The sequence below is a fragment of the Molothrus aeneus genome, chromosome 6 (genome assembly GCF_037042795.1).
Source record: "Molothrus aeneus isolate 106 chromosome 6, BPBGC_Maene_1.0, whole genome shotgun sequence".
Lineage (NCBI taxonomy): Eukaryota > Metazoa > Chordata > Aves > Passeriformes > Icteridae > Molothrus > Molothrus aeneus.
Window position 1 is genome coordinate 58,923,396 of NC_089651.1, and position 71,129 is coordinate 58,994,524.

A 71,129-nucleotide genomic window follows, 5' to 3' on the forward strand; every position below is an offset into this window, starting at 1 on the left:
CTCTGTTAGGAATCAGCATCCTCTGCTTTTGTGCTGCTCTCCAGGTTCTGGCACCTCCTCACCAGCCCTTCAGAATCTGCACATTTCCTGGTAACTCTCCTAAAGTCCATTTCCTGTGTTCCTGCAGATCTCAAAATTAGAGGTTTGCATCTGTAAATTGAGACTTTTCCCACCTACTTTTCCAGGAAAAACAGCTCAGTGAAGGTTTCTGGAATCTCTAGCAAACTTAGCTGATTTTGCCTCCTCAGAACCAGTTCTGTGAGCTGGAAAACCCAGTTCACACCTCTGCTTCCAGAGCAAGCAGCTCACAGGCATGTGTGCAAGGGAACTCACCACTTCTGCTGGAGGAGCAAATAAAGATTCTTTCATTAAAATTGCCTCCACTTTCAGAAGTGCTGCTCATGCCATACTCCTCCTCCTGACAATCCTTGTGAATTACTGACTGGTGTGTATTCTGTACACATCTTGTAAAAATAACAGAACTTCTGCTTTGAATTGTTCTCTGAATCTGGACTTTGATGAGATTCTTGTGACTCTAGGACAGGAATAGGATGCTGAAACCTTTCCCATCCTGCAATGGGAAACCAGTGAATTAACTGGGCATCTCAATGTCTGTGCCTGTAACACCAGGGACATATTTTGTACCAGTTAAAGTCAGAAGGGAAAGTAAAACCAGCCACAGCAAGTACATTTCAAATTTTCCTCTCTAGGCTGTCAGCCAGAATTCAAACATTTAAACCCAACTCATGTTTTTTAAGACAAGTAACCTCTCATTTTCCACCAACAGAAATTTTTAAGAACACAAAGAAAGCAAAAGTGCTGAAGAACATTTATTTTACTGTATCATGACATAAATCTCATTAACACTGTGCTTTGTTTAAATATTAAAATTATTCCCAAGTAGATTAGTCAAGTAAGGGTTTGAATACCATAGGTGCTGGTGCTTTGGAATTCCAGATGTAGTAATCAGAAGAAATCAATTCCCGGGCTAAAGGAAAAAACAGGCAAGAAAAATAAGCATTACAGGGTGCCTCACAATCAGACATTCCTTCATCCAAGTTAAGTGACTACTAATCCATCCTTACCAGTTTACAGAAAAGGTATAATGGCCTCTTTAAACTGTAAGACTCTTACTATTATTTGAAAATCGTTTTTGATAATGAGACATTTAAAGTCTCAGCTTCAATTACCTTTACTAATGTATCAGTCATGAGCTTAAAATTCAAACAGAGGTTAAGTCAAAAGCAGGTGGATGGCTTGGATTTTGCTCAATGAATATAAATTGCACACTCAATATAAAACATAAAAATGCTGCTTTTTCTGTGTTACAATTTAGGGCTGAGTGTGACCTGTCACAAAATTAACAATGTAGACCATGCTTTTCAAAGGCATTTACTGAGTTCTGCTACCATGACTGGCAGAAGTTGCAGCAGAGAGACAGCTACAAATAAAAATGCTTCCATTAGGCAGAGCTGCTCAGGTTTAATGAGTGCTTTCTGTGTGCCATTTAGGGTATTTTTGGTGCAGGCTTGGCAGTGCTCGTGTGTTAACAAAAAGCAGATTTGGGTTGTGCTTCACACATTCTGTGTAGAGCCACATGCACCAAGAGGTGCTGGTGTGGTGACACTGACAGCAGCAGTGTCACCTTGCATGCAGGAGCTGAGTTCTGTACCTGGGCACTGCCAACCCACCCAAAATGTCTCTGACAAAGGAGTCCTAAACAAGGGGCCAGATTAGGGAGGATCATTCACCGTGTCCTCCCAAAAAAGTTTTGCCATTATGGAGAGCATAGGAACCAGCACAGGGCAGAGAGGAGAAAGGTCCAGAGAGAGGCTGACTTTGTAAGAGCACTCATCTCAAAGGGAGAGGCCTGTCCATTTCCAGGGATGCATTACACATCACAAAAAAACCCCAACTCAAAGGCAGAGAACAAAAGTCATAACTTCAGTTATGTAATTTTAGTCATTGATAGCCAGTTCATAACTTCAATACAATTCTAGCAACTCACATGCAGTAATTTTGGGCTTCCCTGGAACAAAGATCTGAACAGAATGTTGGTCTACGTAACATCCAGTAAGTGTAAAGTCTGGGATCCTAAAATACAGCTACAAGAAGAGAGGGAAAACACAATCAGATGCACATTGTCACCCTTGCTGTGCAAATCCTGGCAATCCATGTCACGTGCTCTGCGTGTGCAAAGGTACTCCAAAGTGACAGGATGTCAAATCCTCTAGGCAGGAAAACAAAAATCCATGCTGAGGATGTGAGATTTTAAATCAATGTATCTTCAATTGAAGACAATAAAAATTGGCTACTAAGGCCTCTTTTCCCAGAGGCTGTGACTTACTTTGACATAAGCAGTGTTCCCTGTGCACACATAATCAGTCGGGTGCTCTTTGCCTGCGGTGCCAAAAGACAGAGTTCCAGTCAGGGAAACCTCCAAAGATTTGGGGAACTTCTGTCCTAAAGGCAGAGACAGCATCCGTTAGATGTCCCCCAGCTGTGCCCAGGCTGCAGAGAAGGGGCTGGGGCAGCAAGGGCAGTCACAGGGGGGAGCTCCTTACCAATGACCCAAACCAGAAGGCTCTTCTCCCGGAACAAATCCAGCTGGCCATAACTAACTTTGTACTCTAACTGAGCAATGGGGCCCCTAGATGGGAGAGAGGGGAAATAAAACCACTGCAATCACTATCATTCAGCATTTGTTAATGCCTGTTTTGTTACAGAAAGCCAGGAAATGCTGACAGACGTTATTTATGTGCATACAGACCAATCACACCTATCTGAGCACACTGCTAATTTATGAGAAGAAATTACAGAGCAGGAGGAAATCACTGTGCTTTCAGCCCAGTAATCATAAAGGAGCTGTTGATGTTTTAGTTCACTGATAGTGCTTTACTAACACTATGATCAGCATCAGCAACTTTGTATCATTCCATCTTTGAATTTTCATGATAATTAGGAGGCAGCACGGTCGTGGCAGCTGTCAGAGAGGCTTAGATGAAAACTATGGTTTTAATTTGAAATAACTATATTTTTGATAAGCTGATCTGCAGCTAGGATTAGCAGTATTAAGGAACAGGTAACCCTGGCCTGGAAGTGATCTCCAGCTTAATCCACCTGGGGGATTGTGGCAGTGTTTCATGTGAGAAGATACCACAGGGAAACAGGATGAGCAACTAAGAAGTGTTTGGAATGTTACCAAATATTCTGGTATAATTCTGTATTCCACCTCATTTCACCAGGATTGGTGTTCACTGGTAGCACCCTGATAGAGCATAATCTGTTATATTGAGCCCTAACTAGCTCATTTTGGGAAGATAACAGAGAAATGGAAGAAATTTATTTAGGCTTTCTTTATTCTTACCTGTTGAAGAAAGGTATACGAGCTTCACAGTACTCAAAAGAATTCTTTATGCTTTCATGGAGCTTTAAATTAACTGCTATTTTTATCTGTGATCCCTCTTCAACGAGCTGGTAACATCCCAAAATTGGTGGAACAGGAACCTGGAAAAAACTATATTCATTCTCAAGATATATTAACACCATCACCATAAGATTAGTTATACAGTGTTTGTTGATAAAGTACTTTAAAAAAGACCCCAAACATTAATTAGTGACTGTGCTAAACTCTTCAGGCTGCTGGTGATAACAGAGACTTGGGGGGCATGCACTTCACATCTCAGCCTGGATATCATTTGCCTAATTCAAGCATTTAAGTGGCTGATTTAAAGTAAGAGCAGCATTGCCAGGCAAAGATATCAATAACTCCTGAAGGTGACTCAGACAACTCAAGTCCTTAAGTGCCTTCCAAGCAGTGCATTACATAAAAACCATTTTATATAATGTTTTATTATCTATCTTGGACTCAAACTCACTCCAGCATGCCCGTGTGGGCTGACGCCCACACAGGTGTTTTCATTTCTGTTTGAACACTAACAGAAATATCAGTTGGGAGTGTGCTGTTACCTGGGAAGTGTAGTAACACAGGTCAAAGGAATCTGAAGGAGGAATGAAAGGGAATTTGTAAGGCCCATTGTACACAGAATCATGCAGGGGCTCAGCACTGGTGGACAGGAGCATGGCAGGGTCCACGGAGGTGACAGAGTGATGCACCACGATGTCCTGGAGCGGGGGCGCGTTGGTCGGCAGCGTCAGGCTGAGGGCGACGCTCGGCGCGGAGCCCTCGATGTCACACTGGGCAAAAGCAAGTCAAGACATTGTTCTAAAATACCTGAATCAAGTCACAGTGAGATGTTCAAAAATAAAACACATTTTTAGCATTAAAAATAAATCAAATCCCTACCAATTTTCAGTTGGCTTCGATCATTAGTACTAACCACCAGTATTAATCAGTCTCACACACTGGCTGACAATTTAATTAATTAGGCTGTTTTCACACCACCCACTTAATGGATTCCAGCATGTTCTGGATGGCCTCTGTTGGTCCCATGCCAGCTCTGTCACAGCAGAGTGTCCCTTGTCTCATCCCCAGCAGGCCACAATCACACCTGGGCTTTCTTCTTGCATAAGGCCATCCACCCACCCTGCAAAATGACCTGGGAATTGTCCCTCTGAGAAAAGGAAGCTCCTCACCCACACAATCCCTACCAGCATGGCAGGTGGGAAATGACCCAGCCTTTGGAAGTGCAGCATTTAGGTCAGCCTCCTTTGGAGATGAGATTCCCACTGCATGCAAATAATTAAATTCCCACTTGATTAGCAGGTCTCTCTCCTTGTAAAACACTGGCAGCTCCAAATATAGTGTGCCAAGATAATATTGTGTGCTTCCTAAGCATAATTCAAAACAAGGAATGAACGACAGTACAAATTATAGTTACAAATTTTAATATATTTCATAACTATCATGGATGCATTGAGTAAATAGTCCCCAGTTTGTAATATTAAATAATGAGATATTTAAATATTAAACAATGCCCAGGGAAGCCCATTCCTGGAAGTGTCCAAGGCCTGGTTGAACAGGGTTTGGAGCAACCTGGGATAGTGGAGGGTGTCCCTGACCATGGCATGAGGTTGGAATGAGATGATCTTTAAGGTCCTGTCCAACCCAAACCATTCTGGGATGCTACAATGAAAACCACTGTCACATACAAACCATCCAAAATAATTATACAACCAGTTTCTTTCTCCAGGTTCTTTATAAACTGTTCTTATGTCATGAAACACCAGCATTTGTGGGATCAAAATGTTGTTTTAGTAGAATAAGGCAGAAAGTTTAATAATAAACTTTCATTTGGTAGGAAAAATAACTAAAAATGCTCATGTAAAGACACTTGTAGAAGGCTTTTAGACATCTCAGCCTGGATATATTTTGTCTAATTCAGGCATTTCAGTGATTAATTTAAAGTAAGGGCAGTGTGGCCAAGCAGTCAAATGTTGTCATCTTATTGCAGGGGTTCCATACTGCTCTCTCCTTATCCCAAAAGTTTCATACCTTCTTGATGTTTCTTGTGGGCAGTATCTCTAAGCACTGACTCTTTCCTCTTCACAAAGCAGCCAACTGACTCCAGCTCCCTTCTCACCCAGCCACCCCACTCTTCTCATTGGTTACACCTGTAGCCTGCTCCTAATCTTTGATAACTGGCCCAGCTGCAACTCCTTAGGGGTAAAATTACTTTCTACACTATGTTTATTTTCTTACACTCTAGCCCCCTACAGTCAAAGGTACCAGTAACTCCTGCATGTGACTCAGACAACAAAAATTGGGAAAATTTTCAACTCAATACATCATTTAACATCAAGTCAGTATTTATTTTGCACATCAAACGCTCTCACCTTGCAGCTGACAGCTCCATAAACTTGCCACGTGTCCACCACATCCCTCTGGTCGTACTGCATACACTTGACCTTCTCAGTGATGCAGACATTGACCTGGGGTTTGCCCTTGTAGGTGCTGGATCTCCAGGCTGGCTGTTCCTTATCCGCAGGCATCTCCTGGATGTCCTCGAAGGAGCCGTTCAGGCTGCGGATGTTGGTGTTCAGGGGGGTGCCCAGGGGACAGGCCTGGACCAGCAGAGTCCGGAGCTGCCCGACCTTGGCGCTCAGCTCGGCCTCGTTTTTCCGGCTGGGAGAGACGTAGTCCATGATGCCCAACAAGAGAGCCAGTCCCTGGGAGAGCCCTCTGACGGTGAGGAGGGGCGGCCGTGGCTCCAGGCTGCCCTCCACCAGCGGCACGCAGGCGTAGATGAGGCCGCTCTTGTGGAAGGCCAGCACGGGCCAGAGCTCGCCGGCGCCGGTGGACACGGAGTGCACGCACGAGTGGTTGATCCTGGTGCAGGTGTCCCGCTGCTCCACGAAAAGGTGCTCATCCACCAGCCTCAGCTCCAGGAGCAGGGCCTTGAGGAAGGCGCTGTCCGAGGGGATGGGGACGCGCGTGGAGCCGTTGAAGGCCTCGGCGCGCAGCTCCACCGTGGGGTAGCGCCTGCGGGGAGGGAATTGGAGCGGCTGCTGGAACCCAGGGCACAGGGAATGCTCCTCTGTCTGCTCCGAGGGGTCCTGACTCCTCCCGGAAGCTCTGCTGGTCAGAGTGACTCTGAGATGCGTACAAGCCTCTTTTCCCAGCCCAGCAGTCGAAGAAGGAGTCAGAATTCTCCTGTTCTCATTCTCAAGGTTGTTTATTATTTCTTATCTAGAACATTCTTTCCCCGACCCGCCGAGGTGTGTCTGGCAGGTCAGTCAGAGGCACACTGACCACCTCAGAGGTGGTGCTGTCTTTTTATACTAAAAACTACGAGTACATTTGTCACAGACATCTTTTATGAAAAATCCTTTCCTTAGGATTTTTTCCTCCTGAGAAGCTGAGAGGCCTCAGGAACAAAATGTAACCAATGGTTATCTGCTGCTGTGGAATGGAACAGGTGATCTCTGATTGGTCTCACAGAGTTGTTTGTAATTAATGGCCAATCACAGTCCAGCTGGCTTGGACTCTGTCTGAGACACAAGTCTTTGTTATTCATCCTTTCTTTTGCTATTCTTAGCTAGCCTTCTGATGAAATTCTTCTATTCTTTTTAGTATAGTTCTAATATAATATATATCATAAAATAATAAACCAAGCCTTCTGAAACATGGAGTCAGATCCTCGTCTCTTCCCTCATCCTCCCCCCTACGAACACTGTCACATACATTATTTACAGTAACTTCCCAATACCCATCACCTATGTTAGACAGTGAGCTTCTACTCTAAACCAATCTAAAAGTGCCAACATCACCCAGAAGATGAAGGCTAGGAAGAAGGAAAAAGGACAAGGCACGCCCAAATTCCTCCATCTTGGAACCCCGAGCCCCCATTCTAAAAACCTCAAAATTCTACTTTTCACTCTGTGGCAAACTAATTATTATTCTACTTAAACTTTTGTGGCTTGTAAATCTTCATTTAAGGTTGGTGACTTTTCCCATGGGTCAAGATCAAAGGCACAGGGGCCTTGGGCTCTGTGCCAAGGTCTCTAAGCCCCCTGGGCAGGGACTCGAGCCCTCCAGGGCAGCCAGAGGAATTTCCTGGGTTCTGACAGACTCACAGAGAAGCACTGCTTGTCAGTGCCATGTGCTGTTGGAACCCAGGGTACAGGGAATATTCCTCTGTCTGCTCTGAGGGGTCCTGACTCCCAGAGAAGCACTGCCTTTAACCTTTGCCCATGGAGAGGGCTTCCAAGACTTTGGATGGACTAGAGTCTACCAGAGTGTGAAACAGATAATAGAGAATAGTGTAGTTTGTCACAGGGTGAGAAATTTAGGGTTTGGGGTTTTTTAGTATGGAAGTAGATAGGAAGCAATATGGAGGATTTTGGGCATTGTCTCGGGCTGTTTCTTCCTCTTCATCTACTCCATTTTCTGCAGTGTTGGTGGCACAGGATGACTGGGTGAGGAAAGCCACAGTGCAGAGGTTACACGGACAGACAAGGGATGAGTTATTGGTAGAAAGGTAGAAATAAATAAGTTTTAACAGTTAGTTGGATGAAACAACTTTAAAAGACCTTGAAACTGTACATCTGTAGCCATTTTGTGGTGCTTTCCTGCGTGCTAAGTCTGGTGTAGATGGCGTGCCAGAAATGTTGATAACAATAAACAACAAGCTGAAGACTGAAAAAGTCCCGTGCAATTCTCTATCCTGGCACAGAACTGTCACAGGAGGGTTTCCCCCATTAGGGGAGCTCCCTGTGGGACCCAACAAGAGAGGCAAAACCCATAATGCACCTTTGGGCCACCCAAAATATCACCCCAAAACAGAGCTTCCAGGGCAGAACCACCCAAGCCCTCTTCTGGCTGCAAAAGCATTATGAAAATCTTGGGATTACTGATATTGGTTTCTCTTCATTGTTCAAACAACTCCCCAAAACCTGCTGGGCCTAAAAATAACTTTGTGTACAGGGAAGCCTGCAATAACTTGATAGAAGCTGTGGTGGGATCAGAACATCAATCACTGTCAATAAAACCATTCCATGAGTAGTTAGGGTTCCTTCTAGCAAGTCTAAACTTTGAGTAAATGCATTCTTATGAGTAAATACCTATTTTTTAAAATAAAATGTGAATCTGTCCATCTATGCTGGCTGTCACACAAAGGTACAGGATTTTTGTATAACACTAAGGAATGACTCCCACCAGTGGGAAGTGCGGAACTTCAAAATATTTCTAAGAGGTGAGATCACACTGAAGACAAGTTCTCAGATATTTAAGAAAATGGATGTTCTATGTAATGAAATGCAACTACAACAGCTTTTTGCCTAGATAGAGTATACTAGTGCTACAGGTTTGTTGCTATAACAATAATAACAATAAGAATAATTCCACACTGTACATGTAATATATATGATTTAAAGCTTTTATGACTTTTTCATAATTTCATTTTATCAAGTATCCAAGATGTAATGATAGTGTCATGGACAGAGGTTTTGTACAATTTAGAATTGCTATGTTGTACCAATAGATACATTTCATTTCAAGTTTTCTAGAGATAATACTTGAGGAATATCATATTAAATGTTTAAAACTATATCTGGGATTTTTTTTGTCCTGCAGCAGTATTGTTTTTTAAAGGGGAGTGGGATGAATTTCTTTTCAAGGTAACCTAAATCCATCAAGAGGAACTGAGGAGCTGTCTTTTAATAAACAGCTGAGAAAAGAAAAAAATATTACTTCCATGAATGCACTGGTTTTGCCCTGGTTTGGAACTGCAGACTCCCCTGAGTGTCTCTGACATGAAGTCTGGTTTTCCTACATTCTGTCTTGTGGACTCCCTCAGTAGTTATCCACAGGCCCTCAGAGTGCCCTTCACAGGTCACACACACAGAATTAAATCACTTTATGGATCATCTTGCAGCAGATGATGTTCTCAGATGTTTGGTTGCACTCAGAGCCATGCTTGCAGGCCAACATGGGAGAAAAAAACTGCACAGATATATAAAGGCCCTCATTTGGTGTCCTTTTTTTACATCTTTTTAAGGACACTTTGACAGTCTGCTTCCTAAACTGCCACAGAACTTGCAAGCCCAGCAATGTGAGACTTTGTTATATCTATGACCTCCATCTGCAGCACTTCCCTCCTGCTCCTGAGCACTCCCATGGATCTTATCCTGTTGCCTTTAAGTCCCACCTACATCATCTTCTCTTAACTGAGTAGCTGCAGGCAGCTACACTTCCTCAGGCTTATTTTCAGTGACTGTGCTTTTTTTTTCTTTGATTCCTAATCAGGCATCAAGGGCTTCTGGGGTTGTTTTATATTTTTCTTGGTAAGGGAAAAGCAAACATAGAGCAAAGCCAGAGCTACAAAACTGGTAAACAGGATACAGATGACAGCAAAACACCTCCCTGTGGTCTCACATTTTATTCTGGAGAGCAAAGAAACAAAGTGGGTTTACAGCTCTAAAATTTATGAGGCTTTGCAGAGCCAGGGTGTTCATAAGTGGCTATGTGTAACCTTGGTGAGCAGCTCTTATTTTTGGCCAACATTTCCAAAACAAGGGAAAAGGAGATATTTCAGTCTGGTTTTGTCTTAGCCAAGTCTCAGTCTCTCTGCTCCATTTGCTGAAGCTGTCCCCACACAGCAGCCTCTTCCTGCTCCCATTGAATTTTACCAGCTGAGGCATTAGATCATTAGTTAGCCCTTCAGATCCCAGTTTTTCAGTATTCCCTTCTAGAAAGTGATGCAAACTTAAAAAAAAAGAGATGAAAGTTTTCAGGGATGAATGAGCTTCGGTGACTCAAGAGAGAGACCATCCTTGTTGCCTGAATTAAGTTATGAGCAGCTCAAAAAAAAAAGAAAAAAGGGGAGGGGGAATGCTTTGATGTCCCTGATGTCTTCCCTGAGGTCAAAGATCAGGGCTCACGTATCTCCAGCTGAGTGCCTAAGTCCTGAAACCAACAGTTTCCATGTGATCCGGGCATTCTTTATATTGTCTGCGTGCTTTGTTGAATTTAAGGTCAGTTAGGAGGATAAACTTGGGGCTTCCACGGCCCTATTATTTCCTCTGGGAACTTGAAAGATCTAAGTCTGGAAATCACTTGAAGCATCGAGGATAGCTTGCCCTTTTCAAAGGAGTGCTACTCCTTGTCTCTGGCGCTCACTGTGTGACAAGTCACTTCAGACACCGCTGTCACCACCCCCCTGCTCCGTGGTGATTACACTCTCCGAGGTTTTGGGGACAAGGCTTTCTCTTTATCTCTGTTTGTAGAGGGGAGGCCTCATCTCTAGTCCTGTAGGTAATACAAGGACCATAATACTAATCCTAAAACAATCAGAGGAGTGTCCAATGGAGAGATCTGTCTGCACCTGAAGATGGAAGATAGTCTACTTACTCTTTTCTTGGTTGTTTTTTCTTTTACTCCTAGGTTCTCCCTTTGGTTTTACTGAATTCAGACTAGGACTGTAGGTCACCTTATCCAGGTCTTTATTTTTTTTTTTCCCACAAACTTTCCCTAGCCCCAGTTATTTTTCTTCTCATTGTCTGGATTTCTCTGAAGTCACAGAAGAAAAAGAAAGGGGTAACAAATCTTGCCAGCCCAACAAAAGTAACCTGCCTAGCCCAAAGTCTTCCTTCTGCAAGAATTCTGAATAAAAACTGTTCCTTTGGAGGACTCTTTAGTGTTCAATAACTTAAAGGTCCTCCAATAATTTTTTAAAAATGTATTTGTATGTAAAAAATTAACATCAAATGGAAAGCTGAATTTCTGTCTGAAAGTACTCTATTTTATGTACAGCTACAGAACAACATGAAGAGAATATAAGTAAAATACAATTTTGTTAATCTGACAGTATTTCACAATCACTACCTTGTCCTTTACCATGTTAGGAAGGAGAAGAGCCAGGCAAAATGTTCACAGTGACAAAAAACGAAAGAGGAACAGAGCAAGGAAACTCACGTGCAAAATACAGAAGCTGTAAAAAAGCTCCCATATTTATTTAAAAGCACATGAAGTGACCCTGATTCTGAACTTTGGAAAATCGGAGTCAGAAAAGCACAGCACCCAGTGGCGCTGGGACAAGAGGAGGGATTTCTTCAGTATCAGATGGGTTTTGGTCTTTTTGCATCTGCCCCACAGGGCAGCAGTGTCCCCCCCCAGGACACCCAGACCCTCCGAACCCCCCAGAACACCAGGATTTCCTTCAAGGCATCCAGACCCCCAGAACCCCCAAACCTCCCAGAACACCAGGATTTTCTCCAGGACACCCAGAACCCCCAAACCTCCCAGAACACCAGGATTTTCTCCAGGACACCCAGACCCCCCGAACCCCCCAGAACACCAGGATTTCCTTCAAGGCATCCAGACTCCCAGAGCACCCGATCCCCTCAGAACATCAAGATTTCCTCCAGGACATACAGAGCATCCGAACCCCCCAGAGCACCAGGATTTCCTCCAGGGCATCCCGACCCCCAGAACACCAGGATTTCCTCCATGACTTCCAGACCCCCAGAGCACCCGATCCCCCCCAGGAACATCCGCGCCCCCTAAGGGCATCCGCTCTCCGCCGGGCGCCCGGTTCCCTCCATAGCACCCGGACCCCCAAGAGCATCCGCTCCCCCCAGGAAGACCCGGTCCCTCCAGGGCACTCGGATCCCTCAGAGCACCTGGATCCCTTCTACATCACCGGGACTCCCCAGGGCACCCAGCCCGACCCTCGGACCTGCCCAGCCCGCCGTGCTCGGTACCATCGCTACCTGGAGAAGAGCACGGCGCCGCCGGCCGCGGGGTCGTGCCTGAGGAGCCACAGCGCCCGCAGGGCCATGCCGACGGTGGCGATGGTGGCGGCGATGCCGCCGGTGCCGATGGCGGCCGGGGAGGAGCCGCGGCCGCGCCGTGACCGCCCGGCGCAGCCCCATTTCCGGCGGGCGGAGGCGGCGCCGCGGCCGCCGCTGCTGCTGCCGGGGCGGGGGACACAATGGGCGGCAGCGGCGGAGCGGCGGCGGCGAAGGGGCGCTGAGGGGCCGCCGCCCTCCTTCCCTCCCTCCCTGCGGCCATGGCCACCACGGCCGAGCTCTTCGAGGTGGGTGCGGGCCCCGCGGGCCGGGCGGCGCTGGCCGGGCCGGCTGGGCTGGCTGAGGGGATGCGGCGGCCTCTCCCTGGGGAAGGGCGGGCGGTGTGTGGGGCTGGGGAAGCGGCGGAGCCCCGGTGCCGCCCCGCGGGGTGCGGTGCCCGCCTTGCCCCGCTGCAGGGCCTCTGTCCCTCCCTCCTGGCCGGCTGCCGGGTGCTGGCAGCGGGCGGGTGACAGGGCCACGCCAGGCCCGGCCCCGCGATCCTTCTGCCGAAGGCACCCCCTTGTCTGACCCCGGCGTGGCGGTGTCGGTGGGGCTGGGATGGAATAAAGAAATGACTTTGCCCTCCCTTTACCCGCGGTGGAAGTGAGGATGGAGAATAGCTCAGCCAAGGCCACACAGGAGCAGGGCAGGAATAGCAGGAGTCTGTCAGATTCTTCCCCTGGAATTACAGAATGCCCTAAGGTGGAAGAGACGTACGAGGATCATCTCCCACCTGAAGGGAGCCTGCCAGAAAGATGGAGAGGGGACTTTTTACAGGAATGTGTGGTGACAGGACAGGGGGAATGGCTTCAAACTGAAAGAGAGCAGGTTTAGGTTAGATATTAGGAAGAATGCTATCACACTCGCGATTGTGAGGGCGGTGAGGCCCTGGCACAGCAAAGCTGTGGCTGCCCCGTCCCTGGCAGTGCCCAAGGCCGGGTTGGATGGGGCTTGGAGCAGCCTGGGATAGTGGAAGGTGTCCCTGCTCATGGCAGGGGGGTTGGAACGAGGTGATCTTTAAGGTCTCTTCCAAACCAAACTGTTCTGTGATTCTGTGGCTTCAGCTTCTGGCCTGGACCGTGAGCTCTCATGATGTGACCTGTGGTAAACAGAAAGTGTGTGGTGTCCCCGCTTCCTCTTCACAGGGACACGGTGTCCTCCCCAGGTGTGTCTGCTCTCCAAGTCACTCAGGAGCTGGTTGTTCTTCTGCTGGGTTATCACTGGCACTCACTTTGCCCAGCCTTCAGGAAAGGCTCTTCCTGTTTCTCTGGAAGATCCTATATCTGGGGTTTATGTAAATGCATTGTGTGCATTTGAATTTATGAATCATTGTGATGGCACACAAGTGTTATGACTCACATCTTTTGGTTTGCCTAGCTTTAAAAAATGGCAGGACTAAAATACTGTGTTCCTGTAGCTGGATGCCAGGTTTTGTACCCTCCCTGCACCACTCTAGGAGCCCCTTGATTTCTCAACATGATGACAATGCCATTCTGTTCTTTGTGGGGTGTTGAGTGTGAGGTAATTTGAATCTGGAAAGAAAACTGTGTGTTTTGGCTGCTTTGGGTCGTGCAACAACTTTTTCCATTTTGCAATAGCAATAAAGATGAAATTGCAAATTAGGTGAGACTTTTGCCTGGAGTTTAGGACTAGAAATTATGTTTTTCAAGCATGGTATCCAGTATTTCTGTCTCTTCTGCTTTCACTTCTCTTTCACTCCAAAGGCAAGAGAGTTTTTGTTGATGTCCACTAATTTAATGTTGCCTACTTGGTTAGTTTGAAATTTCTGCTTTATATAAGAACATAAAAATGTGCTTGTTATGGGAGTACCCCTTCCCTGTCTGCTGAGGTTGAAATTTGATTTCCATATTTTCATGAGTGTGTGTTTTAAGTAAATTTCAGTACAGATATGGGAATTTGTGTAGCAGGATCTGTGCTGAAAATGTGCACAACATGGACTGAATTCTCCCTCACATAACTTAAAGCATAATTTAACAGTGGATACTTCTAAACTGGTTTTTAATCTGGCTGTGTCCAGTGTAGTTTCATTTGTAAACACCAGATCAAACCAGGTTATGACCCACTTCAGGCATATCTCTTATTAAATCAGGAGTATTGGCTGAATGGATGGGATCACGTTAATTCATCTGGAGCCAGAGGGAAGTTCAAAGCTGAAGAAATTGACTGTTGGGGCTCATCTGATAACAGGCAAAGGACTTGCAAATGACATTTGTAATAGCTGATTTTCAGCAATTTCTGCAGAACAGGATAGGGGACTTAAAACAGGAGTTAGGAGCTGTCAGCTATGAGTAACCCTGTTATCAAGATAGCATTTAAAAAAGCAAATGTGTATGGAAGGTACAAACTAAAGTAAAAACTTCTGGATCTGCAGTGGAACCTGGAAAACCATGTCTTAGAAAGACACTGTTGAACTTCATTTACTCCTTATGAATCAAGTAGATTATTTTTAACACACCCTCTGTGGAAAATTGGAAGAAAAAGCTCATTTTATTTCTCTGTTGATCAGTATCCTGCACATAATATCCACTCTAGTTAATATTTCTTAAATAACGTACAACAGTATTTATATGATTAAAAAACTGAAGTCTCCTGTGTAAATGTTCTTGGAAGAACAGGTATTTTCCAGGAAGGGAGCTGCAGGAGGTCTGTGTACATGTGCACCCAAGGAATATTTAGAGGTGTAGAGAGGCATAGAAGTGTATAGAGGTGGAAAAAGTTTGACATTATAATATTTTTTTTTGCTTCTGAGGCATCTAAATCAGATTTCCTTAGGAGAAGAGGCTTGCAGAAAAAGTTTGTGAATGTTGTTTTACAGAAATGAAAAAATATACAAAGCCATTAAATGTGTGTAGGTGAATTATCTTTTAGAGGGGAGAAATGTAGAAAATGTTATCTGCACGCACAGTGTCAGTAAACCTTTATTCAGGGTTCTTCCATACTTGGCTTTAGTATCCTTGTAACCAGAGTGGTGAATTACAGGATCTTCAGAGGAAAAAATGTGGAGTTTCATATAAAGGAGGAGTCCTGCAAAGAGCCCTGAGGTAATTGGGAAGCTGGAGGCCTCCCCTAAGGGAATGTTACTGCTCTGAATGACTCATTTCACCTATAATTAAATTACAAAAGTGTTCCAAACTTTTAGATACCCAGGTGGCATAAGGAGGGAATTTCCACTTGGCATGAGAACGTGGCCTTGTGGCTTTTGATGAAAAGGATTCTTGCAAAGGAAACTTCACCTTGTGTATCAGGAAGGACTTGGTTAAAGAGATGAGTGACTCGCAGGGAAATTGTTTTTATGTGGTATCAACCAGTTATTTTTGAAGTTCAGCCAAGGAGGCTGAGCACAACACAGTACTTGAGTCAGTCTGTGCATGAGGAGTTACTGAGTGATAAAATTTCTGCCATGTCTGTCAGGATTCAGTGTGTAACAAAGTGTATTTAAAAATCTTTTATCTTCCTGGTTAGTGGCTGGGCCTGACTGGATGGGGCATAATTTGTTTCTGAGGAAACAGACCTTGAACATGCAATATTTGCTTTTCAACCCTTGGGTTTACTTTCAAAACTAACTCTGTAATGCTGGTTTTTCCTTCCTTATTCCTTGTGACAAAGTTTCAGACATATTGATACAGTAACCAATGCAATACCTCTTGAGATCGGTTCATTTTTTATTATTTTCATTTTTTTTTCAACCAAGATTTATCAAAAGCAGTGGTGGCATATTCAGTTGTTTCATCAAATACTCCAATTAGCCAGAGCCACTCCCAGCTCTGTTTTGGGTTGTTTCACACTTTTGGAACTGTTGTTTCTTATAACTCAAAAGCTTTCTCTAAAATCCTGGTGGTTGTGAGAATACTTTTCTTACTGGTCTTAGAAGTGCTGATTTTAGCACCTAATCACTGCTGCTGAAGTGATAAATATTATTTTTATTAATGATAGAAATAGGACTGTGTTTAGAGTAATTTAGTATGAACTATGTGATGAAATGTTTGAGCTGGTGTAAGTTTTAAGTCAGCTAAAAGTGAAGGTCTTGGGTTTATAAACGAGGCCTCTGCCTTCAGAAAATATTGTTGGGTAGAGAAATAATCTTAACTCTTTACCCTTGAGTGGTGTTTTTATGGAAGAACCAGCAAATATTATGGAAGAAACTTTTGTAACCTTGAGTTTTAGTATCACTCATACCCTGTTTATTCTACTTGTGGAAATTAAATGAATCCTCTGTTTTTATGCCTTTTTTCCTCATTTTTCTCTGCTCTGTTTCTGCACTTGCACTTGGGTTGCATCCAGTGGCATCTCATGCTGGGGTTTTTGAGCTGGGTTTTTTGGTCAGTTCTTTCTGTGTGTGATGCTGTGGTGTGACAGAGTTGAACAATTGTAAAAAACTCTTTTATTTTGCCACACAACTTTTGTGGGCAGATGAATTCTCTGATGTGTTTTGCTGATGGCTGGCTTAGGGTGGTGTAACCTCTCAAATCAGCTGCAGAGCTCAGGCACTTTGGAATGACAAGCCACAAACTCAGCTGCAAACAATGTCATTTAGAGCCAGCTCTTCCCAGACCTGCAGCACATTCTTTGCAAGCAGTCTGATAATATCTAAACTTGATGTTCCAACTCATCACATTAAAAGCAGTGTTCTCAACAATAATTATGTAAGCCCAAGAGGTGATGCAGTAATTGCCAGCACTGTACTTTTGATTATAGTAAAGCTTCTAAACACTTTCAAAATGAGGTGTGAGCACCTGCTGAAGGAACAGCCTGCTGTGGCACTTTGTAAAGGGTTTTTCTCCTGTGGCCAGGAGCCTTTTGTGGCAGATGAATACATTGAACGACTGGCATGGAGAACACCTGGGGGAGGTTCCAGAGGTGGAGAAGCTTTCGATCCCAAAAGGTAAAAAAAATTAAATTGCACAATGGTCTAAGTGGATGTATCTCTAATTGTACTGTTTTATTCCACATATATTCAATATATTTATTCCACACAAACCTGTGTATAGTGGTGCTGTGTGTCCAAGGAGGTTTTCGTGTGGGACAATTGTTAGCATTTGTGACCATGAGCCAATTATTCAGAACTAATTATTCAGTAATGAGTAGGGAAAGTCACTTTCTGATTGAGACCTTTTGAATGAAGGAGAATTGATATTGTTTGTGCTTGTCAGACAGTTGCTTGATTCAAGCATAATATGAGGCTTCACTGTTATGATAGTTAAGCCAATTTAATGAGTTTCTTACTTTAGTTTCCTGAGCTGCCTTGTTTTAAGACACAGTAGTGTGCAAATAAAAGGCACAGAAAGGTAGAACAGCAAGAGAGGCAGCTCTGGGGATGAGATCTCATGATAAACTAACCTGACTTACTAAAATGTCAGCAAATGAACCTGACACAGTTGAAGGACATTTCTTCTGGAGCACTCTGCCTCTTTGGAGGCATCTGAGGAGAGAAAGGCTATTGTTGAATTTCTAGCAAAATGCTGAACTCTTGACATTTAGTCTGAGGCCTGCATCCTATGCAGAGCTTTATGTGTGCTGGAAGCAGGAAGCAGCCTGGAAATGCACGTTATTCCCTGGAGCTCTTTCTCTGTGCTTGTGCCCAGTATATACATTAGGGTAGTTGATGATTTGCACAAATTTCTACTTAGTTTAACAGATTTTCTGTATTTCTGCTGGTTTGCTTGTGTGAACCTCTGGGAGGCACTTCCATATGTTTCAGGACAAGTAGGAGAAACCTGCAATAATAAATATTTTTCTTGTGGCATTTTCTAGTATTGGGCAGGGAGCCAAAATTAATATTGAAAAAAAATCTATTTTTTTTCTTTTCTGTTTTCTGCTAGAAAGAGTATTGGAGTCTCTATTTCTCATTTGTAAACCTGACCAGCAGCTGCCTCTTCTGCTTCTTTCCTTTCTCAATATTTTGAGCAGTGCTGCTGAATAAGTGCAGAGTTGACACAAGACCTGTTTAAAAAACAAACCCCAGCCTGAATCAGTTTGTTAAAATTAATAGAGACTGCCTGAATTTCTCTAGGCTTTTGTTGGAAAGAATGCTTTGTGTCACTGTTGTTTAAATTTGATTTTCAATATACTTCTGTAAATTTAGATGTGTTCCTTGTAGCTTTCTGTGAAATCTGCTGCAATGTGCAGATTGCTCTTGGGCTTCTGGCAAGCAGAGAGTGAAGGAGAGGAGTCACCAACTTCTGCCTCAGTCCAGTTTCCTTTTAAGAAGTTGTGCCCTCAAGTAACTGACTGGGCTAAAAGCCTCTTCTGACATTAAACCTGGACAGCAAAGTTCTGAAATGTTTCAGATGTTTCCAGTTCTTAGCATGAGTTTTATGGCTCTGGAGGATCTGGGAGTAATCCATTCTGTGACCAATGACTGGGATATTTAGAAAATAGGAGCTGAAAATGTGACTGAAATGGGACAGAATGGACAAAAACAGGAATGAGAAAGGGAGAGATGTTGAGAACAGAATGAAAAGAACAGAGGGAATTCAAGAATGCATTCAGATGTACTGTGATTGGGAGGAGTAAAATGTGAGTCTGAAAGAAAAGTTAATGATGGGAAAGGGCAGAAAAACCCTCTAAAATGGGTATAGGAAGAAGTGAAGTCAGAACAACATTATGAAATTACGGCTGTATCAGTTACTTATTAATAATTACTCATTGTAATGCTGATTGCCAACTTTACAGGAACATGTAGAGAATATTTTTCTGCTGTATCCCTTACAATGAAGGGATGTAGTGGCCTTCATTTCCATTATTTAGGGAAGATGGGGATGTAGGGATTTCTTTTTCCATTATTTAGGGAAGATGGGGATGTAGGGATTTCTGTATCTGTGGCAGAGCCACGTTCTTGAGTGATTAATATTTTGGTGCTCCTCTCTCCTTTGGCCCACCATGCACCGAGTTTTTATGTTGTCATAGAGTGGTACACCAGGGTGATGTAATTTAAAACAAAACTTTAGAAATTTTGAATTTATATAGCATTAAATATTTATATAGCATTATATATAGCATTAAATATTTATATAGCATTAAATATTTTAGAAAAATTTAGAATTTTTCTAAAATATTTAATGCTATATAAAAAGATTGTTGTTTTCTAAAATATTTAAATTAAAAAGTTTAAATTTATTTAATTATTTAAATCTTCCATCTAGAAACATTCCTAAGTTGGACATAGTTAGATCAGCCTTGTATGCAAGTTGCCTTTTTTTTTTGAGGTCTTTTAAACTCTTCAGAAGACAGTGTCTTTCAAAGTGTGTTTTCCTGTATTTTATTCTAAATCAGATTATTGGAAGAATTTGTAAATCATATCCAAGAATTACAGGTAATGGATGAAAGGATTCAGAGGAAGGTGGAGAAACTAGAACAACAGTGCCAGAAGGAAGCAAAGGAATTTGCCAAGAAAGTACAAGAGCTGCAGAAAAGCAACCAGGTAAATCCAAAGGGTAGAGTCAGTGGGAGGCTGTGCAAGTTTTCAAAGCATCCTGTGCTCCTTTAACTTTTCTTGGTACAGGGTGTTGCTGTTTGAGATAAGAATAAAGAGGATTTCATGACAATTTCTCCCATCAAAGGAGGCTCATCTGCATGTTCCATTAAGGAGTGTTAGCAATGCTGAAAGTGGGCAGTCTTCACAATGATTTAAAGAAAACCACTAAGCTTTATTTGGGTTGTGTATAATTAATTAATTAGCAGTTCTGAGATGCAGCACCTGCGTTCACTGGGCTTTTTCCTGAAGGAAATCTTGTGTTTCCTGTAGTACATGAAATGGAAATCATGATTTTAGTGTCTGTGTTCTCCAGGTTGCCTTCCAACATTTCCAAGAGCTGGATGAGCACATCAGCTATGTAGCAACTAAGGTCTGTCACCTTGGCGACCAGCTGGAGGGGGTAAACACGCCACGGCAACGGGCTGTGGAGGCTCAGAAGCTGATGAAATACTTTAATGAGTTTCTGGATGGAGAGCTGAAGTCTGATGTTTTTACAAACTCTGAAAAGGTAAGGGCTGTCAGCGGGATGAAAGCAGTTCAAAGCAATAAGCGGGACTGCCCTAATTACAAGCTGCTACCATGACTTACCATGGTCAGACTTCAAACCACTGAGTGACTGACTTGTTAAAGTTTCATTGTTCTGAAATGGAAATTAACATCACTGGGCTGCAGATTGCTGATAAAGCACTTGTATTCAACGATGCTTAATGTGGCAATGTTGGCATTTTTCATTTTATGAAATTATCGGAGATTTGGGAAACGCTGGGAGGGCAACTTTGGAGTGCAATACAATATCTGCCTGTTTCCTTTGAACCCCTTGCTTCAGATCCATCCTGTAAAGCAGAACGTTTCTGAATGCAACTTCTTTGTGCAACTTTGCTCTGTTGGGTCAGTCCACTGGCCTTGGATACCTTTTTGTCACAGCATGCCTTTGGGCTTTGTGTAGTCCTGTGGTTATGTCTCCACCCTTGGAATTTAGAGGAACCAGGCAGGAAAACTTCAAAGAAACGTTCAAGCATTTTGTTTTTCTTGTGCTTCAAGAGTACGTTCACGAAGCAAATATAATCTGAGTAGTGTGACAAACAGAAATAAACTGAAGGAAAAAAATCCAGCTCTAAGCAAAAGGACACATGGGATTTCCCAATGCAGTTTAAATAAAATTGTTGGTTTGGGTTTGTTGGGTTTTTTTTTAATGTATCCTGAAGAATCTTCCTTCCCTCCTTAAATTCTGTGCAGTGGTATGGTAGTAGTCAGGAAAAAAATTATAATATGTGGAAACAGCAAACATTCAGCAAAAATTGATTTGCACATTCAGCAGAAAAATATGTGCTTGAAATGTGCAGCTCATGGGAGACCTGAGAACAGGTTAATAGTCACCCCCTCCCCACTGAGCTGGAGGTGTCTCTCAGGGAAATGAAAAGCTAATCATTTTATATAGTTGTATTCCCAAGGAGTCACTTGCACAGTGCCTTTTGATTCATGGTCTGTGGATATGTGGTAATTACTAGTTGATAGCTTGCCCTAATTCAAGAGAGAGCAGAGGAAAATCTTCCCTGATTTCCAAGGGAAACAGAAAGGTTTCAGCATAAGGGAAGTTCTTCTATAGACAGCCTTTCCCAGAGCTGCATAAATTCTTTCCTTTCTTTTTTCCTAAGGAGTAATAAAACATGCATTTTACAAATATTTAATGGTGAATAACATGGTGAATAACAAAATATAACTTCAAGAATGATGTATTGTCTGCTCAAGAGGCTCAAAGAATTCAACTTTCACTTTATTTATAGATTAAAGTTTCATGATACATCCTGTTGGAGAACCAGAAAAATTTGGTAGATAAATAGGGTGAACGTGGAAATTGTAAACAAATGAATTTCTGTACACCCCAAAGAATAATAAGATATTCATCAAATCTGGAGGAAGACAAATGTAAAGGCCCTAAGTCTTGTGCCAGTCTGCAGGGGAAGAGTGGGAACACAAACAAGAATTTCTGGATACAAGTTATCTTACTGGGGCTAATTTCAGCCAGGGGGATTCTTGAACTTTTCCCCCCTGATTTAAACAATAACTTGAAGAAGTGTTTGTAAAAGAGCCTGCCCAGACAGGAGCTGTTACATCTTAATGCATCTTTGTTCTAAAAATACTTCTAAAGTATGAGATAGTAACAAACATTCTTGAATGTGAAGCCTTAGTGCTTTGCCAGTGTCTTCTGATCTTCAAACTGAAGGGGGTTTTAGATAATGTTTTAGAGGGTGTTATGATTTTTTGTGCTCTGCCAGCCCTCACAAGTGTGGGCTTTTCTTTGAGACATTGAGGGGACACTGTGAGAGGAGAGGCACAAAAAAGAACATAGTACAGTTATCTTCTAATTGATACTTTTCTCAATAGTGTCTGTTCTTAAAATCTGTTGGATTCCTTTCTTTCCCTGCACTCCATTTGTTGCTTCCCACTTTCTCCCAGCCATACTGAGCAATTTCTGACTTACCTCTGTGAAGATTTTCCTTGCTGGCTTGTCCCCTTTCTGTGCATTGTGTCTTCACCCTCTGAATCCTTAGAATTTCCCTTGTGCTGCTAGCTAACCAATCTTTCTCCTGTACTAAAGATTCTTGAGGTGAGCAAATCACTCCAACACAATTAAACTGTCAAAATGATCAGCAGCTCACTTGTTTATCATTCAATTACATTGTCCTGCTTAATATATTTACTCTTATTCTTATGCCCATTTCTCTGTTTATGTTCTGTACTTAATATTATTTCATTCTGCCTTTTCACTTGTGCATGTTTTGTGTTAAAATTCTCCCTTGCCACTATTTCTCTATGATTTTTCAGTTGTTTTTTTCCCAGATACATTATAGCCCTTAAGTTGTATTTTAAAAAATCAATATTTATTTTGGTTTTAATGGTTTACAGAAACCTGATTCAATTAAAAATTAAAGATGTCCGGGTTTAAGCAGAAACTGTGGAGAATTGATTTGTCATGGCTTCTCTTGTGCATAGAAAAAGTCCTGAGTTCAATAAAATCTAAGTTAGTTAACAGCTATTGTGTGAAGAAGAAACAAAGAAAATGTTGTGTTTGTGGGAATTCTTGGTTGTTTTTTTTTGTTGGTTTGTTTGTTTTGATTTTGCAGCTTTGATGAATAACTGCTAATATATGGACAATTGCACAGATCCCAGTTGTTAGGTATTAATGTTGCTGCAAGCTAATAGAAATAACTGCTCTTTCATTGGATTTATTTGAGGAGTGTAGCAGCTTCTGCCTTAAGAGGCTATTGTAAGCTGACAGTTCAAAACATAAGCTGCTCTTAATAGTCAGAATGGATACACTTTGAGTGCCCCTATTTTTGCTGAACAACCAGCCTGGTGTGATGCCTGTGCTCTCTATTCTTACCTGTGTGTCTGCTTCTATTCTTGAAAAGTTTTAATCCAGCCTGCTCTAAGTGGTGGCAGAATAGGATTTCATTACTTCCTTCCCTCTCACTTCAGTTCCCTGGATCATCACTAATTGGAGGAACAAGATAAATTGCAAATTCTGCATGTTCTCCATTGTGCCAGCTTATAAAGCTTTTAGTCATCAAATAATTCAGGTTGCACAAGACCTCTGAGACTCTCGAGCCCAACCTTTCCCCCAGCACTGCCAAGGCCACCACTAACCCATGTCCCCAAGTGCCACATCCACATGGCTTGGAAATCCCCCAGGGATGGGCACTCCACCACTGCCCTGGGCAGCTGTGCCAGTGACAACCCCTTCCACGAAGAATTTTTTTCTAATGTGAATCTAAACCTCCCATGGGACAACTTGAGTCTGTTTCCTCTTGTCCTGTCCCTTGTTCTCTGGGGGCAGAGCCAAATCCCCCTGGCTGCCCCCTGGAATTTTGGAGAGTGAGAAGGTTCCTCCTGAGCCTCCTTTTCTCCAGGCTGAGCCCCCTCAGCTGCTCCTCATCAGATGTGCTCCAGTTGTGTCAGGTTTGGCCCAGGCAGCACTGCTTAAATCCACTCAAGTTCAGTTGCAGCCTGAAGCCTTCCCCACATTTTGAAATTTGTGTTTTCCATCATTTTATTCAGCCTAGCAAAGCAGTCACTAAGCACTGCTTAGATGCACTTCCTGTGCTGACTGATGGTGGAAAAATAATTGATAAAAGGTTCTGCTGCCCAGAGCAGAGCACAGATTTGCATGCTGTGGTACCTGTTCATTAACTTCTGTAGTCATGCAGCTATTCTTATCTTGTAGCTCTGTAATTACCTGACTTCCATCTTGATTTTTGCTTTGGACCTCAGAGTTTCTAATCCATATTACATTTCTCCTTCTTTGGGAGAATTCTCTGTTTTATTCCCCCTTTTCCCCTCTCCATGCCATGCATGGTCATGGCTTTTTTTGGTATGAGCTGTTTGTCCAGACAGCTCACACACCTCCCCAGACATCCCCAATGGGAACATGTAATGTGACTTTTCATCACATTTTGACCTATATTACTTTATGTTAAAGAAAAATACCTTAAGCATCTTAAAAGTACATATGGGAACTTGGAGGGGCTGATCTCTTCCACGGGTATGTCAACTCAACCAGCTTTAGAGATAGGGACTTTGTGTATGAAAATTGGACAGTGCAGGGGGAGGAAGGGAACAGCCCAAAATCAGACCTTCTTTAATGACTCTGTCATGTTTTCCTCTCACCAGATTAAAGAGGCAGCTGATATTATTCAGAAACTGCATTTGATTGCACAGGAACTGCCTTTTGACAGGTAAAAATCTATCTGAACATCTTTTTAAGAAAGTAAATCTTCACACAGCTATGATTTTTCTGATGCTTCCCTTGTCTCCCCTTTTGGTGCTGTGCTTAGGGATTCATGGAGCTTTTGAGCTGGATTGTGTGCTTATTTCTCTCTCCTCTATTCTCAAATTTGTGTTCACGCGCTCATGTTGTAGGATCATCTTTACATACACATCCTAAACTGCTTAACAGACTTTTAATGGGATAATTTTGCTTTGCTGACTTAATGCTAGATTTGAATTAGATGCTTGTAGGTTTTTAGGGAACTTTTCTGTCGTCTTTGTGCTGCATGTTTTCATTTTTAAGCAGAGTGCCTGCTGTTCATGATCCAGGATGCCTGTGATTTCTCATGTGATGTGGATTTGAATTTAATCATGCTATTTTTTTTTGTTGTTGTTAACAGGTTTTCTGAAGTAAAATCAAAGATAGCAAGTAAGTTATCTATCCAGTTCAATCCATATTGCTGTATTTGAATTGTTAAAGATGATTAAAGAAGTAAGCAATACTGTCAGTATTACAGTTTTTGCCTGAATTCCGTAGCCTGATGGGTTTTTGTTGTTATCCCCTTTTCTCTCCAGGTAAGTACCACGATTTAGAGTGCCAGTTAATTCAAGAGTTTACCAGTGCTCAGCGCAGAGGAGAAATCTCCAGGATGAGAGAAGTAGCAGCAGTTTTGCTTCACTTTAAGGTAAAAGCTGAGGGGCTTAATTTAATATGTGAATAAAATCAACCCACAGCACAATAAGTGCCTGTTTTGAGTGAAGGTATTTGTGTGGGCACAACCCTCATGTCAGATAATGTGTCACTTCAGGACTGAGGTGCTCAATCTGAAATCAAGTGCAGGGGAATACAGGAGAGAGATGAGGGGGATTGGGGGCAGCATCAGTGGGGAACTTTCTAAGATAATCTTCTCTTGCATGGGTGTGACCTGACTTTCATGCTTGAGAAAGAATGTTGAAACTTGAGGTATAGATCCATGTAGAGTGGTGGTAAGTGGAGTTATGTTAGAGATGTGAGAAAAATGAGTTTGGAAAAGTCTGTGCTTTGAATGAATTCTGTTTGTTTTTTTTAATTAACTTTTTCACAAGCTTTGTATTTCCTTGATTTTGTTTTGCTCTGGAAACATGAACATCCTGCTCTAACATTGTTTTGCTCCTTTCACAGGGCTATTCCCACTGTGTTGATGTGTACATAAAACAGTGTCAAGAGGTAATGCACTTTGTTTTACATCATTTCTTTATTTACATTACATTATTGATTTATTTAGTCCTATAGGTTGTTGGAAATATATTCTAAAATGTGCTTCTCAATCCCTAGGGTGCATTCCTGAGGAATGATGTCTTTGAAGATGCTGCCATTCTCTGCCAGAGAGTGAATAAGCAAGTTGGAGAAATCTTTAGCAATCCAGAGACCGTGCTAGCCAAACTCATTCAAAATATCTTTGAAGTTAAACTTCAGGTATTTTAAATTTTAACATGTTGAAGTTCATTGAGGCACCTCTTAATAAAAAAATATTTCACCTGATAATAGGAATTAATGAGAATTTACAGTATTTGTAATCTTTGTATAAGGGTGTAGAATCACCTCATTGCTCTGTAACAATTAGGACAGATACTCAAGCCCATATCAAATAAATCTCCTTGTGCTCTGAATACAGGGTGACTGCAAATACTCAAACTCAATATTAAAATCATTAGGGAATTGCTGTGTTCATTGGGTAATTCATGAGATGTCATACACAAGTTTGATTTCTTCTCTATGCCCCCTACCAAGAATATGTCAGGAAAAGAACTTCCACATTTCATATCTTTAATTTGCTCATTCCTGCATTTGGGTGTTGTTTGTGAGGTTAGCATTGAATAAGTGAAAATCATTTATGTTGTGAGTACTGTCTTGCAGCTAATGCAATATTTATGAAAATCTAGAGTAATTGAAAATGCTAAGTTTTTCATCCTGCAAATAGACCCGCTTAAGTTCCTAAAGTCCAACAGCAAGACTTTCCTTGCAAAAAGCAATTTCCCTGTAGATGTTGTTCTCATAGTGCAAAGATTGAGCTTGTGTTTCACCCCCAATTTCGTGTGTCAGTTTTGAATTAGTATTTTATGCTAAATTATATTTTTGTTCAAATATTATATTTTGTTCAAATGATAAGAAGTCTCTAGGCTTGTATCTGCTTTGTGTATGTATTATGATAAGCAAATATGTAACCATCTCCTTTGCCTTGTCCACTGCAGAAATGCTCTGAGGCCTCTGGTGCTTTTGATTCTTAAAGGGGATTTTGTGTTAGTTGGTCAGACATATTTTCAAAGCCATCTGTCTTTTGTCTTTGCTTCACACATTACTGTTTTGTAGTATTAAATCACTTCTACAAGTGTTTAACCCCCTCTGTGGATAATGCAGGAAGTGTAAATTAGAGATGTAAAACCAAAGGAAAGATGAATTTCCTTTAAGTAAGATCTACACTGTGCAGGAAATTCCATATAATCTAGGAAGTAGTGAGTATTTCATTTGCTTGTCAGTTAATCTTCTAACAGATGTACCAAATTTTGCAGAGTTATGTGAAGGACCAGCTGGAAGAACACAGGAAATCAGATGCAGAACAGTATCTTAAAAACCTCTATGATCTATATACAAGGTATGTATATATCAATGATGAAATTATTGGATTGAAGCTATTGGAAAATAAACAGAATTATTGTCAAGAAAAAGGAGCCAAAAATGTAAACTTCTCATCAAAGCTGTAAATTTTTTATGTCTGTTAACCTTTACAATGATGGGTTTCCTAAGGAAAATTTAAAATAGCCATTATTATTTTCAATGGGTATTATTGTGATCTTCAAGAGTAATTTTAAAACTGTGGAAAAGCCAGTCCTCCCCATCTCACTGGCAACTTGATTGCAGTGGAGCTGTGTGTAATTAAACATGAATTATGTGAAATTCTTTACTTAAATGTGAAACTGCTCCAAGTCTTAATCACCATCAGGGTTCTGTTGTGCTGTACTTTACAAATGTGCAATGTGTAATTCATTCTGTGTACTTTACAAACGTGTAATGCTGTAATTCATCCACATTCAACCTTTTCCTCCCCTTCCCTTCTTTGTTTCTTTTGCATAAAGAACCACTAATCTGTCAAGCAAATTGATGGAATTTAACTTGGGTACTGATAAGCAGACTTTCTTGTCTAAGCTTATCAAGGCCATTTTCATTTCCTACTTGGAGAATTACATTGAGGTGGAAATTGGCTATTTGAAAAGTAGGAGTGCAATGATTCTGCAGCGCTATTATGATTCCAAAAACCACCAGAAGAGGTCCATTGGCACTGGAGGGTAAGTTCCTTTGGGGAAGTTTGATAATTTTGAAGTGGAAGGGAGGTGGTGAGGGGAGAAAGGCTGTATTTGCCATGTCAGATGCACAGTGATGAACTGCCAAAGACCTACAGCTTTTTATAATTTGCTTTCACTTTATGTTCTGCTCAAAAATGTGTTGCTCTCAGTACATGTGAAATGTACTCAGTGCATGGTATTTGTACATACTGGAAATGAAAAATACCAGTTAAACCTATGTTTCAACTTAGGATCCAGATCCACAAAAGGACTGAAGCAAAACTAAGGTACCTAAAGCATGTATATGTGTGTATCTAAAAGCATACATTTTTTTTCACCTGCCCAGGTCTTGTGGTCCCCTCCCAAGACCTAGGAAGGGGAAAAGACCATAGCAATGTCAGTGAGAAAGCTCTTAGTGAGCCCAGAAGATGCAATGGACTTAGAGAAAGGTAAAACAAGACTTCATTATCCTCAGGGTAGAAAAACTAATGAAGGAGTAGTGAGAAGTGGGATAGGAAGTATTAAAAATTGTGTGAAGCAGAGGTGCTAAGGCTACTGCACCTTTCAAAGAGCTGCTGGGTTCAGTGTGTCAGGAATGAGGAATGATATGGAAAAAGCAGTAGTGAAGTAATTTAAAAAAAGGCAAAGATGAAAATTTAATTTTCTTGGGGAAAATTAAATTTATTGTGGTGCGTAACTGTATGGGTTGTTTTATGCATGGAAATGTGTTGAAGCATGCTTGACTAAATAAAGAACTGCTGAGATAATGGATGAGGATGAGAGGATTTGTGGGTGTGGATGAGATAGGAAGCTCTCATTAGTGTTTGCAAGGTGACAGAGAGGATGGAGGCTAAATCTGTCCAGAGAGCAGAAGTGCTGCAGGATTCCAGTGAAATCACTCATCCCACAAGGGAATGAATAGCTGCTCCCATGTGTGAATGTGCCATTCCAGAACACAGTTGACCATGGAATCAGAGGTGGTAGTTTTGCATTTACTGCCAAGTTTTGTTTTTAAAGCTTGCAAGACTTGTCTTAATGCTTGCACATCCTAAACTGTGTCTTGGGTCCTGTTTTTTGAGTTAACAACTAAAAGATGGTAAATTGTTGTTGAGTTTGTGTGCCAAAATTCCCACCTGGTGAAATCTTCTTGGGGTTTGTCTTTGTTCCAGTATTCAAGACCTCAAAGAGAGACTAAGGCAACGAACAAACTTACCCCTGGGGCCAAGCATTGACACACATGGGGAAACCTTCCTGTCCCAAGAAGTGGTGGTTAACCTTTTGCAAGAAACCAAGCAAGCTTTTGAAAGATGTCACAGGGTAAGTTTGCTTCCTGTGACCTCCCTTAGTGGTATCATTTGGTGTGTGAGATTAAGTCTTGAGCTCAAGTTTTTGGTTGAGGTGTGATAGGAAGGTTGTTGTAGATTTGGAAAGGAAAGGATATTTCAGTTGTCTCTTGTGTTTTTCATGGAAATGGAGCCACAATGGAGGCTGAGGGTTTGTTTTTCCATGTGGATCTAGTTGTAATTTGGGAGTATTAATGCTGGCTGGTTTTGGAAGAAGTGGGGATGGTTAAACCTACTGGCTGCATTGCTTTTCTTACTAAATAAGACCCAAAACCTGAGAAACATTTAGTGTGGTTTTCTTTTCCTGCTTTTAAAATACACTGTTCAACAGCTGTTTTCCTGCCTCAAGTGTAATTTCTTCTTACATTAGTGAATGATCACCAATAAAATGCTGAGAGGAATAGTCTTAAACATTACTTACCTTGGTAACCCTCTACAGTTCTTTAAATGCTTCAGTCCAACATGAAAAAGGTATTTTACTTCTGATTAAATTGCTGGTTTTACTGCCTGTCAATCATATTTCTCTGGTACTTGGTGTAAATGAAAACCTTTGAAATTTAATTGCAGACTTAAATGTGATATTTTTTTATTAGCTAAACACACTGATTTCTAGGAAATTCCTTTAACATTCTCAATGAGCTTATGGCAGAAAAACTTCAGATGTTTTAATATTTTATAAACTGAGTGGAGCCAAAGACAGAACAGGGTACAGACTTTTACCTGGACACCCTTGGGATCACCACCTTCCTCAGGGTGAGAATCACTGCTCTAAGGCAAGCAGGTGGATCATTATTTTTCTCAACATCATAGTTGCTAGAAGCAGTTGTTAAATTCATGATATAAACTGTGGTTTTTTCCACATGTGCACAACCTTTTGTTTCTGTTGAGATCAGATATAATATAAATTATTTCAGAAGAATTCTATTTGAGTGGAAACCCCAATGGATCTTGGCACAAAAGGAGATTTCCAGAATTAGGATTTTAGAATTTAGGGGTTTGTGGTCAAAGCAACTCACTGTTGACAAAAGATAAGTTAGTCCCTGGCTAACTAATTGTGGTGTTTATGCCACATAGCAGATGTGTGCAGGGTTCTGCCAGCTGTGACTGCTTTAGGAACAATAAATTGGTAATTCTGATGTAGCCATATATTGAAATATTTCACTGTTTGGAAATCTCTGTTGTTGGGTTTTTGAGTTTTTTGGGGGGAAATACAGCAGAAATATTTGTGACTGTTGTGTAAATTACCTGCAGTTGCAGTATTAATCTTTCTTCCTTGAAGCTTTATAAAAGTCTTCACCTAATTCCTTAGGAACCAAAGCTGGTTTTCCTAGGTACAAAAGCCCTGTCACGTTTTTCTTTAGAAAAGGGATTTACTGACAGGTTGCTGTCCAAAATCCCATGTTGCTTACAGCTCATCAAAGTCCAGATGCTGAGTGTAAATGTGGCCATTGCTGCACTTAATAAAAGTGTTCATGCTCCATTGACTCCAGCTGAACTGTGCTAAATGTAGCCCAGGTTCAGCTGCATTATTTTTGCTGCAGTGCTAAAAGAGCACAAACTGGAGCTCCAGCTAACCCAGTGTCCTGCTCCTCACTGTGGCCAGTGCCAGGAGAGTGTTAAAAGAATAAAAAATACAGGGTATACATAGAGTAATCTCTTCTGTGTGCATTTTCCCAGCATCCAGTGGCATGCAGGTTAGGCAGTTCTGAGACTGCATCTGGAAAACTGTTGTAAGGATTATTAATTAATATCTTCTTTTATTATTACCCTTAATAATTATTATTAGAAACTGTTAACACTTTTGCTTATTGTAGCATCCTGTTGTAGCTTCAGTTTACTTGTAAATGCTGAAGGGTTTATTGCTATTACAGTCTGTTCCTGAATAATTCTCTGTATGGATACTTTTCATTTTGAGTAAAATTCCAATTATTCTGGAATACCTGTTACATTTTAAGCTTATCCCCTATGCAATATCCAATAAACTTTCAAATCTATGTAGAACTGACCTTTAGGATATTTTTTTTTCTTTTTCTTTAAAGCTCTCTGATCCCTCTGACTTACCCAAGAATGCTTTCAGAATTTTTTCTATGCTTGTAGAGTTCTTATGTACTGAACACATCGATTATGCATTAGAAACAGGCCTTGCTGGTGAGTACAGAATTTCCTGAGCATTTCATCTCCTTGGCCTTTCTGTGCAGATGATCTTTGCTGTGCCTTATTGATTGGCCTTGTTCAGGATGTGTTGGTTAAATTAAATCTGTTTTGTGTGTTGGGGGGTTGACATTTAATGGTTTCTAAAGTGTAACTTTCATTTGGGGAATTGATACGCAGATGGAAACGCACTTCTGTCTTTAGAAACATTTTTGTCATAGACATCAGCATTCCCTTCCTCTGTATTGTGTCATAACAGGAGAATATTTTTGTATTAAATCACAATGTTTATAGGAATTCCATGCTTGTTTGTATATTTGTGTGCTTAGAGGGACTGTAAATAAGAAAACTGCTTGTTTAAAGAAGTTAAAATCTTGACAGTGAGAACCTGTCTGTCTTGTAAGACAGCATCAAACTCACATTCTGAAGGAGTTTTTAAATTGACTGCTCTGTTTTGCCATCAGAAATGTTACCAGTTAGGTATTTCTTATGCTTGTTACCAATATAGCTACAAAAAGAATTCTATATATGGCACCGTGGTAAATTTTTGAAACTCTAAGCCTGTGATTTAAGCATTCATGAAAAAAATCTGCATATTTAAAAAGTCATCGTGCTAATTATAAGAACTGCATATCGTTACAATTCTAATGAAACCTCCTTTGCTTCAGGCATTCCCTCTTCTGATTCAAAGAACGCAAATCTTTATTTCTTGGATGTTGTCCACCAGGCCAATACTATTTTCCATTTATTTGACAAGCAGTTCAATGATCATCTGATGCCACTGATCAGGTACCTTTTTTATGATTAATATTTCCTCTGGTCTTTTTTTTTTGGGAAGAAAGCAATTTTTTTTTTCATTTTTCATCTCTATTAAGAGGAGTTTATGCTTGGAGTAGTTCAACTTGATATTGTGGGAGGGGGAAGAAGGGAAGTTTAAACAAATTGGTTCCTTTGGAAACAAATGGGAGAGGGTGAGCTCCAGGAATACTGATAATGAGGAAGAACATGTTGCTCCATGGAGATTCTGCTGCTGCATTCCAGTGGGCCTCAAGGGGGTTTGTGGCTGTGCCCTTTTCCTGCTGGGGTGGGAAATCTTCACTAAATTCTGTTGGAAGCAGCAAACCCAGCAGAGAAATTAGTTTTGATGTTTTAATACTGTCACACATCTTCTATACTGTTGCAGTTCTTCTCCTAAATTATCTGAATGCCTTCAGAAGAAAAAGGATATCATAGAACAAATGGAAGTGAAGCTGGATATGGGCATTGATAGGCAAGTAGAGATTAAAACTTTCTCTTAATCTTTTTTTTTTAAACCACACCTTTGTGATATATGTTAACTGGCCTTTTAAACATGAATTTTTCCTCAACTCAAAATTGATATTTTAATTTTTTTAAACAGATAAACACCATTATTGTGCACAGGAAATTTAGATTTTGTGTGGCTAGAGGGTCATGTTTTCCATGGCAGGTTTCTGACCCAAAAATGCTTCTGGTAGGATGTTAAAGGATTTTGCTTATGTTGAAAGAGTGCAGTAATTCACTCTTACCTTATTGTCTCAAACTGGTGTTTTTCTACTTTGAAAGAGGGAGAAATGATGATTGAAATAGGTTAAGCACTTGCAGGATTTCCATTAGGAGCAAGGTTTGACAAAAATAGGTTAAATGATTTGCTGGGATCTGTGCAGTGCTATGGATTAGACCGAGTCGTGGAAGTCTGGAGACCTGGAATAATTTTGATTCTGACATTGACTTGCTTTGAGGTTGTGACTCATTTAATCTTTTTTCTATTTCTCAGAATAAAAATGAGGGGATAGCTATAAAAATTGCAAATTAAAATCACAGCTGTTTTGCAGCAGAGGAAAATAATAAACTAACGAGCTTCATATTAGGAAATGGAGCTGTTGTGTGATGCCCTACTTCTGATTTGGGGTATTATTTTCTGCAAGTGCAAGGAGAAGGTGGAAATAGGGAGTGTAAGGTGGCAATTGAGATTTTAGCTGCTCCTGCTGTAGGTGACCTTAGAGGTTTAAACATGAATTTGGAAGCACTTGAAGCACTGAGGCCATAAGCTCAGATGTAGATAGATACAGGTCAGTCATCAGTATTACAGTGGTTTGTATCTGTTTGTGTTAAATAATAAATTTCTTAAAGACTTAGGAGAACAAGTTCTTGCCAGAAGACAGTATAATCAAAGGTTTGTTGATGAGGAATTTAAAAAAAAAATTGTGTTTCAGCACATAAAAAAAGGGAGATGAGTTTTGAGATGAACATTCCATGTAAAATGTGTTTGTGGGGCTGTTTTGTGCTGCTTTGTGGTGCCACTGATGCTGTTGAGAATTGATTGTCCTGCTAAAAGGAATGAGTTTAAAAAATAAAGCAAAATTTTGAAACATTGATGGTTTCACCTTTATCTAATCTGGAAAAGTTCAAGTGCAGCTTCTTGAAAACCATTCACAGCAATTATCTATCTCAGTAAAAGTGATTTATTAGCCAAACAGAATTAATTCAACTGGTTTTCTCTCAGTATGTATTTTGTGTAAACATCCTTCTGGGAGTATTTAGTCCAAATGGAAATTGAGGAGAATGCAAGATATTATTTCTTTAAATTTCTGCTGGTATGTGGACTTGGAACAAAGTAGATCTGAAATACAAGCCTGAGCTCTATACACAGGAATAAAAGGAGTTTTTTCCCTCTCTGCTTGCATGTAATCTTCTCCACCCCACCCCAGCTTGAATCCTTCAAGGTCTGGAACGTCCCTGACAGTTTTGTTTGGGCAGGTTGGGGGGATGGAGGGGGTGAATGACAGGGGAGGGGAAGAGAAGAGAGCCAGGGGGATGTTCCTGGCCCAGGGGGATACTGGGAGAGGTTTGCAGCCTCTGTCTCTGCTTTGCTGCTTGACCTTTGCTTTGGACTCGAAGGAAAGCAGAGCCTTGACCTTAGATAATGTTCTGAACAGATAAATCCTATAAAGGAGAAATAATTGATGCTGTAAAACTCCATTAGATTTCTGGGAGCAAGAGAAAAAATACCAAGCTCTGGCAAAGGAAGAAGTTTCTTCTTTGCCCTCACCCTTCCTTCATTTTCCAAGTGTTTTCTGAGGCTTGCTTCTGACTAATATGCAATGTGATCTAATTCTGCTAAACTCCTTGGAATGCTTCCTTCTGATTCTCTCTGAAGGATGCTGTCCAATTCCTCTGAAGAGCTAGCTGGATTTGAATGGATTACCTCACAATTCACATGTCCCCTTTAAAAGCAGCAGGCCAGCAGGCTGCATGCTCTGCTCCAAGACACTGAACTTGGAGGAAAGAGTTCTTAGGATTTTTTTTGGCTGGTGCTCCTTTTTCTAACTGCTTTCATAAAATCTTCTCTATAGAAAAATGGGTTTTTTCCCTCATTGCTTCATGCTGCTTAGTTTTGTCCAGAATTGTGTCAGTATATATAAATATAAAAGTCAAGGAAATGAAAAAGTTGCCTTCAAAACACCATCTGTATTTGTAACTTTAAAGGACACTGAATTGTATGATTGGACAGATGAAGCACATCTTGGCTGCAGAGCAAAAGAAGACAGATTTCAAACCAGAAGATGAGAACAATGTTTTGATTCAATATACAAATGTAAGTAACCAAAGTCTCAGCTCATGAGTGTTCTCAGGCACAAGATGCTCCTTACCAAACGCCCATTAGACAACATGTGCATTTACTTAATTTACTTCCATCTTGCACCAAACACCTCCAAACTCTGTTCTGGACTATTTTGTCAAGCTGAAAAGGAACATGAGTAGTTTTTGTCTAGTGTCAGACACAAATCAGTGGGTGCTGGAGGAACTGGCACATTCTTTCCTCTCCCAAGAGGCCCAAATTTGGAACAAGGCTTTTAGCTGATAATTAGCTTTAAGCTATCAGTTTCAGAAAATCAATTATCAGGTACTCTTCAGTTGCTGGGTGCTTTTTCCTCTCAGAATGGCAGGAAAGTGGCAAAGCATCACAGGTACAGCATGAACATTTTGCTTCAGTGTTCTTTCCACAGTGAATGTCTCTGAATCCCAGCCTAGGGGCTGCTGGGGTAGCTCACATTAGGGAAAAAGGCAGGGAGAAGTAGGAAAAAAACTCAGTGGGAAGAAGTGAGAGCATTCCCTAAATGCCTGCAACCAGGTGGGAATGGGAGAAGTGCAGCAGTAGGACACAGACTGTGGTACTCTGTGGAAAGGGTGAAAATCCCTGTATGGCTCTTAATTTGGATTTATGATTGTGACTCACAAGAGGTTTTTAATCACACCCCTTTGGTGGATCACTAAATTAAAAATCCAGATTAAAATGTTCTATTCTGAATTGCTATGAACTATGACTTATTTGAATATTTTCTTGCATCCATCTTTCTACTTGCATTTTTGCACCTTAGTTTGGCAAATAAAAAGATATGTGGAAAATTATTAATTGGAGAATAAACTTTTGCAACACATCATTGAGATTAATCAAAGTTAGTAACTGATGTTCAACTTACAATGTGGAAGAAAGTAGATTGGCACAGACATATTTTATGAAAAATCCTTTTGTCAGGATCTTTTCTCCTGAGAAGCTGAGAACTTCAGCTTCTTCATGTTTTGGAGAATTGTTTACCCAGCATGTGAAATTGTTTTTATTTGATGACCAATGACAGCCACCTGTGTCAAGGCTGTGAGCAGTCACAATATTGTATTACCATTCCATTCTTTTCTTTGCTAGCTTTCTGATGAAATCCTTTCTTCTATTCTTTTAGTATAGTTTTAGTATATAATTTTCTTTTAATATAATATATATCATAAAATAATTAATCAGTCTTCTGAAACACGGAGTCAAGATTCTCATCTCTTCCCTTGTCCTGGGACCCCTGCAAACACCACCACAGTAGATTACCTAATTCTTACTTATTTCTTTCTATTTTTTAATCTAGGCTTGTGTTAAAGTGTGTGGGTATGTTAGGAAACAGGTGGAAAAGATCAGGAATTCCATGGATGGCAAGAACGTGGACACGGTTTTGATGGAGTTTGGGGTTCGTTTCCATCGCCTCATCTATGAGCACCTCCAGCAATATTCCTACAGCTGCATGGGGGGAATGCTGGCCATTTGTGACGTGGCTGAGTACAGGAAGTGTGCCAAAGACTTCAAGGTGAGCCTGTCTGTGTAGCTGTGATATTTTCTGAAAAATCCCTTTGCTAGGATTTTTTCTCCTGAGAAGCTGAGAGGCCTCAGGAACAAAATGTAACCAATGGTTATCTGCTGCTGTGGAATGCAACAGGTGCATCTGGGATTGGTCTCCTAGAGTTGTTTCTAATTAATGGCCAATCACAGTCCAGTTGTCTCAGACTCTCTGGTCAGTCACAAGATTTTATTATCATTCTATTCTTTCATTTCCTTGCTAGCTTTCTGATGAAATCCTTTCTTCTGTTCTTTTATATAGTTTTAATGTAATATATATCAGAAAATAATAAATCAGCCTTCTGAAACATGGAGTCGACATTCTCATCTCTTCCCTCATCCTAAGACTCCTGTGAACACCACCACACCTGTCCATCAGGAGGTAGTGATGGTGCTAAATCCTCTCTCTCCTCATCTTTGGAAGATACTGTGGGAATCCTTAAAATCTGAGGGTTTTGGGAAAGCTGCAAAAGGCAGGCCTCATGTTGGAACCCAGGACATCCCTCTGGCTGTCCTGGATGGCTTGAGCCCCTGCCAGGGGCTCAGAGACCTTGGCACAGAGCCCAAAACCCCCTGTGCCTTTGATTTTGATCCATGGAAAAAATTACCAACCTTATATGAGGAATTACAAGTCTCAAAAGTTTAAGTAGAATAATAATTAGTTTGCCACAGGGTGAAAAGTAGAATTTTGGGGTTTTCAGAATGGGGGCTCAGGGTCCCAAGATGAGGGAATTTGGGCGTGCCTTGTCCTTTTTCCTTCTTCTTCCTAGCCTTCATCTTCTGGGTGATGTTGGCACTTTTAGATTGGTTTAGAGTAGAAGCTCACTGTCTAACATAGGTGATAGGTATTGGGAAGTTACTGTAAATAATGTACATGTGGTTTTTAGTATAAAAGATAACACTGCTCCAAGGACAGGCAGTGTGCCTCAACCCAACCTGCCAGACAGACCTTGGTGGGCTGGAGAAAGAACGTTAGAGTAAGAAACAATCAACAACCTTGAGAACCAGAACAGAGGAATTGTCACTCCTTCCTCGACTGCTGGGCTGAAAAAAGAGACTTTCTAACACATCTCAGGGTCACCCTGACCAGCAGAGATTCCAAGAGCCTCAGAGACAGCAGAACTGTGATTAGAGCTGAGCAGTAGCCATGAGATTGGTCAGCAGAAAAATTATGTAAGAAGTAGAAAAGTAAGGACAAATAGAACAATGGTTTGTGTATTAAAGCTTGTCTAGAATAACTCCCTAACCTGCAGAAAAGTATGTCTGGTGAGATATTAGGATGTTTGAAGCTTAATAAGGAGCTCAGTGCATTGTGTTTTAAGACTTACAAGCAGGTATTGTGTTTGAAATAAGCAGGCATTGTTTGAACCAAAGGTACCTGTGCTTATAGTGGTTGGATAGAACTACTGTCAATGTGCTTTTGCTTTGTGTGATTGGTCAAAAAACTTTTAAAGTAAGGTGTAGCATTAAGTTCTTGGTCTGCTGATGGCATCTTCCCATTGTCATAACCATGTAATGAGGCTGATGCTGGAAAATAAACCAGCTCAAGGCCGTTCCCAGCAGTCCCATCCCATTTGTGATTTGTACACAGCCCCCAGCCAGTGATAGATGTAAATGGATATTCTGTTATAAGATTTCAACCTTATGGATATTCTGTTATAAGACTTCAACCTGATGGATATTCTGTTATAAGACTTCAAGCAACTCTAGTTTAATTTCTGGTTTTTTTCCTTTGTTTCCTCTTGTCCACAGATTGCGCTGGTCTTACAGCTCTTTGATACCCTGCATGCACTTTGCAACCTTCTGGTTGTAGCCCCAGATAACCTGAAGCAGGTTTGCTCAGGAGAACAACTTGCTAACCTGGACAAGAACATCCTTCACTCCTTTGTCCAGCTGCGTGTTGACTACAGGTCTGCTCGTCTGGCTCGCCACTTCAGCTGAGAGCATGGCAGGAATCCTTGCACCTTTGGGCAGCCTCAGTTGTTAGAAAGCACAGGGAATTATTTCTTACCAACCCTGGGTGTAACTTTTGTGGGACAGTGACTGTTCAGGGTAAAGCAGCAGCCATATTTAAACCTGGCCATGTGGAAGGCGAGCAGGTAAAAATCTGGATGATGTTTCATGTTAGCTCAAGTTCTCCCAGTGAAGAATTTCACAAATCTACTTGCTACTGATTTATTTTTTTTAATTGGAAACATGTTGGTGTAGGAGAGCAAATGGTGCATTGAAAGTATTTTAGTCTTCAATATTGAATTATCAGATACCATTTGTTAGACTTGAACTACAGAGCATAGCGTAGGTAATGGATTACATAGAATAGACCAGTGTAAAAACATTCTTCATCAATTTTAATGACTTAGACTTCAGCACAGCTAATCATAATCAAATTATCTTTGATTGGTGTTTCTAAGTCATTTCTTTCATTTAAAACGTTATCCTGCTCAATGTAATTTCTTGCTCTAATTAATTAGCTTGGAATTTCTTTGAGATGTAGGAGTAAAATACTATCCCAGAAAGACATAATTTATTCATTGTGTAGCATTCTAAACAGAACTAAAGTGGTGAGAAGTTTTGGATTTTTTTTTTTTAATTTTATTTTTGGTTCTTTGGCTTTGTTTTGGTTTTTTTTTTACCTAATAGTCAAGGGCCCACTGGAATGTACTGGCATTGTATGATCTGACATTATTGTTTTTGTTTGATACCAGCACACTGAATTTTATATATGCTCCTGAAGTAAATGCGGCTGCCTTGCCTAAGGCATCCTTATTGCAAGGGAAGGTGCCCATTGTTGGGTTACTTAAAAGAACTTTTTCTCCTGTCTTATTTTGTATGTAAATAAATTCAAATTGTAATGAAGTGAAAGGATAAAATGTAGCCCAGTTTTTGCTATGTGGCAGGAATGGCCCCAGCAAAAACCTAGAGTGGCAAATTCTCATGCTGAAGAGAATTGATCCTCAGTGCCTGAGCAATATAAAATGTTGAAGTGTGTGAAAGCTGCTCTTCCACTGATCATAACTTTGATATTGGACAGAGGCTACTCTGTGTCTGTTGTGCTCCAGGGTTTATTCAGGAGTTCCTGACATGGACCCACAGTGTGCACACAGTGAACTGAAGCAGCAGTGGTGTTTGAAACCTCTGGGCTGGCTTTTCCACAGGCAGCTGGAAATTGTTGTAAATAGACCTTTTTTTTCGGAGTGGGCTCTTGTGGAAACCAGGTTGGAACTGCAGTGGAGTAAATCCTTTCTAACACGTTCCTTCTACTGTGGGCTCAGCACATTATGGAAACTTCTTTGTCTCCCATCTCCAGAGCAGCATTTCTATCCATTCACTCTAAGGGTTGGTCAGAGAATTGAATTTTCCTCTTCTGTTAAAGAATTCCCAGGTGGGGTCAATATTGACAAGACTTGTTGGAACTTCTCTTGCTTAGCTGGGGTTCTCCTGCTTCCTTTTGGATTTAGGGGAGCATTCTGTCAGTAAACAAGGGAATGGATGCCAGCCTGGCTCACAGCATCCAGGGAAGTCTGGCTGCTCTGCTGGGCTGCTCTGCTCTGTTCCTTGGCCATGGCAAAGCCACAGAGGGGTTTGGACACTGGAGGAGGCACCTGCTTGTACTGCTGCCATTTTTGTTCCAAAAGCTCTGATGTGAATTCAGATGATACCTCTCTGTTACCTCTGTAACTGAAAGCCAACAATTTTAAGGCTGTGGTTTTATGAACCAATACAAAATCTTTCTACAAAAAAAAAAAAAGAAAATAAAAGCGTCAATTTGCTAACACTTCAGAACAGTGAACATCATCTTGAGATTGCAGATCACAAAAGTGCTTCAGAATTTGTTGTATGACTGTCAATTTTTTTAAGGTTGTATGAAATGTATTTACCATATTCTTTGCTTTGTTAGCTGTGTTTTCCATGCATATGCTCAGTGCAATATTTCCATTATGCCTGTTAACAGGAGGCAGCAAAAAGTAGGTGAACACTTAGATATGTAAACTCTTCCTCAATAAAAAGAATTCCTTCCAGATACTTTTTTCATTTCATTTCCATGTTCCTCGAAGATATTTATACTCAATTGTATAAGCCCTTCTATTTAAAAGAAAAAAAAAGAATAAAAGTAATTTTACTGACCAAATTTATCACTGGTGTGAGCTTTCTCCTTCCTTTAAAAAACCTCCCCATGCACACACTGGAATTTCTATTTCTGGAGAAGGCTGCATTATCAGTAAGTTTATTTTATAATACAAGTTGCATTGGGATAGGGTGGGGGAACTATAATTTTCACACATTTTTGAGTTCTTACAGCATATAATTTAGAAAAATATTTCCAGTGGCTTATGAATGCAATAAAATAGTATCTAAAATACAAATATGCCTTTTAATGTTCATATAATGAGTTAAAGTATTGCCTGTCTAATGTTCCCTTCTACAACATAGGCATTTATTTATCAGGCTGGCAGCCAAACCTGGGAGGGGGAGAGTGTGTGTGTGTGTGTGTGTGTAATTATGTTGTCTACAATTGGTGAAAATGGCTTTGCAGTAAACTGTTGTAGGCTGGAAAAGAAGCTGTGGGGTTTTTTTTTCAAGTCCTGTAATTTATCAAGGTCACTTGCTATTTTGTTCTGTTTGTGTGTGCACAGAGGGCAGGAAGGAATTCTGTAACAATCCTTCACAAATAATGCAAAAAATATGGGGAAATAGCAGTGCTGGGAAATACAAAGATAGAGAAATGGAGGGTAAGATGTGAAGAAGACGTGAACTAAAAAAGGATATGGAGAAGGAGCAGTTTTAAATGAAGAAGCACATGGAGGAGGAGGTTAAAATAGCAACGATGGAAACCTGACACACACATCAACCTGGGAGAAAAAGCAGGATTGGCATTGAATTTGCACAGCTGTGTCCCACCCTGAAATGAAATCAGCCTCCAGAGGAGAGGGGCTGGCTGAAATACTTGGCTGTGGAGCTGCTTGTTCATCTGGAGAGATGGATTCAACAGGAGGAGAATCCAAAGCCAGTGTGTGTCTGCTGTGAAGGACAGGTGCTGATGGGGGAGTCTGCAGGGAGTGGAAATGCATCACCAAGGTGCAGCCTCCATGGAGGGAAGGAGAATTTGCCTTCATTTGTGTCCAAAACCACAGAGCTGAGCTTGTGATTCTCTTTGAGAACCACAGTGAGCTGGAGGAAGGTGAGTGACTGCTGGATTTGAGGGTGGCAAGTGTTGGCAGAGGGAAATTCAGGCTATCCTAGCTATGGGGAGAGCACTTGGGTTGGGTTTGGGGTTTGGTTTTATTTTCCTCTTCCCAAAGTCATTTTAATTCATGGGTGGTGTGATGGAGTGTTGCCTGAATTGACTGCTCTGTTTCTGTGGGAGATTTTGTGTCTTGCAAAGTGCCTTGGTGAGGGTGAGGCCCCCTGGGTCCCTCCTGGCCTGGGTACACCTTGTCCTGTCCTTCCAACCACAAAGTTCCAGGTTTCTCAGTGCATTATGTGCATGGCAGTAAACATTCTCAGCTCTGGATGTCATGACACACTCCAGAGCAGGAGGTGGCTCTGGATTAAGTTTTCATGGCAATACCTGTCTTAATTCAGATTAGCACTTGACTTGAGCCACTCATAGCTTGAGGCTATGATTTTTTTTTCGGTACAAAGGAAGCAGCTATCTAAACAATTGCTTGTCTAACTTTAAATGCAGGTAGCAGCCCTTACCCTTTGCTCTTCTTGTCCCAGGAGCAGCAGGGAGGACAAGCCAGCCACCAGCTCTCTTCTAGAGGACAACAGAAAGGTAGGAACACATTTCTTGTCCTCATGTTCTGCTAGATTTTGGCTTCTGAGCATTATTTCCTCCCCACCACCTCCTCTGTGGTAGCTGTAAATGCAGGCAGATTTTTGTTTTGCTTCTGCATCAATGCTGGCATGTTGTAGGCTTTTATGTTTTTTCTCTCCTGGTGTTTCTACACCTGTTTTAAGGAGGGGAGGGAGGCAGATCTCCTGCCCAGTTACATTCAGTGCTTTGCTTGTCCTTTTTTCTCCTCCATTCTAATTTCTTTTGGTGGTAGGAGATTTCTCTACCACATCTTCTGCTTATCTTGCAGTGGGGAAGCAGCTGTGTTTGCCTGTTGTCTTTTCTCTTGTGTGGGGCACAGCCCTGTGTCAATACAGCCCTCAGTGTGTGTGGAAACCTTGCTTTCTACTTTTATTCTCTTAGCTTTATGTCCTTGTGCCCTGTTTTCCTTTCAGATCTCAGGACTGCACTATCCCTTCCCCTCTGTTCCACTTTGCCAGAGAGGAAAAAATCTTTAACTTTGTTGTGTGGCTTCTTGAAGAATTTTACATATTATCTGGTGCTTCTCTGTCCACGTGGAGCCTGGTGGGAGAAGTGTAGCTCCTTTCCTTTCATCCCTCTCCCTTCCCCAAATTCTCTCATCTCTGCAGGTCTCTGTTTCCATCTCTTTTCCCCTGACCTGTACATTATATTGAAACTTTATGGAAGGGGCCAGCCATGGGGGGAAAACTCAGATATCTCAGCTTTAATCTTTAGGTTATGTGCCAGGAAAGTAACATGAATTGCAAAGTTGAGCCATTTCTGAAGAGTATCATCTTAAATCAAAATTACTTGTTTTCATACTTGATTGAAATTTTCTTAGTAATTTATTTATTTGTAACTTCAGTTCATCCTGATATGGGATGAAACTAAAGCTGAGGCTTGCTTGTAGCAGTCCCAAATCCTGCTCATCTGCACTGCTGTTTATCCTCTGTGGAGTGAGGAGGCCTTGGAGCTGAGGCTGGAACACAGCTGAGCCACAGGCTGTGGCAATTCCCACCCTTGCCATGCCTTACCTGTCCTCATCCCTGCTGTGAGGGGCCAGCCCCCACATTCTCTGCCTGCCCTGACCAGCCATCCCTTCAGTGAAAAACCTTCTCCTAATATCCAGTCTCCCTGTGGAGTCAGAGTTGTTGTCCCACCCCACTGATGTGATTTTAAATCATGTGTGACCATCCCAAGAGCCACAGCTGTCAGTGCTGCCTTGTTCTGCTGATCTCCCAATGTGCAGCATTCTTTGAAGGCTGGAATTTTAAAATATTTCTTCTTGAAGTGTTAAACCTCCTTTCTCTCACTGAACCCCAAAATCATCTCCAAGGCTGCTGAGTCCAGAATGTGAAAGAAAAAGTGCTGGTTCAGGATCCCAGCACTGCAGCAACAGTGGTGCTGCTGAAAGCCCCTCAGGCTGTGTTTTGTTGTTCTCAGACCTGGATTTAGGAGAGAACAGACTAAGAGGTGTTGGCCCTTTCCATTTGTCCCCTCTGTGTGCACAGTGGGGCTCTGTAATTTTTGGGGCTGTTTCTCCCCCTGCCAAAGAAGCTGTTTGCACCACACACTTCCCTTGAAGTGATTCACCTGAACCCCAGCTGATCTGGTTTCTGGATCTCCTCAGGGCTGCCCTGGTCCCTCCCAGCCCCATCAAGGATTTATCTTGGCACAAAGGAGCCCTGGCAGTTCTTGGATGTGCAGCTGCTTTTCCATGATGGTATCATACTGTATTTGTGGCAGGGAGGAATGATGAATCTGATTCCATGTCCTCAGAAGGCTAATTTATTATTTTATGATACTATATTATATTAAAGAATACTAAACTATACTAAAGAATACAGAAAGGACACTTACAGAAGGCTAACAAGATGATAGTGAAAACCAGTGACTCTTTCCAGAGTCCTGACACAGCTTGGCCCTTGAGTCAAAATAACTCACAGCAGAATCCAATGAAACAATCATCTGTGGGTAAACAATCTCCAAACATATTCCAAAGGAGCAAAAAACAGGAGAAGCAAATGAGATAAGAATTGTTTTCCTTTTTCCCTGAGGTTTCTCAGTTTCACAGGAGAAAAATCCTGGGCGAAGGAATTTTTCCAGAAAATGTGAACGCCACAGCATCAATCTGTTGGGCACAGGAGCTGTTCTTCTCTCAGGGGCTCAGCCTCATCAAGGGCCTCTCTTTGCTTCTAAAGAAACAGACTGTGGAGAGAAGATGTGTCCAGAGCCACTTCCAAGCTCCAGGTGTTAGGATGAACAGTTCAGGTTCACCTGAGTTGCAGACAGTCATTGTGAGCCCTCCACTGATATTTGACTGATGTTTGAGCATTGTGGAGAAGGCAGTGAACATGAGCTTGCATTTGAAACATTTTTATAACATCCATTTTACTGTAAACAATTCATTAAAATGACTTGCTAAGTCTTAGGCAAGTGGATTTTTGAAGGTTGCTCATTTTACTTATCCATCCAAAGTCAATTTGAGTATGAATATATAACATTTTACTCATAATAGCAAACAACTTCAGAGAAGAGACATTTATTCTGGAGGCAGAGATTCAAACTAGACAGCAATGATGCATTACAAATATATAATTATTTGCACTAATATTTGAGCAGGTGGAATGGATTAGTACATGGTCAACATTGCACTGCTGATAACATGTATTTTTCTATATTAATATGTACTGTGCAACATGTATTAAAATTGTCAATAATTCATTTTAACAGAGATAGCAATATTTATATTGCTGTGTTCTACAGACAGCAGAGTGAATTGTTAAAATGTCTAAAGCTGGGCTAGATTTAACTTAACTTTGTTTCCCAGCATGTGTGGTTTTAATTTCTCATTAACAAAAAAAAAAAAACAAAACAAAAAAAACAACAACAACAAAAAACAAAACACCTTTCAACCTAGAAAGATTCTTGCTCTTCCATGGAATTTCTTTTCCAAATCCTTTCCTTCTCCCCCCATCCTGTCAGGGAAAAGCTTGAAAAAAGATCTTCAAGACCCAGCCCAGCCCCTTGTAATAGGTGGATTCCTTCAGTGGATTTTTCTGAATTATATGAAGCTCAGGTGTTTTGGGTTTTTTTCTGTTTTTAAGACCTATTTTGTCTCCTGCTATGTTGCTTGTTGTTTTCCCTTCTTAATGCATTTTTGGGTAAAGTCAGTGTGTTTAACCAGTGAATGCATCTCCTTTTATAGAGAAGGATCAAGAGGAGACATTCTGGGACAAGCAGGAAATGCTGCACAGCGATGAGCCACTAAGTTTTAGAGGAATATCTTAAACTGTCAGAGGGCAGGGTTAGGTTCAATATTAGGGAGAAATTCACCCCTGTGAGGGTGCTGAGTCCCTGGCACAGGGTGCCTACAGAAGCTGGGGCTGCCCCTGGATCCCTGGAAGTGTTCAGGCCAGGTTGGATGGAGCTTGGAGCACCCTGGGATAGTGGAAGGTGTCCCTGCCCATGGCAGGGGGTGAAATGAGATGATATTTGATGTCCCTTCCAACTAAAATAATTCTGTAATCTTGGATCATGTTGTCTGCCAGTGTTTCTTGACAATTGTTTTGTTCTGACATGCAGATCTGGGGTTGTATTTGGGGGGGGGGGGGGAAATGGATTTTTGCTGCTTTTTTTTCCTCCTGGGGAAATCTGTCTGCAGGGAAGCAACTAAATTGCAAGCAGCAGCAGTTCAAAGCAGCCAGAATCCCTGCATCCATCTAAAGACTTTAAAAGAATGCTCCTGACCAGCCAGACACAAGTTCAACTGGGCTAGTGAATCTCTCCATTTGTGTACCCTCTGTTTTGTATGTGTGGGGGTGGTTTTTGTATATATGCTGATAAATATCAATCTCAGAAGTGGCTGTGGGGATGGATTGCTCCTTCCTCTTGCCTAGGCAACTCCTTTATTCTGAAATAGCATCTTACATTTGAAAAGCTTCTTTAAATGTGGAAAGATATCTTTCTTCATTGTCAGAGCATCTGCCATAAATGTCTGTGTGAACTGAGCCCCCAGTTGAGACTAAAGAGAAGAAAAGTCTTGTTTAGCTGTTAAGAGTCAACTTGCTGCTTTTTTATTTACTTTCTTCTTCCTGCAACATTGAAAGCCTTAAATAGTAATTTTGAGGCAGAGCTTGAAGTCCAGGTCTTCTGAAGGAGACCAGAAATAGCTCGCTTGTGTTTGCTCAACATATGGGGCACAGTGCCAAATTCACTGCTGGTGTGAGCAGCTGTAATTTTGCCAGCTTCAATGGAAATATGAATTTTTAAAAGTCCATAAGCACGTTAGACACATACCTTTGTCTTCCCACAATTAGTTTTGTTGCCTGCATAGCATGAGGCTTTCTGTAGTACATAATCCAATGCCTAAATATAGTAATTCCAATGCACTTGAGATCAATTAGATTTGTACTTTTAAACTCAGTTTTGTCTATAAAGATAATGTTATGTTGCTGAAGGGATTTGGTATTTAAAGAGTCTGAACAAGTCTAAGTGGCTCTTGGGCATTATAATTTTTATTTAGCTGCTTTTAGCCCAATCACTAATCAAATTAAAACCTACCATGACTGGTGCATAACTCAGAGCAGACAGTAGAGTGTCTTTAGCTAATAGCACTTAATTTTTTAATGAGAGGGGTGCTAAGGTGGTGCTTTTGTTAGCAAGAAGAGTCTCCTCTTTTCTGCAAATTGAAAAATAGGTTAAAGTGACTTTGGGGAAACAAAACCACAGAGGTTCACGGTTGTAGCAGTCCCTGCAATGATGGGCAAAGATGTCTTTGAAGCCTTTACACTGTGAAGACACTTTGCTTTAAAGGAAATGCCTTTATTTGGTCTTCACAAACAACAATCCTGTAAAAATAATGCTGCTGGTTGTGTGAAGGGAGGAGGGGGAGGGCAAGAAAGAGCTGTCAGCTTCCCTCTAGGACATTATTCCAGAAGAGACCTTCAGATCAGGCCACTGGAGGGACAATTCCTTGTGCAGCAGTGGTGTGATCCAAAGCTGGGTTTGTTTCCATCGAGAAAGCCGGAGCCGTTCTTTGTGCAACGTGTAATTCTTCCATGTTGGTGTTTTCCATTCAGACCCACCATGTGAGGTGAGAAACAGGAAGGTGGGCAGTTTTCTGCTTTGTTTCATGGAAAAATGGCACATTTAGCAACGTGAGGGGCCAAGCTGAAAAAGAGAAGGCAGGAAATAATGATTCAATGGTAGTGCCAAGTGTTCGGTCACGTGGTGAGAGCAGAAATCAACAGGAATGTCAGCTAAAGAAGAGAGCTCATCCTGGGGTTTTATTTCCAGGACTCACTAAGGTCCTAATCAGGCTCAGGAAATGTCTGCTCTTAGAAATTCCTAAGAGTCTGTCAACTTGATTTAAAAAAAATGGCATGAGTGTCAATTGTGCTGTCACACACACTCTTAAATTTGTCTCCAGCTTTGAGTTGGAGTGTACTTGCTTTTAATTGTCAGTGCCAGAAAATTGCTTCATGCCAAAAAAGACAAGGAATAGTTCTCCTTCTTGAGCATTCCCTGTACAAAATAGACCCAGAAAGAACTAGATGTGCTGAGAAAGCTATGGGAGAGTGACAATATTTTAAAAGTTTTTGTTTTAATTCAGTGGGTAGATATTTTTTGGATGTTGAACTATGTGGATTCCAAGGGGAAATGGAACAGAGCCAGTTCTGTGATGGAACAAGATTGCAGAAGACAACACAGCTCCTCTGCAGTGCCACACAAGAAAGAAGTGGAGCCAAAAGAAGCAAAAGTGGAGCAGTTCCCCAGGCATGGAGACATCCTGGGGGACTGATCCCCAAATTCCCATCCTGTGAGTTTAAATGAGCACTGTGCTCATTGTGCAGGCTCTCTGTATCATGGACTGAGAGAGAAGGGATCTGCTTCAAAGTCTGATTCATCCTGGCATGGAACTAAAGTAGGACAGATGATTTGCTTCCTAGAGGAGTCTCAGTTGCTTCATCACTTGTGAAGGGATGCAAGCCACTCGTTTAAACCACCTAAAATGAGATGCCTAATGAGCAAATGAGTAAAATGAGTGCCTAAGATAACCTCACCTACTTGCAGAGGCCAAGAAAGCCATGGCTACTTGTTAATTTGACCCTTGAAAACCATCTGTAATGAATTCAGCTTGTGTGGCTCATTTTTCCTCTTCCCTGTTAACAGGAAGAACCTTGAGAGGACTTTGCTTCCCTGCTAAGACTGGAGAGCAGAGAATTTGATGGCAGGCAAATGCTTCCTTTCTGTGGGCAGGAATTGTCCTTGAGAGAAGTGCCCAGCCCCTCTGGCTGCTGTGGCTCTGCTCAGGTTTATCTCCCATGGCAGAGCTGTGGGAAGGAGCACATTAGGGGCATGCAGGCATGCAAACTGCTTCCTGAATTGCTTTGGTCTTGGCCTCTTTGGTGATCACAAAGCCAAGGGATGAGCCTCTTCTGGAGGAGCCATTCTGTTGTGACTGATGAAGAAAACAAGCAAATGGAGGAGTAAGAGGAAAGAGGTTAAACTGGACAAAAGGTTTGGACTGAAATCTGAAAAACACTTCCTTTATTTCTTCTTGCTTTGCTCTAAACAAGTCTTTGATTTCTTTAATCTGACACTGGCTAACTTCAAACAAAATGAGTTTTCTTCTAGCTTGGTTCCCTTCTGCTTGGCATCTCTGTCCTTGCACACCTGCTGGTCCTTGGCAGAGCAGAGCAGGCCCTGTCCCTGTGCTCCCCCATCCCAGCCCTGCCTGCCTGAGTGGCAGCTGCTCTCTGGCTGTTTGCTCCCTCAGCTGTGCTGCAGCTCAGACCATCTCCAGATGCCATCCATCTGTTCCATCCCTGCCTTCTGGGAGCAATGGCCTTTCTCCTGGTCTCCTTGCAAGTCTCTACCCTGATTCTTCTTCCACAGTGAGCTTCCCTTCGTAGGTGGAGTTTTGCAATGCTGGCTCTGAGTGGTTTCTCAGGATTTTTGGTATTTCAGAGTATGCTCAGGCAGTGTTGTGGCTCTTCTTTCCTGCAGGGCTCTGCTTATGACCTGCCCTCATATGTCCTCACTGCTTTCACCCTTTTGTTTTTCAGTATCCATTTCTAGCTAAGGCTTATCAGGCCATAACAGAAATAATGTCTGTTGCCCTTCCCAGTGCAGCTGAAGAATTAAGAGATTTTTTTTTCCCCCTGTGCAGCATGAAAGGTTATTTCCAGCCATCCTATTTGCCCTTCTCTGTGTTGTGAACTGTGAACCACAAAACATCTTTTTGCCCCATTAAAGGATCACTTGGGCTTCCTGATCTGTTTATTTTTTTTAACAGTTCCTGAGTTGGAAAGTCTCTAAAGCTGAAGGCCAGCACCAACATCAAGGAGAAATTATTTATCTCCTTCTGAAGAAAATCCTGGGTTTGGCTGGACATCCTCCATCTCTTCCAGGGTGCTTCCATCTGACCTGCCATTCTTTTTCAACTCTGCCTTGGGTCTACCTTACCCAGAGGCAGTTCTGATCCTCAGCACTCCCTCCCCTCTCTTCATCCCTCCTCCCAAGCCACCACACACTCCTCAGCCAAGGCATTTTTGGCAGGATAGGCAGGAACTATTCCAAGAATAGGATCTTCACCAGTCAAACAGTTGCTTGTCATCTTGTCCCCTCCTGATTTGCAGGTGGCTTTGAGTTTCCCCGTCTGGCAACACAGGAGACAGCAGCTAGCAGAGCCTGGATGACTGAACTCAATGCAACAGCAGAATTTGGAATGACAGCATGAGACATCACCTTTTTGCACTGTGGTACCCTGAAGGCAGGCTTCTTATCCTGCAGAATCCTAGAAATTGTGGTTGACATCAGCCTTGATGGAATGAAATAGGTGTCACGACCAGCCCAAGGTTGCCTTGTTGTGTTCAGTGTTTGATTAGTTGGGTTTTGGCATCACTGGCTACTCCTGTACCTGTTAAGGGTGTGATGCAGACTCACTGTGTCAGTTTAGAATCTGGGAGTTTAATCTTTGCTCATGTGGATTTTTAATTTTTTTTTTAGTGTAGCCTTTGCAGGTGGAAAATTCACCTATAGCTGTAATGAGCTGCTTGTGTTTCCAGATGTAGGATGGACATGGGATAAATCAGATTGAAAGGCACCTCAGGAAGTCACCTGATCCTCCCACTCCCACTTTTAAAGCAGGATCAGCAGCAAATTCAGGTCATGAAGAACACTACATTCAACAGCCCCAAAAGAGGTGCAGAACCTGATTTACTGGCTGTGTGCATCTAAACCCTGATTTTTCAGGGAACGTGCTAGTTAATTTTATTGTATTTAACATTGGAGTAAACCAAGCCTGGTTTCCTGGGGTATGATGCCCAACAGGTTCCTCCCTCTGCTCAGTGATCTGAGAGGTCTTTGCCACCCTAAATGACTCTGTGATGCTGAACTCACAGAATCACAGAATCACTGGGTTAGAAGAGACCTCCAAGATCATGGAGTCCAACCCAGCCCCAACAGCTCAACTCAACCCTGGCACCCAGTGCCACATCCAGGCTTTGTTAAACACACCCAGGCATGGGGACTCCACCACCTCCCTGGGCAGAACATTCCAGAACTTTATCACTCTTTCTGTAAAATCTTTTCCCTGCTATCCAACCTGTATTTCCCTTGGTGCAGCTCGAGGCTGTGTGCTCTGGCTGTGTCAGTGCTGCTGGAGAAAGAGCCCAGCCCCAGCTGAGCACAGGCACCTTTCAGGAGCTGCAGAGAGTGATGGGGGCAGCCCTGAGTCTCCTTTTCTCCAGGCTGAGCACCCCCAGCTCCCTCAGGGGTTCCTCACAGGGTTTGTGTTCCCAGCCCCTCTCCAGCCTTGCTGCCTCCTCTGGATGTGCCCCTTTAAAATCCCTCTCCTTTTAACCCCTCTGGGCACCCTCTGTGCTGTCCCACAGGTGGGTGAGTGGCTCTGTGTGTGCTGTGGATCCCTGTGAGACACACAGCATCTGGCACATCTCCTGTATATTAACATATGTTCTAACTGGACACCAGTTCACACATTTCAGCTGTTCAGCAGATGGGATAAACAACAAACTGCTGCTGAGCTCACTCTGCAGCCTGCCTTTGGGATGCACTGATTTGGATTTCTGATCTTTGCAATGAACTTTTTGCATAAAATTTATTGGAGAATGTTATCTTTTATCAATCTATGCCTTGGCCACTTTTGGTTAAAATGGAACTAATGTGCCAAACCTGAGAAATTAATAGAAACCTAGAATGGTTTGGATTGGAAGGGACCTTGAAGAACATCTTGTTCCAACCCCCTGCCATGGGCAGGAACAATTTCCACTATCCCAGGTGGCTCCAAGCCCCATCCAACCTGGCCTGGAACACTTCCAGGGATCCAGAGGCAGCCACAGCCTCCCTGAGCAATCTGTACCAGGGTCTCCCCACCCTCCCAGTAAATTAGAGAGAAGAATCAGTTTGGATATATCCGTGGCAAGATCCTGAGCTCACCTACTGATTTCAGTTTAGGAAAAAGCTTTAGGTTTAGTTCCTAATTTAGGGAATTGTGAAGTCACTTTCTACCTCCCATCACTGACATCTCACCTGGTTTAAAGCTCAACTCTGCTTCTAAGAGAGGTTCAGTCAGACACTGTCTGAGATGCCTGGGGTTTGCTTGGCCAGATGAAACAGAGACACTGAGCTGCCCATGGAAAGTAACCCAGGGTTATTCCTGTGCACAAATCCAAAGGCATAAATCTGAACCCACTGGTCCCAAAACTTGAGGGATTAATCTTTATTACAGTGTCTGCAGCAGCACAGAGCTCAGGGTGGATTTGCTGTGCAGATTTTGGCCTGAAATTCTTCATGGTAGCCCTCTGCTATCTGGGTACCCTCCCAAATGATATTTATGTTCCTCTTGTACCAACACAAAATACAAAGAATACTCCCTAAAAGTCAGAGGATACCATGAATGAGGGGTTCCTTTGGTGAACAGTGGAAGATGGTTTTGGGGACCACACCATGCAGAAAGGGAGGTGTTGTGGAGCTGCAGAGGGGCTTTGGCCTCTGGAAAGATCCCTGTGGAAGCAGGGCACTGCTGGGAATGTCCCTCTCCTCCTTTTCCATGCCCAGGTGGGATTCAGTGCCGTGCTTCTCTCCTGCTTTCTGTCCACATGGTGAGTGAGGCTTTCTTGCGCTGTGTTTCTGACATTTAGCTTGTATAGGAATAGAAAAATAGCTTTAAATCACATGAGAGTAATAAATTCTCATTCCATAATGGAGACAAGTAATTTTTTAAGTTCCTAAGCAAGGGTGGAAAATGTTAAATACTTCCTCAAGCATTTTAGCACTTACATTCTTGATTTTCCGAGGAAAGCTTTTCCCCCCACTATACCTCTGTGAAATTTGGGGATTCTTTTTCAATGTGGTTGTCATTTGAGGTCAATGCTCCAAGGAGGGAAGGTGCCTCACTCACAACCCAAGCAGAGAAACAGTTAAGCATCTTAAGCTGTGTAAGCAAAAAAAGAGGGGAAAAAAGTTGCCAACATATTTTTGACAAAAGACAGGAAAATGACAGGCTGTTTGGGGTATGCAAAAAATTTTTCCTTTCATACATATTGACAGCCAGAGGGGGGTTATTATTGAGAATATGGGTAAAGTTACTGCCAGTATCTGCTGGTACTCATGTTTAAAAAGAAACTATGGAAACCAAGAGTAGGAATATTAATTAAGTTCAAATTTGGAATGCCTTTGCCAGGAGTGGCTGCATGAATTCAATGAAGCAGCCTGTTGGGCTGCAATTCACTAGGTTGTTTGCAATTTAATAGAATGCTGAACTTTTCATAAATTAACATGTTGTTTCAATAATCTGATTAAAAGGTTATATGTTGATAAGATTAGCCTTAGCTGAGTTTTTTCCCCTTCTTGCTTAAAGAACCAGTGTATATTTTCTTTAATTACTTTGCATCCATAAACTGAACCTTAGGGGCAGGAGCTTTGACTCCTTTAGATTTTTGGAAGTGAAGATGGAGTCAGTGTAGCTGTGAATTCACATCAGTGAGGGTGTGACCCTTGTTCCCAGGTCTTGGTGGCCATTTCAGTTATAAAGGTGTTCAAAAAATACTGATTTTGAAAAAACCTTCATTAGCTGTGCAATATGCCTTAATCCTGTTTTTATGGAACAGGATGGGATGTGTGTTGTCTCTGGTAGCAGCCAAAGGAATGGAAACACAGAATGCTGGCTGGAAATGCCTTCACACAGAGCAAACAGGTCCTTGTTTGTGCAGGTTCCCTCTCTGCCCCATTCCTTGTGTGCTTTCTCTTCATCATCCATGTCCAGCTCTCCAGCAGAGCCTGCATGGCCAGGTACCTCAGTTGGCACCACACTTGTTGGGCAGAAGCAACCAAAAGGCCAAAAATGACCTGAATTTACATCAGATAAGGAAAACCACAAACCTGGAAAATCAGGTCATCAGTTATGAGTCAGGGCCCAAATAGCAGCCACTTCTCTTAACTACTCCCATAAATTATTCCTGGTTTATGTCCCAGCCCTGAGCTCAGCTCACTGAGCTCACATGCACACTCAGTGTTAATGCTTATTGACCAAATCTCCCCATCCCATGGTCTTTTCTGACAGCCAAGGAGAGACTTTCCAAGTGGCAACTCTCACTTTGCACAACTTGGAGCTCAGCCAGGGGAAAGTGATGGAGGGAGAGGTGGGGGACAGAGCCTGAAGGCTGAGTGTGACTGCCCAGGGCAGCTGAGTTACCCAAGGGATGCTGCTCTGCTTTCAGGAGCACAATGAAATGCATCCCAGGTAATTCCCTCAAAACCCTTCACCAGGAAGGAGGTCGGTGGTTCAGGGAGGCTGCCAGCTCTGTGGAAGAACAGAGCAGCTGCTCTGGTTTTTAACTGCCTTACATCTTTGTGGTAAGAACGGGGACTGTGTTCAGAAAGCACTTATTAAGCCAAAAATAACCCCCCATTCTTGTGTGAAAAGCGAGTTATAAATATAATGACAGCCAGCAGTAGATCTCAAATCTAAATTGCATGCTTTGCTGAGAGGTTTTTTTCTCCCAAGCAGAGGTGAGGAGGTGGCAGAGCTGCACTTGCCGGAGGTGGCAGAAGGGAGGCAGCCTTGTTTCAAGTAATGCTGCTTCTGGGCGATAATCCAAAATGCACAGTAGGCAGAAGTTAAAAGGAAGTGCTTGCTTTTAGGTTTTTAAACTATATCCCTTAATCCTGGGTGATGATTGACAATCATGATTTAGAGTACGAGGTGCCCCTTTCTAATCCGGCAAGTTTGATGTTATTTGCGTATCTAGTGTGGCTTTATTCAACTAAAACTAAATGGGAGCCTGTGCAATTGATGCCACATTTCAGAGATGAGTCCTGGACTGGGAGTCTATTTACAGATTAGTGGATACACAGCTTCCATAGCCGTGGCCTTTTTTTAATGCGTGTGTGTGTGTCATTTAAAGACTCCAAAAGGCAAATTTACAATTAAAATGTTTCTTGCTGGGTAAGAATACTGGTGGGAGACTTTTTACATAATTTAATTCACCATGAAGGGAAGCAATATACAAGATTATATTAATCCTAGTTTGATAATTATAGTAAAATAAGAATACATGTTTGTATTTAATAGTGATAAAAAAGCTATCGTTTATTGGCTTTGTGTTTTTTATTATAACATATGTGCCTGATCTCAGCTCCAGCAGAAATGCTTCTCGTCTTGCTGAAGTTTGCAGCAAGTGAAGGTAAAATGAAGAGGAGAAAACAGTTAATGAGTATTTGCTCAGGGTTTGTTTTTTGTAAAGGTGAGCTGACACTTCTTATCTCCTGCGATCAGCAGCTTTTAAATCAATTTTGCTTAAAGAAGAGGAAATATCTGGGGGGGGGGGGGGGGGGGGAAGCTGGATATAACTTAAGCATGTAAAGCTTTGCAGCATCTTCTGCATTTTCTAGGGTTTACTGTTGATTTACCAAATGCAGAGCAGCTAAGATGCACACTCTTGCTGATTGAAGCTTTGCATGTATGTTTAGCATTAATCAAAAGCAGCTGTGGTGGAGGGAAACCTTCTTTCTAGCCAGCCAGATTATATTAGATTAAAATGATCCATATGTAAGGTGTTGCAATACCTACTACTGGGGCAGGAGGGAAATCACATTATACTTGCAACTAGATTAACACAGGGATTGAGCTGACGAATAATTCTCTCCTGCTTTTTATTTTGTGATGTGGGAGAAAAGGAAATGTTGCTGGACCAGTGAACTGCCTCGGCAGGCACAGCTCTGAGATGGCTCTGGCCACACTTGCCAGCTCCTGGAGTTGACAGAGGATCCCAGAAGAGTCTGATGCCATGGGAATAATTTATTCGTTTAGACTGGAAAAGGCCTTTGGGGTCATTGAATCCAATGTTAGCCCAGCACTGCCAAGCCACCACTGATCCATGTCCCCAAGTGCCACATCTACAAAGTTTTTAAGTCCCTCCAGGGATGGGGACCCCATCACTGCCCTGGGCAGCCTGTCCAGGGCTGGACAACTCTTTTGGTGAAGAAATTTTTCTTACTATCGAATTTAAACCTCCTCTGGTGCAACTTGAGGCTATTTCCTCTTGTCCTGTCCCTGTTCCCTGGGAGCAGAGCCCATCCCTGGCTGTCCCCTCCTGTCAGGAGCTGTGCAGAGCCACAAGGTCCCCCCTGAGCCTCCTTTGCTCCAGGCTGAGCCCCCACAGCTCCAGTCCCTTCCCCAGCTCCATTCCCTTCTCTGCACATGCTACATCCCCTCAGCATCTTTCCTCTCGTGAGAAGCAAAAAATTGACCCCAGGATGGGAAGTGTGGCCTTGCCAGTGTCCAGCACAGGGAATGGTCACTGCCCTGCTCCTGCTGGACACTCTGTTCCTGCTCCAGCCCAGGGGCCATTGGCTTGTTGAACCTCACATCACTGGGCTCATGGATGCAGCCTGTGCAGATCCCTCTGCAGAGCCTTCCCATGAGAAATGTCTGAACCCCAGGGACAGAGCCCCTCTGCAGAGCCTTCCACATGAAATGTCTGAACCCCAGGGACAGAGCCCCTCTGCAGAGCCTTCCACATGAAATGTCTGAACCCCAGGGACAGAGCCCCTCTGCAGAGCCTTCCACATGAAATGTCTGAACCCCAGGGACAGAGCCCCTCTGCAGAGCCTTCCACATGAAATGTCTGAACCCCAGGGACAGAGCCCCTCTGCAGAGCCTTCCACATGAAATGTCTGAACCCCAGGGACAGAGCCCCTCTGCAGAGCCTTCCCACGTGAAATGTCTGAACCCCAGGGACAGAACCCCAGGTCTGCAGGGAGCACCTTGGCCTGGAAACCATGACAGGCCCAAGGCTGGATGGGTTTGGGTGCAAAGTTTTGACCCTTGGGCGCTGGGGAAGCTGACAGCCAGCTGGGAAGAGGATCCCCCTGTTGGGACAATGCCTGGGGTAGCACCAGCTGGGCAAACAGGCTGCTCTGGATGGTGACTGGTGTGCCAGACCTCATAGGACTGTGGCACCAGGAATGGGGCCTAAGAATTCACAGATTTCACAGAATTCACTGGGTTGGAAGAGACCTTAAAGAGCATCGGATCTAACCCATAACACCTCAACCAAACCCTGGCACCCAGTGCCACATCCAGGCTTTGTTAAACACACCCAGGGATGGGGACTCCACCACCTCCCTGGGCAGCCATTCCAGAGCTTTATCACCCTTTCTGTATCAAATTTCTTCCTAATATCCAACCTGTATTTCCCTTGGTGCAGCTTGAGCTGCACGTGCTGTGTGCTTGCAGACCTCCTCTGTGTGGGCAGGGATATTTTCCTTTGTGGTCTGAGACTGTCAGCAGAGAAAAATATGTGATGTTTTCTGTAGTGTCCTGGAGAAACAATAGCTCAATAAAATATTGCACAGGGCTCAGGAGTGGGGAGCAGGGGGGCTGGGCTGGATTTGCATAAGGCCAGTGTAGGAATTTGGCTGCCAGAGGGCAGGGGGAAGCAGGGGGCTATAGAATTCACTCTCTTGATGGTGAATAGCACCGGGGGCTCCACACTGAACTACTGGGATGGAGCCGTGGTGGGGCTGGGCATGCTTCCAGCACGCCCTGTCACAGAGCAAATTCCTCCCTTCAGTAGTTTTGTCTGAGCAGAGAGGACAGGGCTGGGATCCTGATTGTCTGGGACCCTTGAGGAACCTATCTATACTGCCATCTTTTTATTGGTTTTGCTGATTTTTAGAAATCCTTTATTTTATTTTCAACGGAATCAGATTTGGGCCAGCACAGGGCACTCTGTGATGAAGCAGGTTATTTTCTGGCATCCAGTTATTCCTATGCTAAGATCACCTCCCCGATACTTTTCTGCATTGAGTGGGAAGCTCAGAGCAGGCCCCTGCACCCTGAAATGATAATCTGGTGTCTGATATTCTATCAGTGCTGTGCTTGTTGCCCCGTGCTCCTCTCCCACTCCATGAGCCAGCTGTTGGTCCCTTCACCCAACAGCCACATGCTTTCCTTCTTCTCATTTTTGTTTGCTTTGTACCCTTCTCCCATGGTCAATCCACTTCTTTCACCCATCTGCTGCTCAGATTTTCTTTTTCCACCTGGCTTGTTTCACCTGAGATCTGGTGGCACGAGGAGTTTGAATCCTGCCACACTCAGAGAGCTCTGTCACAAGAGGTGTCACTGTACCTTTCTAGCATAATTTGTCACATATTTCAGAACCCTGGTAGGGTCTGAAGGTTGTTTTTATGCCTGCTGAGCTGGTGTGGTCTCCAAACAAATCCTGTGGGTGATAAAGCTCAAAGAGGTATTTATTTTACCTTCAGTTTTCTATACACTAATGGACTTACTTGATGTACCAAAAGCATCTGGGTAGGAGTTTTGATGTTTCAGTTTACTTTCATGTGAAAAATGCAGGGAAAATTTTGGTTTATACCAGGACTTAGATGTCTGCAATTTTTTTCTAGGCAGGGACTCCATTTTTATGGGATCTTGGGCTGCATCTGCAGCTGAATGCTGCAGCATCATTGTCCTGTATCAGTGCTGCAGCTGGAGGCAAAGCAGGGCAGGGACTGCAAATCACTCTCAGTAACTCAGGAGTGGAGAGATCTGAAAGGCATCAAGGTCTGGACTCCTGAATCCCCTCAGGAATCCTTGACAATTAAACCTGTTGAGCTCAGTTAAACCCTTTCCTGTTTAATGAGTACTCTGGGTACATGGAACACATACCAGTGAACCTCAACATCATATTCCACAGTTTATAGCTTTTTATTATCTTTCCTTGTATCCCAGAGAATGCCAGCAAGGATCAGATGGACAATGTTTGGGTAGCAGCACTGTTCAGGTGTGAAATCAGGAAAGCTGTGAGACCTCTGTCCCTGCAGCCACTGTCTCCTCAAGATGTGCATTTCTCAAGCTGAATTGGTGGATGGGGGGGGAAAAACCCCAAACTTTCCTATTTGAATTTGGGCTGGTTTTAGGTATTTGTCTGCCCGTAAAGCCTTTTCTCCTCATGCCATAGGTGCAGTGCCAGGGCATCTTCCTTGGGTTGGAAGTGATAACTGTGAGTATCCAGAGCAGCTTTGACAGGTTATGATCCTCCATGTTCAGGAATCTGATCTCTGTGTGTTGGCAAAGGCAAACTCTGCGATGGTGAACTGCTGTTTTCTCCAAATGTAGGTCACAACTTGAGCAGGACTTGTCATCACTCTCAGATTAGAGGCTGCTACCATTCTTCTAGGATAACTCTGTTTTCCACCCATGTGCAAACCATCTGTTTCTTGTAAATTTGTAGATATAAACCGTGGCTGTTTGGACAATTGATGTCTTTAAAAGATGTCTTGTTCTGTACGTCTCAATGAGATTTAAAAAATCAATCAAAGCCTGAGAACTATATACTTTCCCCAACCCTAATGAATGCGTGTCTCTAAGCGAAATTGCAGCTTGCATTATATTTTGAATTAATTGGCAAACAGTTACATAAAGAGATCATATTAAGGTCTCTGAAGAAGGAAGCTGGGTTAAGAATGAGCTTTCATCTCTAAATCTGCTTTTTCTGACTTTTTAAAAGCTTGATTTGTCAAGATGTAGTTGACTTCTGTTTTGTGTATAGATTTTCTGTCTTTGTTTTTCTTTTAAACAAAACATGTCAAGGGGAAGCCAATATAACATCAAAGCACTAAAATAAAGAGCTTTAAGGGAAGGAAAAGAGAGATGTTAAGATTAGGTGAAGAGGGAAGGCAAAGGTGTGGAGGAGATATAAATCAAGTAAATAAAGACATGGCAGTGAACTGCTCTAATGAGACACGAGGCTAATTAAAGAAAAGGAACAGATTTAATTATTCTAAGATATTTTACAAGGCACAAGAATGAGGTTAGCTGTAATCTCAGTCCTCCAAATTATTTTTCTTTTGCTTTTTTTTAATCTTCCCTTATGAAGGCGCTGAAAGCCTCCCTGAGTTCTGGCCTCGTGAGCCATGTGCTATTTTCCTGCTGTTCCAAGGTATAGCAATGTTTTCCCGGCCCTGCTTTTCACTTGGTGTTCAGGGAGTCATATTTGAGACCTGGGTCTCACACGTATTCCTGGATTAATTCCTATTTTAGAACTCAAACTGTGGCCCGTACCATATTTTCCCATTAATCCAAATTGACCTGGAAATGAAGTGCAAATAGGACAGTGGAGCTGGGGAAGGGGTTGGACCACCAGGTCTCACACTTTTGTAAGTTTTGGTCTATTTGTATATTGCAGTTCATTGTCCCATTCCAGCTTTAGCCCATGCAGTCCCATCCTTCTTGTTTTTCTCTCTTCAGCCCACATTGTTTGTGCTCTTGGGGCTGAGATTTGGATCATTTGTCCTTGGTCCCCAGCTAGAACAGGAATTGTTTTGTCTCCCTGCTCTGTGCTCAGAGCTCACCATCCCCTCATATGAAGCCTAAACTTACCCACTAAAGCAGCACAGCACCTGAAAAATAGAAAAGCTAAAACCTGAGGCATCACACGATGCCTTTCTCCCCCACCACATTCCTCACCCCCTCCTCCTCCTCCTCCTTTCCAACCCTTCCCCTCACGCTCCAAAGAAAACTTGTGGCGCTCGCCTCTCGCGCCGCCTTGGCACCGCATGAGAATCCTTGCAGCAAAAGGAAAGAAAGGCAAAAATCCTGAAAGCCATGCTTTTCCCAGCAGGTTGGCACCACCACTCCAGCTTTCATCCTTGGGAGCAGCGTGCCAATCTCACGCCAGCGCAAACAGATGTGACTCTAGAGCTTTGAGTGCCCACTGAAAGGGGCATTGCTCGCTCTGAAAGCTGCCAAAATGTACCAGCCTTAGGATTTTCCATTGAGACACACGGTTTTCTCAGAGCTCTGCTTCAAGGTGCCTGGGTTTGGGGTGGACTTGTTTATTTCTTTCCCCTTTCCCTTTGTGCCTGACATTATACTGAGGCTCAGCACGAGATGCCTGGCTCAGAAAAATGTTATCAGACCAGGTTAAGTGAGGCTGCTCTGTACTGTAAATCAAAGGTGAATCTGACAAAGGGGAGAGAGGATGATGATGAGGACTCCATGGATATCAGAAGGCTAATTAATTACTTTATTATACTATATTATATACATTTCATCTAAACTGAATCTGCCAAGCACTCACTCTGCACACACCTGTGTGATCCTGTTCAAAGGAGTCTTAGGATGAGGGAAGAGATGAGGATCTGACTCCATGTTTCAGAAGGCTTGGTTTATTATTTTATGATATATATTACATTAAAACTATACTAAAAGAATAGAAGAAAGGATTTCATGAGAAGGCTAGCTAAGAATAGCAAAAGAAAGAATGATAACAAAGGCTTGTGGCTCTGACAGAGTCTGAGCCAGCTGGACTGTGATTGATCATTAATTAGAAACAACCACATGAGACCAATCCCAGATGCACCTGTTGCATTCCACAGCAGCAGATAACCATTGTTTGCATTTTGTTCCTGAGGCCTCTCAGCTTCTCAGGAGGAAAAATCCTAAGGAAAGGATTTTTCATAAAAGATGTCTGTGACACACCTGCTCACACTGCACAGAATCTCGTGACTGCCCCCCAGCAGTCCCCACACACACACACACTTGGCCCTGGCAGGCCAAGGAAACAAAACATCCTCGCTTTGGATAAACAATCTCCATATTGCATTCTACTTTGGCACAACACAGGCACAGCAAGTGATAAGAATTGTGTTTTCCCTTTCTCTGAGGTTCAGAGAATGTGAATCTCAGAAATCCTTAGGAAAAATTGGGCCTTGCTTTTCTCTGTGAAAAGAAATGTGGCAACAGCTCTGTATACACAATGCAGGGATGGATGGATGGATGGGGTGAAATGTACTCCACGTGCCCCAGAAGCTCACATGCATTGAAAACTTGTGCAACAGATAAACTGCATTTTAATTTTCACAAGCCCAGCCTGTTTTTGTGCCATTTGAGATACATAAAGCGGTGAGATACGTTTGATTCCATAGGCGCCGCTGAATCAGAAAAAGGAGGTGCTTAGTTGGCAAAACCCCTTAATCCAGACATCTACAAGGGAAATCATCTAAGTCCAACGGTGCTTAGTGGCAATGAGTGCCACTTATTAGGGATTGCAGTTCTGCTTAACTGGGACACCTCCAGATCATTTAGGAGGCTTAGCAGAACGGGGTGAACAATTTGCAGGCTGTATTCTTCCAAACCCCACATCCCTTTTCCTCACACGCAAAAGAATTTCCCCAAATGGCCTGCAGTGTTTGGGGGGTATTTACTCCTTGGAATTTTGCAAAGGCTTCCTAAATGCTGCTCCTGGCATGACCTGTGAGGGTGCTGAGGCCCTGGCACAGGGTGCTCAGAGAAGCTGTGGCTTCTCCTGGATCCCTGGAAGTGTTCCAGGCCAGGTTGGATGGGGCTTGGAGCAACCTGGGATAGTGGAAGGTGTCCCTGCCCATGGCAGGGATGGAACTGGGTGGTCCCTTTCACACAAAACCATTCTGGGATTGTGTGTGTTGATACAATAAGAAATCACTGCTTGTTCATGAGTCTGAGCTGAGAATTTTCCACAGTGGATTGACCAAATTTTTGCAAGACAACGGGATCTACTGTGATCACCTGTCCTGACACCTGGATGATTTTAGCCAGACAATGCAATCCTGAAGTCTCTCCATCAGGCCCATCAATGTTTGGTTGCAGCACAGTTCAGCTTTTGTCATGGTAGGAGCCACAAAACTGTTTCCCCTCCTCAGTGATGCCTTCCTGGTGCTCAAGCTTTATATCAGGGATTAAATCCCTTCAGACCCAGGAGCCTTGTGCCAGGGTGAGAGAAGCAGCAGCTCTTAACTGATGAATCCTGCTGGGAAGAAATAATGTAGCTGAACTGTGTACTGCAAGACAGGAACATTTTTGTTTGAAACATTCTGGAGGATTTTTTGACTAACCTGGCTTGAGAAGCTGGACACAGCACAATCTCCTTTGGCACTATTTCACCAGCTTTCACTATTACTGCTTAAGGGCTCCAGTGGCATTGGAAGTCCTGCTCCACAAAGCAAAAGGTAAATTTATGCTGAGAAACTGTTTCCTAAATAACTTGGGATTTGGATAGGCTGAACAGACAACCAAAAGCAAGTGGTGTTATCCCCATTCTACACAGGGAAAGCTGCACCTTGGAGGGATTAAACAAGTTCTTCAAAACTCAGAAGCAGGATCAGGACTTGAACTTTTGTGACTTTGCTGCCCAGTCCCATCTTAACTGCGAGTCTCGCTCCCTCCTGAGATAAGGAATGCTCAGGGTAAGATTAGGCTCAGACTGGGAAGCAAACCCAATGCTGAGGCGTCTGGCAAGATGTTCTTGTGAATTTTTAATCGTTGGACATGTGTGTAAGGCAATGACCTGAGGAATTCTTCCCTACATTTTGGAAACTGCTGTAGCTTTGCAGCTCTTGGAATGAGTCTTGAGTGAAAAATCTGCTCTGCTGCATGTTCTCTATCATGTTCCCTCTAGATAAAGCTTTGAATCTGTGAACTTATTGGCTGTTATTCCAGGAATTTCTCCTTGGAACCAACTGACAGTATCCCTAATATTTGGCTAGAAAAAAAAAGTCTTTCCTGGGAAAGACTAAGATGGCGCAATCTGATTTCAAATTGATTGTTGCCTGTTCCTGCGTTGTACAAATTCGTGTACATATCCTCTGTGATTTTAATACCAGGGAAGAAAGTCAACATTTAGCTAGTCCCTTACAAAATAACTGTGAATCTTTAGCAGCTTGAAGATAAAAATTTCTTTCTTTTTTTTTTTAAATCTTGTTCATAGGTATTGGTTTCTTCTTAGAACCACCAGTGTGAGTTTAATTCCAGGGAACAAGAACTATGCTTAGTTGTTTAAAAAGCACATAAAATGAAAGTGGGAGCAAATGGAGAGCTTTTCTTTTCTCTTAAAGGAAAGGCAGGACAGGTAAGAAAAGCTGCAGTTAAAGGTAATTCCTATTTTTCCTATGAAATTGGTCTAGATCCACATTGTATAGCCTTTCCTCCTGTTCTTTCATTCACCTCAGACTTGAAATGTTTTTTAAGGTCTGGCCAGTGGGAGGTGAAGTCCATATTTCTAGACAAGGATTTTTACTTTGATTGGTATGTCTTAAGGGCTCTGCTGCTGATGGAGAAAGAAAAGTCAAATTTTTGTGCATTGCAGTCTGTAAATTCTTGCTCTGTAGTCAGCTGGCACATACAAAACAAATGTCTGATGGTTTCTGTGGTTTTACTTTGCCCCTTGGGACAAGTCAGGAGCTGGGCCTGGCTGTCAAAACTTTAAAATTGTGTCCAACTGTGAAACTGGGGGGAGAAATAACTTGGAAAATTTAGGAGCTGGTCTGTTGATAGTCAGCTACAAAAGAGAAAGTTTTTTAAAAAGGAGCAGAATTTTCCATTGACTGTATAAGCTATAACTGTAGATTTAACCCCTTCTTTTGGAACGATGGGAGTTGTTTCATCTACCACTCCGTGATGGAGACTTGAGAGACAGCAACTACCCAAGGTTGGACCAGGAAAATAAATCAACAATGATTAATAGCCCAGAATGATTTTCATGAGCTGTTTGGCAGGGAGGGAGCCTGAATTGGGACACGGAGACCCCTCATGGGACTGGAGCCACTAAGGGAAGGAATCTCCCAGCCCAGCTCTCCCCTCCATTTCCATTTTGTGACTGGACCAGTTACTCAACCCCTTGGACGGGTTCTTGGAGTGTCCTGTGCTGGGCCAGGAGCTGGACTTGATTGTCACCGTGATATTTTCTGAAAAATCCCTTCGCCAGGATTTCTTCTTGTGGGAAGATGAGAAGCCTCAGCTTCTCCATGTTTTGCTGCTTTGGAATGTGATGTGGAGGATTGTTTACCCAGCATGTGAATTGTTTTAACTTAATGACCAATCCCAGTCCAGCTGTATCAGGACTCTGGTCAGTCATGGGTTTTTATTATTCATTCTTTTCTAGCCTTCTGATGTATCCTTTCTTTTTATATAGTATAGTTTTAGTATATAATATAATATAATATAATATAATATAATATAATATAATATAATATAATATAATATAATATAATATAATATAATAATAAATCAGCCTTCTGAGAACTTGGAGTCAAATCTCATCTCTCCCCTCGTCCTGGGGACCTCACAACACCACACTTGATGATCCTTGTAGGTCCCTTCCAACCTAGGATATTCTCTGATTCTGTGATGATGACGTAATCCAGCTGCTGTGGCTTTGAAGGGCAGAAATGTTCTGCATCCAGTGGCCAACTGATGTGATCCTAATGGTAAATGGAATGCAAGGAAAGGGGTTGGACTTGGGTGGCCTGATTGTCATCTGGAAACTTCAGATTTTCTTACCTTTGGGTGGAATTAGACCTGATTTCCACAAGGAAGGGGCAGACAGAGGTGCTCATGTGCAAAACTCCACACATATGTTCCAATCCTTGTGCAGCACCAGGGAAAACGTGGCTTTGTAGGACTTTTATTCCATAGAAAATACTGTAACGTGCACTTGGCATTTGGTTTAATAATGAAAACAATATTTTATGCCACAATGGTGCCAATTCCACAGTTGACTGCGTGGTCATTTAACAAATCTTTCACGAGCAGGGGATCTCTGTGATAAAACTCTCCCTTTTCTCTCCCTTTTGCTGATGTTTTAACAATGAGACAAACTGGGCAATCAGTTCACATGAACTTAAAATCACTTAAAAGCCATTGTTGGACAGGATCAACTGCTTCCCAAGCCATGACAGCAAAAAGTTTACCAGTTAGTCCAGAGAACATTTTCGGGTGCGTTTGTTTTTTTCAGGTTTGTTCTTTGGTTGTTTTGTTTGGGGGTTTTTTTGGTTTTGTTTTTTTTTTTTTTGCTGTCATTTCTGTCCTGTTAATTTGAGCAGAAACTGTAATTAGATGTAAGTGGTCTTGTTCCCACAGAAATGAATGGCAGCATCTGGAGAGAGACAACCGTTCCAAATGCTTTTGGCTACCAGCTCCCCACAAGTCACCAGGATGGAGCAAGGGCCGGAATCCAGACTTCTGTCGGCCTAATTTTGTATCTGTGGAAGCACAACACTAAATCCAATATTCAAATGCCTGGCTGTGATGGGTGGAGGAGAGAGCACATTCCAGACTTTCATGTTGCCTGCTCCTCCTGGGAGGCCAATCCCTGCTGTGTCTCTGGGTGGGACTGGATGACCACAGCTCGGAAAACGAGGGATGCTGGGCAAAGATTCCTGGTGTGGTTTTTAAACTTTTTTTCTTTTTCCACCCTTTTCCATTTCATGATCCATTTTGACAGTAACCAGGCTCTGCCTCCCCAGACAGGAGCAGGGCTGTGTTTGTGAGCAGTAATTGAGCTAAAAGATGTTTTGTGTCAGAGCTGAGCTGGTTTCTGTCTCTGCTGCCTCTGCGGAAGGGGCGGCTCTGCTCCGAGGTGCGGCCGCTCTGCCTGGGAGCTCGGGGGCTCTACAAGGTCACACAGCTCCTTATCACCCCCAAAATACACCTTCTGTGGATGTTTATCACCACCACCACCAGGGTGCTGCATTTTTATCAAGCCTTCTGTCCCCTGAAGGAGAATCACACCTGAAGCTGATAGTGCTCTCTGGGAGTAAACATTTCCATCCAGCCTTCCTGGTTAATTGAAATGGTATAAAATTCCTTTCCTTCCTTCAGTTTTTTAGACTTCTCTTTCTCGTTGTGGTCAGGAGGAACTTGCAACCTTTCAGAAGTGCTTTTTCCTCTCTGGCCTTGTCCTATTTGGCATTGCAGCCTCACTCACTTGATATTTTGTGTGGGGTCTACAGCTTCAGGACAAACATTTTGGCACTTTTCAGTGCCTTTTATTAAACTTTTATTAAATTTTCATTAAACTTTTTCACCGTGCAAAGCCAATTCTCTTGTTTTACCTCACTAACCCTGATGAAAATGGAGACTCCTCTCTACTTGCTGCTGCTCTCCAGGGCTGTGTCTTGTTGCTTTAAAATATGCAAAAGGAGGGGGAAGGAATTTAGACTAAAATTTTTTAGAGCTGCCTGGAAGATTTACAGGAATGGTTCCCATGAGTCTAATGGGACTTGTGTCTCTAAACCCTTTCAAAACTCTCAAATCTCTGACTTCTGCTGTTGTGGAGGCATCAATGATGGCCCAGTAAATGAGGGGAATTGAGATTTACAGCTGAAGGGTTGTATCAAACTTAGTGTTGCATATAAAAGCAAATACAGTGTTTCTTCCCCAAAGCCAGGGTGCTTACCCTGAGTGCAGAATGAAAGTCTGAGCATTTACAAGTAAATCTGTTATTCAGCATGGGAATTAAATTAAATTATTCATCCTTTAAGAAATTTAGGAATGTCAGACTCTTCTTTCCTTGATAATTTCAGTAAAGCTGTGGTAAAGAAACTTCAGACTTGTGGCATGGCTGAGGTTCAGTGACATGTTTTCTCTCTACATTGGACTGTTTATGTAAAATTATTATTTTGCACTCACAAATAGTTACATCCTGTGGACAGCACTTCATATTGTTGGATTTAGAGGACAACCACAGAATGGCAGAAACATTTGAGTTGGGAAAGACCTCCAAGATCATCAAACCCAACCTTTGGCCCCAGTCACCACCTTGGCGACCAGCCCAGGGCACTGAGTGCCACATCCAGTCATTCCTTGGACACCTCTGGGTTGGCGACTCCAGCACCCCCCTGGGCAGCCCATTCCAGTGCTTAACAGCTAATAATAATAATAATAATAATAATAATAATAATAATAATAATAATAATAATAATAATAATAATAATAATAATAATAATAATAATAATAATTTTTCTATTGCAAAGTATTTTTATTCCTGGATATTCCTGCAACCAATAGAAATATTTTGTTTACTGTTAGAACTTGTCCCTTTTTTTCTCTTTGTCAAGGCCATGCTGGTAGTTCCCAGTTCTCACAGAACGTTAAATTTTTATGTTTAATTTTATTACTTTATCTTCTGGTTGTTCACATGGACAAATGCCTGTGGAGAGGCCACCCCAGAAATGCCTGACTGGCCTTTCTTCAGTCCCACTCAGCATTTGCATTCTGCTGCTACAGTTTGGATTTCATCACGCTCTCTTTATTTGGCTGTCCCTGTGTTCCAGTTTGGTGCTTTTCTAAGGCAGTCTGAAGATGCCTGATCTTGATTTAATGATCCACCAGAATCCATGGTCACATACAGGAGGAAGAGTATTCATTGATTTATTGGTTGTTAGGAGACTAAGAGTATATTTTTGAATTTTTCCCTTGTGTAAGTGTCATTGCCATGGGGATCTGAGCTACCTGAATTGCTACCTTTCGTTTTGGATGAGCTGCACAAGTTTAGCCCAACTCTGGCCTGTCTCATTTCTTCTGGCACCCTGTTCTGGTGTAGACTGCTTGTGAAGTGCAGGAGAAGACATATGGTGATGATAATTTAGACTATAATTGAGACTACAAGAGCAGAGAGGTGTTCTAGGTGAACCTAATTATTGATTTATACGGTGTTGTGAACCCTGCCCAGCCCAGGACAGCTCTTAGTCCTGTTTAACTGTCCCCTCGTGTTGTGGCTGTGACACAGCAGGCAGGAGGGAGGCAGGAGAACACCAGGAGGCAGAAATATCTCCACTTATTCCCAGATGGGGACTTTACTCCTGACAAAATCCCTTTCCTCAGTGTGTAGCAGAGCTGGGTAGCAGCATAGGTGCTGCTGATGACTGAAGAATTGAAGAGACCTCCTGGGTCAGAGCTTCAGGTCACCTCATGACCCACACAGTGATGAAGTGCCACTCTTAAACAGATCAAGGTCCATTTTAATCCTGGCTGGGGTTTGTTTTCTTGGGAAGAGGGAGCACTGTCCTGCTAGTCCACTCATCCAGGCAGCTCCATGCCCTCTGTGATCTCCCACATTGAAACCCCTCTCTAATTCCCAGTCTAAATAAGATCAAGGTTCTCTTATGCTCGTGTGCATTTCTGTCCTTTGGCATCAGTAATTTCTCCCTGTAGGCATTAAAGCTTCAGATTTACTTGCAGCAGATCTATCCCCTCCCAGCCTCGTTTTGTTGAATTATTGTTTATGTGCCCCATCAATCCCTGGGACAAAGCACCATCCACTTCTCAAATGTCAGAACCCAGGACATCCCTCTGGCTGCCCTGGAGGGCTCCAGCCCCTGCCAGGGGGCTCAGAGACCTTGCCATTAAGCCAAAGACACCTGCACCTTTGATTTTAACCCATGGAGAAAATTACCAACTTTAGGTGAAGATTTACAAGCCACAAGAGTTCAAGTAGATTGATAGTTAGTTCGTCACAGGGTAGAAAAGTAGAATTTTGGTGTTTTTAGAATGGGGGTTCAGAAGCCAAGATGGAGGGATGTGGGTGTGCCTTGTCCTTCTTCTTTCTTCTTCTTGGCCTTCATCTTCTGGGTGATGGTGGCACTTTTGGATTGGTTTAGAGTAGAAACCACTGTCTAACATAGGTGATAGGTATTGGGAAATTACTGTAAATAAAGTACACATAGTTTTTAGTGTAAAAAGGTAACACCACCCCAAGGGCAGTCAGTGTGCCACAGACAGACTTGCTGGACAGACCTCAGCAAGTCAGAAAAAGAACGTTATAGATAACAGAAAATGAACAACCTTGAAAACCGCAGCCAAAGAATCCTGACTCCTCCTTCAATCTCGGAGCTGAGAAAAAAACACTTTCTAAGACCTCAAAGTCATCTCAACCACAAAGACTCCAAGATCAAAGAGCTGTTGGCTATCTGAGGCTGCTTTAATAGGGAGTCATTTAGCTTTGCTCTCCACCAGCTTGTGCATTATTCCCTGAACAAAGCCACTTTGGTCTGTGGAGAGTCCAGAGCTGGGCTCAATGTCAGAGTGACATCCAGTGGAAGAGCAGTGGAGCATCTCCAGAACACCCACCTGGCAACATCTCCCCTGTCATTGCTTTAAATTCATCTTCTCCTTGCTCCACTGAGCAGGGCACAAACTTGCTGAGGTCGAGGTGTGATGAGTGAGATGGGTTTTGTTGTTGTTAGACCTGTCAATACTCTTCAGCTTCCTTACAACCACAGGCTGACTCCTGTGACACCTGGGACTTTCACCTGTCATCCTTCTGAAAGCAACACACTCCTGATGTCCTGAAATGGCACTCCCAGGAAATCAGGAGTTGATCTGATGGGAGCACTGGGCTCTCAGGGCCAGCTGCTCAGCTCTAAGTATCATCTGCACTGACTGGAAGCAGCTCTGATGATCCACACTGACTGCTCATACCAGACAAACCCCCTTTTTTCGGTTCTCTGCAAAGAGAGCAGTGACTTTGGCTGATCTGGAAACAGAACAAAATGGATTAATATAATAAATCATAACTATAATAAATCATAACATAAAAGAGGACAGAACCCTATAATTTGGCCACTTAATGTTTAACTCCAAGTGGGAAGGGGTGGGGGCAAGCAAGAGATGATTTGGGACTTTTTCTGCCCGTATTAAATATGTGGTAGGCAAAATGAAAATGTTCCCAATTCCACGTGGTTTCCACATGGAACTTTTGTTTTTTCTTCCCATGAGCCATCAGCAACCCTACTTGCAGGGTTTGATCACCAGGACATTTCACCCCCTGGGTTGTAATGACTCCTGATGGTGGGCAGGCAGCAGGGGCTGCTTTAATCCCACAGCAAGCAGAAGGAGAAATTTCAATTATTGACCCATTAATTGTGATGAGTTTTTATCATCATCATCATCATCATCATCATTTTAATTCTGCAGTGTAGGTGTTGAGCTTGTGGATTCTGGAGGACTTTGGGGCTCCTGGGAGAGCCTTTGGCCAGGAGGGTTTTCCCCACCTCCTCCAGATGTCTTAGAGGCAAACACAAGAAGAGCTTGGTTCACTGGAGCAAGCACCAAGTGTTTAAGGTAATTTGAAATCCTTTATCTGTCAGTGCTCTTGACAGCAATCAAGCACAATAGAAAATAAATAAATAAATAGGAATCCTGTAGCCATGGAAGCACACTTTAGATCAGATTTCTATTTGCATGCTTCATACATATACATAAAACATATTTCATGTACCAAGTTAAATAATGCACAATGCTTAAACTATTCTTACTTTTTATCCTTTGGTTATTGTAATTACAAGTAATTTTGTGAAGGATTTTCTATTTTTAAGAAATCACACTTTTGTACTTGATCCAGCTAACAGGATTTTCTTACATTACTTCATAAAGAGACCATCTTTAAACTTCTAATGTTATTTCTTATTCATTAGTACATATGCCTGTAGGGTATGTTCATAAATGGGTTAAAGTTACAAAGTTATGCTTATAAAAGCTCATGG

General features: G+C 42.4%; 2 protein-coding genes across 2 annotated transcripts; one reads left to right on the top strand and one right to left on the bottom strand.

Moving 5' to 3' along the window:
- Positions 1-817: 817 nt before the first annotated feature.
- AP5M1 (adaptor related protein complex 5 subunit mu 1) lies at positions 818-12,278 on the bottom strand. The gene is made up of 8 exons (XM_066552629.1): positions 12,172-12,278; positions 5,797-6,442; positions 3,970-4,197; positions 3,368-3,507; positions 2,565-2,650; positions 2,348-2,463; positions 2,009-2,105; positions 818-988 (listed from the first exon to the last, which is right to left on the bottom strand). The coding sequence occupies exons 1-8, from the start codon at positions 12,237-12,239 to the stop codon at positions 906-908; spliced, it is 1,464 nt and encodes a 487-aa protein (XP_066408726.1). The 5' UTR covers positions 12,240-12,278; the 3' UTR covers positions 818-905.
- An 84-nt stretch (positions 12,279-12,362) lies between these two features.
- EXOC5 (exocyst complex component 5) lies at positions 12,363-40,635 on the top strand. The gene is made up of 18 exons (XM_066552035.1): positions 12,363-12,497; positions 17,061-17,152; positions 19,543-19,690; positions 20,058-20,252; positions 24,416-24,480; positions 24,913-24,941; positions 25,088-25,197; positions 25,674-25,718; positions 25,827-25,967; positions 27,062-27,144; positions 27,626-27,835; positions 29,002-29,149; positions 31,215-31,323; positions 31,995-32,115; positions 32,510-32,596; positions 34,834-34,942; positions 36,258-36,473; positions 38,255-40,635. The coding sequence occupies exons 1-18, from the start codon at positions 12,471-12,473 to the stop codon at positions 38,441-38,443; spliced, it is 2,124 nt and encodes a 707-aa protein (XP_066408132.1). The 5' UTR covers positions 12,363-12,470; the 3' UTR covers positions 38,444-40,635.
- The last annotated feature ends 30,494 nt before the right edge of the window (positions 40,636-71,129 follow it).

Bases quoted from the DNA above. Each gene is read 5' to 3' on its own strand.
- AP5M1 (XM_066552629.1), bottom strand. From the start codon at position 12,239: ATGGCCCTGCGGGCGCTGTGGCTCCTCAGGCACGACCCCGCGGCCGGC. The intron at 6,443-12,171 runs GTAGCGATGGTA...CCCTCCCCGCAG, and splicing joins GGCGCCGTGCTCTTCTCCAG to GCGCTACCCCACGGTGGAGC. The intron at 2,464-2,564 runs GTAAGGAGCTCC...CTCTGCCTTTAG, and splicing joins CCTTCTGGTTTGGGTCATTG to GACAGAAGTTCCCCAAATCT.
- EXOC5 (XM_066552035.1), top strand. From the start codon at position 12,471: ATGGCCACCACGGCCGAGCTCTTCGAG. The intron at 25,968-27,061 runs GTATTTTAAATT...CAAATTTTGCAG, and splicing joins TCTTTGAAGTTAAACTTCAG to AGTTATGTGAAGGACCAGCT. The intron at 27,836-29,001 runs GTAAGTTCCTTT...TCTTTGTTCCAG, and splicing joins AGGTCCATTGGCACTGGAGG to TATTCAAGACCTCAAAGAGA.